The 70,687-nt window shown below is 44.6% G+C and overlaps 2 protein-coding genes and 1 long non-coding RNA gene across 12 annotated transcripts; 2 read left to right on the top strand and 1 right to left on the bottom strand.

The window, feature by feature from the left end:
* Window positions 1-2,813: 2,813 nt before the first annotated feature.
* Window positions 2,814-5,579, bottom strand: LOC115511711. Its single transcript, XR_003968140.2, has 3 exons — window positions 5,087-5,579; window positions 4,151-4,198; window positions 2,814-3,413 (listed from the first exon to the last, which is right to left on the bottom strand). It is a non-coding gene; the product is annotated as an uncharacterized LOC115511711 (long non-coding RNA).
* A 219-nt stretch (window positions 5,580-5,798) lies between these two features.
* Window positions 5,799-21,931, top strand: LOC115511703 (zinc finger protein 14-like). 6 transcript variants are annotated; one of them, XM_030311989.1, is made up of 8 exons: window positions 6,319-6,406; window positions 14,312-14,513; window positions 15,304-15,390; window positions 16,169-16,335; window positions 16,962-17,088; window positions 17,802-17,897; window positions 18,420-18,502; window positions 18,909-21,931. In XM_030311989.1, exons 4-8 carry the CDS (start codon window positions 16,198-16,200, stop codon window positions 21,030-21,032), a joined length of 2,568 nt encoding a protein of 855 aa, XP_030167849.1. In that variant the 5' UTR covers window positions 6,319-6,406; window positions 14,312-14,513; window positions 15,304-15,390; window positions 16,169-16,197; the 3' UTR covers window positions 21,033-21,931. The 6 variants fall into 6 exon arrangements, with proteins under 6 accessions (XP_030167854.1, XP_030167849.1, XP_030167853.1 ...); XM_030311993.1 differs by lacking the exon at window positions 15,304-15,390; XM_030311990.1 differs by lacking the exons at window positions 6,319-6,406; window positions 14,312-14,513 and adding an exon at window positions 14,520-14,727.
* A 17,370-nt stretch (window positions 21,932-39,301) lies between these two features.
* On the top strand, window positions 39,302-56,936 carry LOC115511708 (zinc finger protein 501-like). 5 transcript variants are annotated; one of them, XM_032592789.1, is made up of 8 exons: window positions 42,680-43,166; window positions 49,231-49,432; window positions 50,223-50,309; window positions 51,088-51,254; window positions 51,954-52,080; window positions 52,805-52,900; window positions 53,422-53,504; window positions 53,944-56,936. In XM_032592789.1, the coding sequence occupies exons 4-8, from the start codon at window positions 51,117-51,119 to the stop codon at window positions 55,045-55,047; spliced, it is 1,548 nt and encodes a 515-aa protein (XP_032448680.1). In that variant the 5' UTR covers window positions 42,680-43,166; window positions 49,231-49,432; window positions 50,223-50,309; window positions 51,088-51,116; the 3' UTR covers window positions 55,048-56,936. The 5 variants fall into 5 exon arrangements, with proteins under 5 accessions (XP_030167875.1, XP_030167876.1, XP_032448680.1 ...); XM_032592791.1 differs by lacking the exon at window positions 42,680-43,166 and having other exon boundaries at window positions 47,860-49,432; window positions 53,944-53,984; window positions 56,769-56,936; XM_030312015.1 differs by lacking the exons at window positions 42,680-43,166; window positions 49,231-49,432 and adding an exon at window positions 39,302-39,326.
* The last annotated feature ends 13,751 nt before the right edge of the window (window positions 56,937-70,687 follow it).

The following is a 70,687-nucleotide window of genomic DNA, read 5'->3' on the forward strand; positions in this document are numbered from 1 at the left end:
CTTTGCTCCCATTTTGGTTGGGACTTAGCTGAATCTGTACATCAAATTAGGAAGAATTGTCATTTTAAGAATATTGAGTCTGTGGATCATGAAAAACTAACATCTCCGCATTTCCGTTTTATTTGCGACCTTTCAGCAGGGTTATGATGTTTCTGAATGCAGATTTTTACATATGTTGTTAGGTTCATGCCAAAGGAACTTCAATTTGAAGGTTGCCAAATGGCTATTAAAAATGGCATTTTTAAATGTTCAAATTCCAACCGTTAATTATTAGTGGGTGGGAAAGCAGTTGGCCTTAATAAGCTGACTTTATGCTTTGATTCCTGGTCTCTGAGTGCATTGCAGTCAAAGCCAGGAGCGGCGGGTGCATTTCATTAACATCCACACCCACGAAGACCAGGAGGGGTGCCAGGCAACACTAAACGGGAAGCTCTGAGCCCCTGCGCTGTTCCCTGCGGCCAGCAGGGGGCGCGTGCACTTTGCGCCAGCTGGGGGACCCTGGAGAGCGACCACCGGGGACAGGCGCACTGACCGCTATGGGCTGGGGAGGAGCTGCGCCCCGCCTCCTGGAGGCTCCTCTCAGGCAGGGAACGCAGAGCCTCGCTCCAGGGTGTCCCCGCGTGGGCCACTCTCCGCCTTCGCAGTGCCGCTTTAGGGGCACTCGGCGCGGGCGCTCAAAGGACAGCCGCCGCGGGAGTCTGCGAGGCCAAAGTGGAACTTCCGGGGCAGTCGGAGCAGGTCCAGATGGACCCCAGCCTCCACCCAGAGGCAACTTTGCCTGAGCACGCATTCCTTGCTAGTACACTTTTTCTTTTTAATCCCCTCCTTTGGCCTTTAAAAACCTTTTCCTGTTTCGCTCAGAGAAGCCCCCTCTCCTTGCCTGATGCGATGTGCCCCCACCCACAAACCGTTTAACAAAGCCAATTAGACCTTCAAATTGACAGGGTTGAATGCAGTTTTTTTAGCACACCAAGGGGAAATGGGGCCCCTATGTACATGCTTCCACTGGCTTTTAATGTTTTATTTCCTTATAACTCTATAAAGTAGCTGAAAAAGACAGATGCACTAACATATTTGAAATTCCAAAATTTTATTTATACCCCAAACGGAAGTATTCCAGTACCTTACCTTTTTTTCCAAATTCAGAAAGTGTATTTCTAAGTTCTTTTAAAGTTTCACGTACATCTAACAGGCTTCCAAAGTCACTTTCTCTCATTTGTTTTAAGCAAGGGGACAGGCCTTCTAATAGCACACAACTTCATATATTGCCAGTCCCTCCTTTGTTCAAAATAATGTATCACACTGATAATTTGCGTTTTAAAAACGGTTTTGATTTCAGCAGTGTGCACTTCCTCTTTTGACATTATGTATATTAGTACTTGGTAAAATGTTAATTTGTGAGGAAATTGTTCCGGTAGCATTCAAACTTGGTGCCCCGTGTCTATCTGTGTGTCTACAGGTAGTTTTCTGAAAAGAAATGAGAATATCCCATGTGCTTGCTGAATTAGAAAAAAATGGATTTATACTTTGTACCCTATTTTAAAAGGTTATTCTATTTATATTTATAGAAACGGAAGTTTTAAATACTTGAGATCGTGAGCTGAACACAGATTGGCACAATGATTTTGGGAAGGGGACATAATAACTTCTCCCTTTATCTAGGTTGCCAAAATTGACCATTATCGTATCTCTGGCCAAAAGCAGTTTTATATCAGTATCATGTTGCCAATTAATAATTACCTAACCTAGTCCATTTCCATTTTTTTAAAGCAAAATGATGTAATACAGGTTCAGTGCAAGGTAAAAGGTGAACAGCTAGGAAAACCTCCTGCATGTCGTTATTCTCTACATTGTAGAAGTGTGTTTTTCTTCTAAAGAGTAAACCAGGTCTCTGTAAAATGTTATTTAGTCCTATCTCATATTTTATTTAACATGATGGCTGATATTCTGTGTTTAACTTTCCCTCATGTAAAATATTTTAGGTAAGTAATTTAACTTTACATTGCTCAAGACAAAAACACATGACAACCTATGTCCTAACACGGTTTTGCATTTCTTTCTTACGTTGCAAGAAACTATAGCTGAAGCAAAAAACAAAAAACAAAAAACAACAACAACAAAAAAAAGGAGGGGGTAAAAAGCTTAATGCTAATTTCTGTTGCACCTGCATTCATTTTTTTAATGTTTATTTACTTTTGAGAGAGAGAGACTGAACATGAGTTGGGGAGGGGTAGAGAGAGAGGAAGACACAGAATCTGAAATAGGCTCCAGACTCTGAGCTGTCAGCACAGAGCTGGACATGGGGCTCAAACTCGGGAACAGCAAGATCATGACCTAGGCTGAAGTCAGACACTTAACCAACTGAGCCACCCAGGCGCCCCACTGTATTCACTTTTCTAATCTAGACTCTGGGAAACTGCGTTGTACAGAATGCGAGAGGAGTTACACTGAGCAGACACGCTACAAACATCCCCCAGTTAGGGTGAGATGTGTAGACTATTCCTCAGGTACTGGTGACTGCCTGAGAACAGAGGCAGGGAGAAAAGAAATAGTTGATGTGGAAAACAAAAGCAAAAGGAAATGCAGATAACATCATTTACACTCATGTTGGGTATGAAACTTCCACTAGAGTTTGTGACTGTCTTTTTTGTTTGTTTGTTTTTTAAGAAAGAGAGAGTGAGCAGGGGACAGGGACAGAGGGAGAGAGAATCTTAAGCAGGCTCCATGCTCAGCCAGCACCCCGAGGCAGGGATCAATCCCATGACCCTGGCATCATGACCTGAGCCAAAATCAAGAGCCAGGCACTCAAACAACTGAGCCACCCAGGCGCCCAGCTTCTAACTGTCTTAATGATTTACAAGAAAAACACCATGTTTAACAATGGACCTCCAGGAACCTATAGGCTCAATTTCCTGGAGCCTTAAGGTCACCCTCCCCTCTACAGGATGGAAAACCTTTTAGTAGTCAGTCTTCATAATCTCAGTGCAGTGCTTTCTGCCTACAGGTCCTGTTCCCATGCTTTAACAAAACCACCTTTTTTTTTTTTTTTTTTTTTTTTTTGCACCAAAACCTTTTCAAGAATTCCTTCTTGGCCGTCAGCTTAGAAACAATTCATTTCAACATCGGTGTCTACCTGCTGCTGCCTGTGCAGAATTTTCTAAGTACGTGTCAGAACCTGGGATGCCATCCCAAGTCATCCTCTAGGGGCTGGGAAACACTGACAGGATACCCAGGGACCTCCTGGTGGTCCATCAACAGCCCCAGACAAAGAACACAAACCCAGAAGGCCAGACATGAGGGTGGCTGGCAGGAAGTGCAGAAAGGCAGTCATCACGGAGACAGGGCTGCGGCCTGATGTTTGGTATAGGCAGGGCTTTGGAGACAGGCAGAAATGGATCCTAAGTCCAGCTTCCCTGGAAAACACATGCACACACCAAAATAAGAATTGTCTCTGAATGACAGATTGTTTTCAGACGAATTTTCATGCCCTATCCTATTCTGTGAATTTCTATTTTCAGCATTTTGGAAAAATGAACACATATAAATAGTAATCTGGTGTTTTAAGAAGAGAGAAGAAAAATGAATATTGCTCCTAGGATATGAATTGGATTATATAAGAAATAAGGATGACAATCTATTCTAGGGCCTTATGCTAAACATATAATGTGCCATTTGGAAACCACATCATAAGGAAATAAAACCCATGAGTACTTTTTTTACATTAAGTTTGATAGTTTCCATGCATCACTTGACCTAGTGATGACAAAAACCATGAGCTCTATGAAAGTGAGTTCTTGCTGCCCCTAAGTAACTGTTTCTAATGAATGATGCTAAAAAAGGTATAAATATTATCTAATAAGGCTTCCACGACACATGACACATTACGTGTAACATAAAAACCTTGTCCTGACTGTTGGCCTGTTGGTCTTTCATATCTCACACATGGTACACACTTCATAGATATCACTTCTTGAAAAGAAGCCTCATAAATTTCGTATTTGTATTTCCATTCTAAAAATACTGAAACAAGCTCACTGCAGTCGTACCATATGAAAACCACATCTGAAGAAAAAAATGGATATTGTATGTATGGTACCATAGCAAAAACTGAATACCAAAATAGGATATTCACTCACTCCCTTTCACTTACTCCGTCGTTCCAGGTCCATTAGACAACCTACATCCTGTATTTCAGCTTCTTTTTCCAGTGGGCCACGGGAACAGTGAAAACAGCAGCCAGGGCATTTTGACCCATCAGAGCCACCGGAAAACAAAAAAAGAAAAAAGTCTAAGTCATGCCAGGAACCACTTTCTGTGGTTACTGTGGACCCCCGCGAACTTCACCTATGCTCTGCCTGACTCTGGAAATATTCTAAGTGGCCATGAGGACCCAAGAGCCACTAGTCTGCCTGGAAAGGTTGGAGACGGTGTCTATGCTACTGAATTCCTATCCAGAACTTCCTAGGTTACTTCAGGAGCACGGGAAGTGCCACTGCCCCAAATGGGAATCTCAAGGGAAGCTTTCTAGGCCTGCCTGGAAAGGCTGCTGCTGGACTAGAAGCCGCTGAGAAGGTGGTGCGCACACTGAAAAACGACAACAAATTTTCTAAGTCCTGGGGGGCGGGGAGGGGCCGGGAACAACTTGTACCATCCCTGAACATTTGTACAAAAAGGACACAGGGAACTTGAAAATACAGTTGGAAACCTTAGCTCACAGCCAGCTCAGTCAAAAGATGACAAGAACGACGGGAAGCTGTTAGACTAGTCCTGTTAATATAACAAATGATCAATATCCTCACGGAGTGCACATGAAATTGGTGAAAATTGCTTAGGACCCAACAATATTTTCAAAATGTCACGAAGGCTGGGAAAGCACGGAGACCTCTAGCATGACCCTCACACAATACGGTTAAAAGGGAATGCATTCGGGATGTGCCCCCTGCTACCCACCCCCCCCCCCCGCCCCTCTGCCAGCCCTCCGCTGCTCCCGCTGGGTCGAGCCCGGGCACTCCCGTCCACTAGGACCGTTTCCCCCGGTGCACAGGACCCCCCACGTGGCATCCTCTAGGCTGCTCATTTTACTCACTCTCCCTTCGCGGTCGCCCGGCGTCTCCCTCCCGGTCTTTCTTCCCTCAAGTCGCCGCCCACTCGGCACTCGGCGACGGAACGGATGCCGTCTACGTCCTAGCAGCTCACTTTCCAGTGGGATATCGGGAATGTAGGCACACTCTGGCAGGTACGGCCGGGGGAACAGGTTTGGGGACAGAACAGCACGAGGTGTCACACAACGGGGTGGTCCCCTCCCCCAGCCCGGGGCCCAGGGGCCTCGCCCACAAGGTGACCGCGAATGGAAGGCCTGGCGACGGCAGGGCCTCACTGCAGGAGGATGAGAATGGCTCGGAGGTGGGTCTGGGAGAGGAATGGGGTCAGGCCAATATCAGGGCCAGGGGCGGAGGCGGCGGCCCCGGGGGTAGCAGGGCGTGGGGGGAACGTGAAGAGCAAGAACCCAGGTCCGAGGGAGGTCATGGCGTGGGCGGGGACTAGGGAGGGTGAGCAGAGACCAGGAGGAGTCGTCAGCGGAGGGGCGGGGCCGGTCAGGGCGTAACCAGCGTGGGGCGTGACTTAGGAAGGTGGGCAAAGACCAGGTTGGGCGTAAGCTAAAGGAAGGGGCCATCTTGGGGCGTGGCTAGCGCGGGACAGGGCCTAAGGAGGTGAGCAGAGGGAGGGGACGGAGACGTCCACTGAGGGGCGGGGCTGCTGTAGGACGTGACGAACGTGGGGCGGGGCATAGGGAGGGTGAGCGGGAACGGGACAAAAGCCGAGGGGTAGGGCCGGCGAGGACGTGAGCAGCGTGAGGCGGGGACTAAGGAGGTTGAACAGAGACCAGAAGGGGACCTAAGCGGAGGGGCGGAGCCAATGCAAGAGGTGGGCAGAGCGAGGAGGGGCCTAAGGGAGATTTGGGGGGAACGGGGCGTCAGCGGAGGGGCGGAGCCGGTGGGAGGTGTAACCAGTGTGGGGCGCGGCTTAGGGAAGGTGAGCAGAGACGAGGACGGAACGTCAGCTGAAGGACAGGGCCGGCTTGGGGCGTGGCTAGCGCGGGACTGGGCCTAGGGAGGGTGAGCGGATTTTGGGGCTGGGGACGTCCGCTGAGGAGCGGGGTTGGTATAGGACGTCGCGAACGTGGGGAGGGGCCTAGGGAGGGTGAGCGGGAACGGCACAAAAGCCGAGGGGCAGGGCCGGTGTAGGACGTGGCCAGCCATGTGGCGCGGCCTAGGGAGGATGAGCGGGGAGTGAGTGTCAGGCGAGGGGCGGGACGGGCGTAATACGTGGTCACCGTGAGGCGGAGCCTAAGGAAGGTGAGCAGAGCGCCCAGACGTGGAATCGACGACCGGCGGGTCGAGGTAAGGTGAGTGTAGACCGGTAACGACTTGTCACCTGAGGGGGGGAGCCAGACTGGACGTCGCCACGGTGGGGCGGGGCCTAGGAGGACGAGCGGGGGCGGGCGGTTTGCGGCGCGGGCCACTCCCCCTTCCGCCCCCGCCTTTCCGGTCCCGCTCCTCCTTGCGTCCCACGCGCCAGCGGACTGGCCGCTCTAGTGGGTTTGGGGGTGCTTGGTGTCTGGGGAGCTGGCTGCTTCTTTCCTAGCTGCCGTGACTGTTGCAGGGAATTCCAGGTGAGACTCAGAGCCCTGGGCCTTTTACACTGAACGCGCCGATGTGCCCCGGTTAGGGTGACAGGTGTGTGCACAGCCCCATTGGCTGGACACGCCGGGCTGGGGTTGAGGATCTCGCGGGACCCCAGTGGCTGCCCTTGGCGCGCGGGTTAGTTGACCAGGCAGGGCAGGCGGGATCTGTGCTGGTGGCGGAGAGCCGGAGGGATCGGCGGGACGTGGCCCAGAGCAGGGGGTGCTCAGAGGGAGGCTGAGTGTCTGGGACTTGGGGGAGAAGCGTGGGTGCCACCGAAAATCGCTTTGTGTCGTTGGGTCCTCGGTGTTGCAGCTTTACGTTTTGCTGGGGCGACCTCCAGAGCTATCTGAAGATTTTTTTTTTTTTTTTTGAGAAGCGTGGGATATTCTTTTATTTCTTCTATTGTATTTAGAGAGAGTGCTAGCGGCGGAGGGGCAGAGGGAGGGACAGAATCCAAGGCAGGCTGCAACCCTGAGCCAAGCCAATACAGCGCTGGATCCCAGACCCTGGGACGATCTGAGTGAAAATCGAGAGTCTGATGCTCAACCGTCTGAGCCACCCACGCCCCCGATAAGTGTGGGATATTGTTTTTTGTGGGGTTTTTTTTGCCCTTAATTTTTTTTATGCTTATTCATTTTTTGAGAGACGGAGAAAGAGTGCTAGCGGGGGAGGGGCAGAGAGAAGACACAGAATCAGAAGCAAGCCCCTGGCCCCGAAAGCCCCTTGCAGCTCGAACCCACAGATCGTGAGATCAAGACCTGAGCGAAGTCAGACTCAACCGACTGAACCACCCAGGTGCCCCAAGTGTGGGATATTATGATTACTGCTTTTGTTTTCTATTTCTTAATGTTTTATGTCAAGTTGGGATAATGAATGAGGTTTGTAAAATGGATACCATTTGGGAATATGTGGATTTTGCTTTTAATTGATGAAAAATTAATTTTTCAATATCTGGGAACATTTGATAGGGATGTTTCTTGTTTGCCATTGTTAACCTTAAAAACAAAACTGCCAGGGGGCCCCAAACCGGACACCAAGCTGAGCATGGAGACTGCTTGGTTGCTGTCTCTCCCTGTGCCCCTCTTCCCTCCCCTGTGTGAAAGCACATTCTCTCTCTCTCTCTCTTAAAAAAAAAAAAAAAGTAGAACTACCTGTTATTTTAGCAACAACAGACGATGGGGTTATATGGGAATGTGTAAAAGAGAATAGCAATCTGGGACAACAAGCTTTAGAAAAACTGTAGGGAAGCATGGGAACCAAGGGAAGGCTTGCTTTTTAAGGAGAAAAGGGGTAATTTGAGAAGGTTGCTGTGAGCTAAAAGTCCACGGGAGTGAACTGAGAGTTTGAAGTGTGGTGGCTTCTCACTGGCTGAACTGTTGTTCTGGGGGCTGAGGAAAGGTCTCTTCCTCCTGCTGGAGTTGTTGAGTAGTATCCACGTGCAAGGCCAAGTCCCCAAAGGGTGCAGTCCCTCTTCCTGTTGGGTCTGCAATTGACTGTGTTCTAGGGTGTGAAAGTTTTCCCTGCCACATCTCCCCACTCCATTTTAGGGAGGTTTCCTATTACTAAGTTTCACACCATAAACATTAAAAATTAGCTGTCAAATTTCAGTGGCTTCATTTATACCTTTCTTAAAGTTTTACTTATTTATTTTGAGAGCATGAACAGTGAAGGGACAGAGAGAGAGGGAGACAGAAAATCCCAGGCAGGCTCCTCACTGTCAGCACAGACCCAGATATGGTGCTCGAACTCCTGAACTGTGAGATCATGACCTGAACCAAAATCAGGAGTCAGACACTCAACCCACTGAACCCCCAGGTGCCCCAATATACCCTTAATAAACCTTAACATGAAAACGTAAGTTAACATCTCTTTTTTATATTTCCTTTGGAAAATCTAATCCCGGTTGGAATTTGGCACTACCTGATTCCAGCCACTCATGCTGCATAACTTCTCAAGGATTATTTACAAGAGAAGACATGCTTCTGGCTTTCTTACAACTTTTTTTTAATGGTTTTTCTTTTTAATGTTTATTTATTTTTGAGAGAGAGTGAGCCACAGGGGAGGAACAGAGAGAGGGAGACACAGGTCCAAAGTGGGCTCCATGCTGACAGCAGAGAGGCCAAAATGGGGCTCAAACACATGAAACCTGAGATCATGACCTGACCCAAAGCATGCTTAACCAACTGAGTTAGCCAGGTACCCTCTTTCTCAAAACTTTGAGTTGATTTAATATTTGAACTCAAATCACCTCAGAAATTGGAAGATATGTTTCTGTTAGGCAACAGAACAGTAACCACTATGGAGTTCCTATAAAGAAGAGGTCCCAGTACTCCTCCAAGTCTCCGAATCTCCATTCCCCTGAGCTCACCTTACTCCACAAAGACCTTCCTAGCACCTAGACATAACAGCTGTCTCTCAGTCATCTTGAGCTTCCATCAAGGAATCTTGCATTTTCTAAGCTTGTTAGAAATCAGAGATGCATAAAAATTTACAACATAAGGACTAGGATACCCTGGGAAATCTTTGGGAATTATGTATCAACAGGGCAGAGCCTAGGGATTTGATATTCTCTTATTTTCTGGAATAAAGACTGCTTATGTTCTGTCTGATAAACTAATTTTCTTGTGCTCCTAAGTTAAAGGGTAGTAGGAACCAGGGGCTCCTAGGCGGCTCAGTCGATTGAGCATCTAACTTTGGCTCCGGTCATGATCTCACCCTTCATGGGTTCAAACCCCACGTCAGGCTCTGTGCTGACAGCTTGGACCCTGGAGCCTGTTTCAGGTTCTGTGTATCCCCTCTCTCTCTCTCTGCCCGTACCCCAGTCCCACTCCCTCTCTCAAAATAAGTACCTACATGAAAGATTAAATAATAATAGTACTAAAAAGGATAGAGGGAACCAGCACTAGGAAGCCAACTATTTCAGACCCAAATTAAGTATCTCTTATTCCTTTGAGGTCTGTGTCTGCCTTCTCCACTCTGCATCAGATATCATGTACAGGGATAAATATAAGGAGCTCTGTCTCAGTAATTGTATATTAATGCTTCTATCCATTTTCCTTTCAAAAAAGCTTCCATATTGTCTTTTGTTTCCTAAAAATTACAAACTGATTCTAATACTTTTTGCCGGCGATGAAAACAGCACAAAACAAATGATATTTAATAAATATTAAAACTTAGCCTTTAGCTGTCACCCAAGGGTTGTTACTAGGACTCTATATCCCAGTGCCTACACCCACTTGCTAATTCACAGTCCTATTTGGCTTGTCCCACCTCAGGCATTTGCACTTGTCTGTTTTTCTCTGTATGACTCTTCCTCTGATCTCCTCATGAATAATTGCCACTATCATTTCTCTACTTTCTCAGAACCACATTCTCTGAGCACATGTTTTTAAAACAACTTTTGTTTTCTAACAACAAATATTTTCAGGATTTATTCAACTATGCCATATTTACAACTGTGCCTCAGGGCCCAGTTGGCTGGGTGGCTAAGTCAGTTAAGTGTCTGACTTCAGCTCAGATCATGATCTCACGGTCTGTGAGTTCAAACCCCATGTTGGGCTGTATGCTGACTGCTCAGAGCCTGGAGCCTCTTCCAATTCTGTGTCTCCCTCTCTCCCTGCCGGCCCTCTCTCTTTCTCTCTCTTTCACAAATAAATACACATTAACAAAAAAAAAAAAAAAAAAAAAGAACTGTGCCTACAAGTTAAAGAGGGGAAACTCTTCTATCTATTTTTTAATTTCTTTTCTTATAGAGATCTTTGTAAGTTTTTATTCCTGTATAATTTATCAACATTCTGGGTCTTGAATCCATGTCTGACCCCAGTGCCCCTGCCATTCTGCAGAATGGATGTCGTGTTAGCAGGCATGAAAACTACAGTAATCTTATTGTCCATTTCCATCAGAGCTCTTGGGTGACCAAATGCATTGTCAATGAGCAGTGATATTTTGAAAAGGATTTTTTTCTGAGCGGTAGGTCTCAACAGTGGGCTTAAAATACTCAGCAAACCACATTGTAATGAGATGCGCTATCATCCAGCCTTTGTTGTCTGTTGATGGAGCTCAGCCAGGGTAGACTTAGTATAATTCTTAAGGGCCCCAGGATTTTCAGGATGGTACATGGGCGTTGGCTTCAACTTAGTCACCAGCCGCATTAGCTCCTAACAAGAGAGTCAGTCTGTCCTTTGCAGTTTGAAACCAGCCACTGACTTCTCTCTGGCTATGAAAGTCCTGGATGGCATCTTCTTCCGACAGAAGGCTTCCAGTAGATTTTCCAACTTAAAAGCTGTTGGTCGGTGCAGCCACCAGCATGAATTGTCTCAGCCAGATCCTCTGGGTAACTGGCTGCAGCTTCTGTATCAGCACTCGCTGCCTCACCTTGCAGTTTTATGTTATGGAGACGACTGCTTTTCCTTACTCCCACCAACCATCCACTGGTCGCATCAGATGTTTTTCTGAAGTTTCTTCACCTCCCTCATCCTTCAGAGAATTAATTGAAGAGAGTCAGGGCCTTGCTCTGGATTGGGCTTTGGCTTAAGGGAATCGTGACCTTCTATACAGACCACACAAACCTTCTCCATATCTACAATAGGTCTGTTTCAGTTCACTTCCTTTTTTTTAATGTGTATTTATTTTTGAGATAGAGACAGAGCATGAGAGGAGGAGGGGCAGAGAGAGACACACACACACACAATCCTAAGCAGGCTCCAGATTCTGAGCTATTAGCACAGAGCCCAACACGGGGCCGGATCCCATGAACCGTGAGATCGTGACCTGAGCCGAAGTCGGACGCTTAACCGACTGAGCCACCCAGGCTCCCCTCACTTCACATTCTTATCACCCATGTGTCCACCGGACTTGCACTTTTAATTTCCTTCAAGGACTCTTCCTTTGCATTCACAGCTTGGCTGACTTTTTGGCACAAGACACCTAGCTTTCAGCCTGTCTCTGCTTTCAGCGTGCCTTTCTCACGAAGCTCATTCATTTCTAGCTCTTGATTTAACGTGACAGACCGTGAACACTTAGGAGGCCGGTGTACGGCTGTCTCATGGAAAAGAGGCCCAAGGAGAGGAGAAGGGGGACAGCTGGGGGGTGGAGCAGTCAGAATACACACAACACTTGCTGATTAAGGTAGCCCACACCTATGGGCACAGCTCGTGGCACCCCAAAACAATTGCAATAGTAACATCAAAGATCACTGAGCACAGACCACAGTAACAAATATGATAATGAAAATGTTTTAAATATTGTGAGAATTCCCAAAATGTGACACAGAGATAATGTGAGCAATTGCCCTTGGAAAAATGGCACCGATCCACATGGCGTTGCCACACACCTTTGTAAAAAGCAGTATCTGTAAAGCACAATACAACAAAGTGTGCCTGCCTGTAGTTAAGACCTGGAGGAGAAGAGGTTCTGTATTCTTCTGGGCCCAGGCCACCACCTTCAGCAGCCCCCTCCTCTTCATCTCCAGGCAAGCAAATGAAATCCTAGAGCAGACCCTTCCTCTTCTCCAAGTCAGATTTAGTTGACATCCTACCGACTGCCATGCTCTACACGCACAAAATAGGATAGGTTCCATGAATAAATTATACCTTCAATGTTCATTTTCCCATACATAGGATGTGTTTCAACTATTTTTGAATAATACGAAACAGTATATACGTCTTAGGATCTGTCTTCATATATAAAAGAATAAATTACTTGTGAAGAAAACTCAGGCAATCTATTTTCATTTCAGGCACAGGCATTTGGTTCCCAAAAGAACAGTTTGTCCCTTTTTTCTTCTTAATGTGTTTGTATCAAATATAAAAGTGAACCTATAGTAACTCTCAAAAGGGAGCATTATTTTTACAGCGGGAATTTAAGGTAATCAGGTTCTCGTTTCCCTGGTTCTCTGACACGTTCCTGTCTTGCCAGCCTCGTCACACTGCACCATCCTTGAGACAATGAGGGCTTCTGCTTATCAGAAAGGAGTGTCTGCGGTAGGGGACTGTGGACCAGGCTTGTGCCACACAGAGAGTGGAGCTCTATTAGAGAGTAAAAAGGATACGTGGTCAGATCCTGCGTTGTTTAAGGGCTCATGTAGAAGAGATCATTTAAAGAAATTTTTAAAAAACAAGAAAACTTTGTGTACAGAATGTCAAAGGATATATCTTTTAGGAAAACTTGTAGAAAATACAGATGTTTTAGTCAGTTTCCTATAAACTTATTTGAGCAAAGCCTTAGGACTCCCCATGGAGTCCTATTAGAGCACTATTAGAGACTTTTCCCCCCTCCCCTGGTAACAGAACTTGTGTAAAATTGCTGAGAGAAGCCAAACCATTTGTGTCCCAGGGGCTGAGAGCAAACTACAGTCAGGTGAGTTGGGTGGACTGGACGGGGAGGCAGGCTAGTGGATTTCTGAAGATGATGGCAGGTCTAAAGGCCCTACTTGCAAGGCCAGTGAGAAAGCAGGGAAGAAGTTAAAGCTGGAGAGTGTTGGGAATGAAATTTGTGCTTGTAAGTGATATTAGCCCCACCCAGCAGCCTCTGGAGAGGGGAGTGGTTGCTGGAGGTTGAGCTCTAGAATCACTCTTGAACACTGGAGACCAACCTCCAGGCTGGTGAGAGCTTCCATCTGCTGGAGGGTAATCCTGCCCGCCTCCATGGGGACTGATGGATCCTGCCCTGGGGACCCTTCTGGACCTCACCCCGTGTACCTCTTCATCTGACTGTTCATCCTTGTAATAAGCCAGTAAAACTGAGTAAAGTGTTTTCCTAAATTCTAGGAGTCATTCTAGAAAATTGCCAAGTCTAATTTGAGGGATTGTGGGAACCCTTGAATCCACAATGCTCTCGGCAGAAAATGTGGGCAGCTGGGCACTACATTTATGGTTGGCATCTGGAGTAGAGGAAGTCTCATGGGACTAAGACTTTGAACTTGTGGGATCTGATAGGAAGATGGTGTCAGAATGAACTGAATCCTTGGACACCCAGGCAATGTCAGAACATTAGTTGTTGGGGTGAAGAAAACTATTTATACGAATTTTTAGATTTTGAGAAATCCATGACTGTTGTCTGTCACAGGGTGTTGGTCGGTAAGTGGGTGGACGACATGGACGTATAAGGGAGGTAAGAGGGCAGAACTAACAAAATATGCTTTTTTGTCTCAGATGTTATTGAGCACGAGCCATGTAACCAGGCATTGGGACAGGTCCCGTGTATGCAGTTGGAATAAAGTTGCTTTTTTTTTTTGGTCCTGCATGCATGCAGAAAAGAGTGCATGGGGATTGAGGTGGGCAGTAAAAGGGATGGAATTAGGGGCTGATAGACTTTAAGTGGTGTCAGTGGATGAGCGGGAAAGGGAGAGGCTCTGATTGCTGGAGGGATCTCCGGTTCTTCATCTGACAGGGCATTCCTGGTAAGACCTGGCAGGGGGCTATACCACTTAAGAGGACGATGTTTAGAAATCTGAGTTTGGGAAACAGAACACAACTGAAATCCTAGCTGTATCATTCCTTAGCCATGTACTTTCCTCATCTTGCTGAAGTTTCCTGAAACTGTGTCATGTGTCCATGTCATTCTGGGCTGCAATAATAAAATACCACACATTGGTGGCTTAAACAACCGACATTTGTTTTTCACAGTTCTGGAGCCTGGGAACTCCCAAGACCAAGGTGTCAGCAGATTCAGTATCCTTGATGTACCTGCCTTCTCACTGGGTCCTAACTTGGTAGAGAGAGAGAGCTGTGGTGTGTTCCTCTAAGAATTACTCCAGTCCCTTCATCGGGGACCTCCTCTCAAGACCTCATCTAAACCTAATTGCCTCTCAAAACGCCCCACCTCCAGGTACCATCACATGGGGAATTAGGGCTTTGACATACGGACTTGGGTGAGGCTGGAGGGGACACTGCCATCCGGTCCATAACAGTGACTGTACTGAAAACAGCAGGATCTATTCTGAGGATTAGTTAAGTGAATGTTCTTAAGTTTCCAAGCAGAGAGTCCTATTATTAAACTTTGAATTTGTCTTCCTTATTTTTTGGACTCCAGGTGTAAGGAGGTGAGTTATGTCTACTTTTGTTTGTGATACAATATCATTTTTCCGTGAAATACATTTAAGTACAAACAAAATTTTGGTAAGAATTCAGACTTTACCAATATGTTTAAATATACGATTTATGAAATGCTGGGGTGTCATTTGTGGTGATGACTAATATACGACAATATTCCAGTTACAACTTTACTAAAATGTCAGATTGAACAAATATATTCCCTCATAAAACAAAACCTCTGCATTGTACATTTTCTAAGTCAGGCACTTTTAGGTTTGGGGTTCAGGGAGGGAATTAAATATCCCTATGAAAAAGTTGGCAGTTAACTTAGAAATAATGATTTTCATTGCCTCGTATGAAAATAAAAAAGAATATTCCTATCTTATTGACGAGCAGCGGTAGCCAAAGCCTTGTCACTTCTGATCCAAGCAGAAGTGAGAGCTCCCGCAATTGTCTCAGGGCATGTGGCGTGTTCTTGTAGGGGGAGCTGGGGGTTGCATGCAGGCACATCAGGGATTCATGACCAGGGGGTCTGGGAATTGTGGGTAAGACTGGAGTCTCTTGGCTTCTCTCTCCTTGCCCAGCTTTTCCTGCATACGGTTTGCACTCTCTGTGAGTGGAAATCCGGAGGAAGAGACGTGGTGGCCGAACCCTTGATGATGCAAGTGCAGGTGGGTGGATATGCGATCCTTCTCCTGAATGATGCCTCTGTTGCCTGTGGCTGGGAAGGCTTCTCTTGGCCCAAGTCTTCTAAGTGCATCCAGGCAGTTTTCAAGGGTCTGGGTTCTAGTTCATTGTTGCCAGGACGCGCGGATACTTTTTGTTGGCCAGGGATGGATCAGGAAGAAGTCTCCTTTCCAGCATTTACACCAGTGCATCTCATGCTCCTTAAGGATGTCCTTGCAGAAAAGAAACATGCACAGTTTTCCTTCCTCGTGCAGTGTATGGGCTTGGTTGGGGGGTGATTTACCCGTGGGCCATGGTAGTGGCTGCAGTGACCTCGGCACGTGGTGACAGGTGATAGAGATGAGCAAGACCAGCAGTTTACGCTCCACTGAGGAGGCGGGCCTTTGAGCAGGTCAGCTCTGCAGTTTTCCAGAGAGTACAGGAAACTTTTGTGTGAGAGAAGAAATCAGCCATCATTTCTTTTCCCCTCAGTTTTAAGCTTACTAAAGGTTTGGTAACATACACTTGACTAATCTGGAAACTTCCAAAGATGACTAAATCCTCTTTACTACCCTTATCCCTTTTCACCCATTGTCCCTCGTTATAATTAAACTTTTTAAAATTGGAAATCTGAAACAGTGCCTAGGGAGTATTTTTCAAAAAATTAACTCTGTATTTGGCAGAATGTGGGTAAAACTAGAGTCAAATTTAGAATCCTGTTGCAATTTTAGAAGGATTGGAGAGGCTACAAGTAATCGAGAGGATTCTATTGCCTTTCAACAGAAACAACAGGATTACCATAGGGAGGATTGATGCAGTCATCATTGTTGTTAAGAATGGAGAGCTCACTGCAGGAGAGATCACTGTGGGGCCATCCTTCGGACGAGCCATCTCAGGAGCCCCTAACCGGACCGCAGGACCTGTCTGCCCTGATACCTTATAAAGAACAAGTGAGTTTGTAACATGAGAGGTGTGACTTGCTGACCTCAAGTTCTGCATGAGAGTTGTTCATCCTGCAGAATGCTGGGCATTGCTTCATAGGTGTCTACCTTTAATGTTTATATACCTACATTTGTACGTATGAAGTGTTTGCTGTAAAAGACGCATCTGTACATTAGCTTATTGGAACTCTCAGTACCACTATTCATATATATATGTATATATATAAATTTTTTTTCTTTTTTTAGTAATTTCTACAGCGAGCATGGGGCTTAAACTCATGACCCTGAGGCCAAGAGTCACATGCTCTTCCAACTGAGCCAGCCAGGCACTTCTCAATAGTACTATTTAACCTAGGTTATAATTACCACCCAGAAAGTCAAAATTGCCAGCTTATTAGAATGTTGCCAGGTTATTTCCTATTGAGATTCCTTTATGATGAAGTAATTGTGTGTTTTTTTAATGTGTCTGAAAGGCAGAAAGCAGATCAGCATGGGAGAATATTTGATATGAATCACAAATGGAGTTTGAGGTTTCTATACATACAGTTCCTCACTCTGCTATCACTATCATGTTGACAGCTGTCCCCTAGGGATTGTTCAGCCTGGCCCTACTGAAACAATATCTGATATTTTAGGAATCTGTGACCCTCAAAGATATAGCTGTAGACTTTACCCAGGAAGAGTGGGCCCTGATGGACACATCCCAGAGAACGCTGTACAGAGATGTGATGCTGGAGAACATTAGTCATCTGGTCTCTGTGGGTGAGTCTGTCGCCATCTATTCATTCTTCCATCCATCCATCTTTTTGTTTATTAACGTTGTATCCAGGAGAGCTTCCACATATTCTAATATAGCTGTCTGCCCTAATTCATATTCTTTTGTAGCATTTCTGAAGACTAGATGGAATTTGTAACTTTCTTTACTTTCATCATGTATGTTACATGATAATTTGAATACAGTCTTCTTGGCCACAAGTGTGTATCTACTGCACTTTCTCCAAGACCCAGAACAATGCTGGGAATACAGTGCATATTTTTTGAATGAATAAATAAACATCCTAAATATTTTTCTGTCCTAAGCAGTGTGGGAATGGTGAGCACGGTAGAAAATATAACATCTTGTATCACTTTCCACATAAAACTCCACAGAATATTCTGGTGGAGCTTATGTGTATTGTATTCCTTTGAAAATAGTGTTAATCCCCTTGTGAGAACATTTAATTCCTTCTGGATGCAAACACTAAGCCTTCTGCTCTCTCTCAGCTTGGGCAGGAGCATCAGCAATCAGAGATCATACTGTCTTTGGGTGCAGTGTCAGGCTGAGAGCCTTTATCAATGTTTTTAGTGTTCAAGGTGTTATTCTCTGGGCTGTTCTTCCACACTCATGTTCTTCCTCAGTTGCCTGTACAGTAGAATATCAGGTGCTGGTCTCGGCACGGAACTGCAAATTCACATACCATTCTCCATTGATATAGGGTGTCATTTCTTCAGATCAGATGTGATCTCCCCGTGGGAGCAAAGAGGGGAGCTGTGGAGGGAAGAAAGAGGACCGCCCCAAGGCTGGAGTCCAGGTGAGCTGCAGACATGCGCTCAGTATGAGAAGGCTAGTGAGTAAGCAGGGTCTTATTGATGTCAGTGCAGATTTCCTTGAGTGAACGACAGCTTCAGAAACTGTGAGTGGCCAGTGAGACAGCATTCCTCAGATTGTGTCATTATTTCTCCCACATCAGTTTCTCTTCATATACCTGTACTTAACATTTCACCTCAGGCAAGCAATGTTCCTGTCCTCGTTGGAGGTGAAATTTCACACTGTGGTCTGTGTCATGATTTCTAGTGTCTTTCTTTTAGGATTTCCACTCTGATATTCTCTGCAACAGCCCATCATTATTTTATTTTTCTTTAACTTAAACATTGAGTTTTGTTCTAACTGATACTGTTCTAAATTGTATGTCTATTCACCAGTATTCTCCTCAATTTCACATTATTTGGTCATGTGTGCTTACCTGGTCTTGTGAGCTTGTCAACACTTTAATTCCCCTAGTCTACTCAAGGTGTTTCTCAGGTTTATTTCTTTTTTTCCTCAATTATTTTAGGCATGAAAAAAAGCCATAACAAGCAAGAAATAATATCTATGCAAGATATCTACATGAAGGACTCACCTAACTTCTGGACAATAGTAAGTGTCATGGGGTGGAGCCTATGTCATCAGTTGTAGAATCACATAACAATTAGTATAAGTACCTTCTCACAGAATGTGATTGACAATTTAAATCTGGGGAAGAAATTAGCCTGGATTTAAGCTATAATTGTTCTGAGAAATGGATAATTGCATAACCATGGTTTATTGGCATGACACATAATGATATCTTCAAAAACACTCAGCCCTCCAATAAAGATGCTACCAAGGGTAAAAATGTTTGTGCATGTCAGTGATGAACACCCCATGTGCATGTAAGTGATCTGGGGAAGGTTTTAGTTGGAGATTACCACTGAATGGCCAGCCTGGAATTCATAGGTAGAGAACTGGGTGTATGCATGTTTGGGAGAAGTCCTATAACAGTCTCTCATCTCTTTCCCAACAGCCGAAACGTCATGCAGGAGAAGACCTCTCTGTATATAGTGGGTATGAAGTTTTCATTCACACCTACACATTGACGCAACATGTCTTAACTCACACTAGACAGAAACTCTATAGATGCAATGAATGTGGAAAACACTTCACCCGAAACGCCAACCTTCATACCCATAAAATAAGTCACACAGGAGAGAATCCATTTGCTTGTAATCAGTGTGGGAGGCGCTTCAGGTATTTTTCATCTTTAACTAGACATAAGCGAATTCATACTGGAGAGAAGCCTTATGAATGTCATCTATGTGGAAAAGCCTTTGTTCGTAGTTCCCTTAAACAACATCAGAGAATTCACACTGGAGAGAAACCATACACATGTCCTCTATGTGGAAAAGGCTTCGTTACAAGGTCTAATCTTCGAGAACATGAGAGAACTCACAGTGGAGAGAAACCATACAAATGTCATCTATGTGGAAAAGCTTTTGTTCAAAGCTCTTGTCTTAGAAAACATGAGAGAACTCATACTGGAGAGAAACCATATAAATGTCATCTCTGTGGAAAATCCTTTGTTCAAAGTTCTTGTCTTAGAAAACACGAGAAAACTCACACTGGAGAGAAACCATATAAATGTCATCAGTGTGGAAAAGCCTTTGTTACAAGCTCTGATCTTGGAAAACACGAGAAAACTCACACTGGAGGGGAATCATATACAGGTTATCTGTTTGGAAAATCTTTTGTTCAAAGCTCTTGTCTTAGAAAACACGAGGAAACTCAGCCTGGTGAGAAACCATGTACGTGTCACCAGTGTGGAGAAGCCTTTGTTACGAGCTCTGATCTTAGAAAACATGAGAAAACTCACATTGGAGGGGAATCCTATACATGTCATCTATGTGGAAAAGCCTGTGTTGAATGCTCTTGTCTTAGAAAACACGAGAAAACTCTCCCTGATGAGAAACCATATACATGTCATCAGTGTGGAAAAGCATTTGTTACAAGCTCTAATCTTAGAAAACATGAGAAAACTCACACTGGAGAGAAACCATATACATGTCATCTTTGTGGAAAAGCCTTTACTCAAAGCTCTAATCTTCGGGAACATGAGAGAACTCACACCGGTGAGAAACCATATATATGTCATCTATGTGGAAAAGCCTTTGTTCAAAGCTCTTGTCTTAGAAAACATGAGAAAACTCACACTGGGGAGAAACCATATACATGTCACCTATGTGGAAAAGGCTTTGTTACAAGATCGAATCTTCGACAACACGAGAGAATTCACACTGGAGAGAAACCGTATAAATGTCACCTGTGTGGGAAAGCCTTTCTTCAAAGCTGTAATCTTCGAGAACATGAGAGAACTCACAGTGGAGAAAAACCATATACATGTCATCTATGTGGAAAAGACTTTGTTCAAAGCTCTTATCTTCGAGAACATGAGAGAACGCACACTGGTGAGGAACCATATACATGTCATCTATGTGGAAAAGCATTTGTTACAAGCTCTAATCTTAGAAAACATGAGAAAACTCACACTGGTGAGAAACCATTTACATGTCGTCTATGTGGAAAAGGCTTCGTTATAAGGTCCAGTCTTCGAGAACATGAAAGAATACACACTGGGGAGAAACCATATGCCTGTCATCTATGTGGAAAAGCCTTTCTTCAAAACTCTTACCTCCGAGAACATGAGAGAACTCACACCGGCGAGAAACCATATAAATGTCTTCTATGTGGAAAAGCCTTTGTTCGACGGTCTTGTCTTAAAAGACACGAGAAAACTCACACTGGAGAGAAACCATATACATGTCATCAGTGTGGAAAAGCCTTTGTTACAAGCTCTCATCTTAGAAAACACGAGAAAACTCACACTGGCAAGAAACCATATATATGTCATCTATGTGGAAAAGGCTTTGTTACAAGGTCCGATCTTCTAGAACATGAAAGAATTCACATTGGAGAGAAACCATATGCATGTCATCTATGTGGAAAAGCATTTGTTACAAGCTCTGATCTGAGAGACCATGAGGGAACTCACACTGCAGAGAAACCATATACATGTCTTCTATGTGGAAAAGCCTTTGTTACAAACTCTGATCTTAGAGACCATGAGGGAACTCACTCTAATTCTAGTGAATGAACATGGAAGTGCCTTCAGCCACAGCGCTAATGTGAAACCAACCAGAGGACTCAGGTGGGGGAAGTTCCATGGTCATATTCATTATGGAAATGCCTTCATTTTTAACTTCTCCTTACACAACATGAGTGAACTGCATTTGGAGGAACCTTATATTTACAATCAAAGGGGAAGAGACATTAGCTGGCCTCTGGTCATAGGGTGCACAAGAAAATCCAGTGAATAACAGTCTAATCTCCTTAAATGGGAAATGACACAAGAAAATCTTTACAGAAAGAGGTCACTGTAGGAGAATAACAAAAACTAATGCTGGAGAAGTTATTCATTGTTACATGCATGGAAAAAAACTTGACTACTAGAAAAACCATTGTAGGCATGTGAAGTTTCACACTCTGTATAATAGTGAACGAATGGCAGTCTAAAGTGATTTTTAATTCCTTAGTCAACATGTAGTTTCTCACACTGTACATATAGCATTGCTAAAATCAGATAAAAGGTTAGACTTTGCATTAGAAATCCCTGACTAGGAAAAACCTTTATCAAGAAAGTCTTAACACACAATTTAGATATTAATTTATAATTTTGCCTAATGGCCTATTATAAAAATATAAGAAAGGTAGGATTGTGACATCATCTGGGAATTCTAAATTCAGAATTTTGTAACTTTTTTTTTTTAGAATAGTTCTTGGAACTGCATATGAAGCAAAGTTGTTGCTGAAAAATCCATTGTGTTGGTCAGGGCCTATTTTTCATGCATCAATAGTAGTTATGATGATTGGATTCAACTAGAAAGTGTCTTTGAATATTAACTGAAAAACAACACAAGATGATGCGTCATGACTACATATTGTTAACCATGTATGTGGGTCGTAGTGATGAACTAAAGATTGTTACATAGATAACTTGTGACTGAATTCTGTATAAATTTTCATTTTAAAATGCCATTATTGAGGGACATCTGGGTGGCTCAGTCGGTTAAGCATTCGACTTTGATTCAGGTCATGATCTCACAGCTGAATTCGAGCCCCATGTTTGGGCTCTGTGTTGACAGCTCAGAGCCTGGAGCCTGCTTGAGATTCTGTCTCATTCTTTCTCTGCCCCTCCCCCATTGTCTCTCAAAAATAAATAAATGTAAAGATTAAAAAGAATAAAATGCCATTATTGAGACAAAGAAGGGTATTACCTTACAATAAGGGGTCCATTCAACAATAGGATATAGTGTGTAAATATTTATTCACTCAACATAGGAGCACCTACATGTATAAAACGAATATGAACAGATGTTAAGGGAGAGAGAGTTATGTAACAGAAGGGGGGTGTTAATACACCCTTCCAACAATGAATGAAATATTCAGACAAAATCAGAAAACATCAACCGTAAGTGACGTTAGATGAGATGGACTTCAGAGAGGTACACTGCACATGCATACTTCATCCAAAAGCAGCAAAAAAACACTCTTTGCAAGTGCCCATGAGATATTCTCCAGAATTGGTCATAGTTACTGCCTGTTAGTACCAGTGGGTATTTTCTTCCTATTTTATCCAAGCCATGTAATTGCCCCTCTTCGTCTCCTGAAAACCCCTTGCTTTCACCCCACAGATGGGACACTTTTCTGGTTACTGCTGGAATTGGTGCTCCCCAAACTGCAATTCTTTAATCCCAAATAAACACTTACCTGCCTTTCATTGTAGCTCGTTTTCAGGTTGGCAGAGGGGACAAGTAATGTTTCTTTTCTTTTCTTGGCCAGGCACTATCTGGGAGAGATGATTTTGGAAGGAAGTCTTACTCTATTCTGGCTCTCCCAGTTTTCAGGATCCCACCCGCAGCTCCAGAGTGAGTGTGCTCACTCTGCCACTGCCTCAAAAGGTGCCACCATAGACCACCAAACTATTGAAGGAAAATAATTGTTAAAATCTTTTAATATTTATTTTTGAGGGAGGGAGAGAATCCTAGCCGTCTCTGCCATGTCCTCACAAAGCCCATTTTGGGGCCTAAACCCATTAACCATGAGATCAGGACCTGAGGCGAATTCAGATGCTCAATGACTGTGCCCACCCAGGTGCCCCGAAGAAAAATAATTTTCCTTTAACCCTTCTAGGTTCTTGGCTTTGAGGTCCCACCCCAGCTGGGGTGCCAGACAACACTAAACGGGATGAGCCCCTGCGCTGCTCCCGGCGGCCAGCAGGTGGTGCGCAAACCTGCCCTTTCTGGGGGGAGAGGGGCGCGTGAGCTTTCCACCATGGTTGGGGTGGGGAAGGACGGGGGAGACACGCGCACTGACGGCTATGGGCTGGGGAGGGGCTGCGCCCCGCCTCCTGGAGGCTCCTCTCAGGCCAGGAACGCAGAGCCTCGCTCCAGGGTGTCCCCGCGTGGGCCACTCTCCGCCTTCGCAGTGCCGCTTTAGGGGCACTCGGCGCGGGCGCTCAAAGGACAGCCGCCGCGGGAGTCTGCGAGGCCAAAGTGGAACTTCCGGGGCAGTCGGAGCAGGTCAGATGGACCCCAGCCTCCACCCAGAGGCAACTTTGCCTCAACATGCATTCCTTGCTAGTACACTTTTTCTTTTTAATCCCCTCCTTTGGCCTTTAAAAACCTTTTCCTATTTTACTCAGAGGAGCCTCCTCTCCTTGCCGGATGCAATGTCCCCCCACCCACAAACCGTTTAATAAAGCCAATTAGACCTTCAAATTGACAGGGTTGAATGCAGGTTTTTTAGCACACCAAGGGGAAATGGGGCCCCTATGTACATGCTTCTACTGGCTTTTAATGTTTCATTTCCTTATAACTCTATATAAAGTAGCTGAAAAAACAGATGTACTAACATATTTGAAATTCCAAAATTTTATTTACACCCCAAACGGAAGTATTCCAGTACCTTACCTTTTTTTCCAAATTCAGAAAGTGTTTTTCTAAGTTCTTTTAAAGTTTCACATATATCTAACCGGCTTTCAAAGTCACTTTCTCTCATTTGTTTTAAGCAGGGGGACAGGCCTTCTAATAGCACACAACTTCATATATTGCCAGTTTCTCCTTTGTTCAAAATAATGTATCACACTGATAATTTGCATTTAAAAAACGGTTTTGATTTCAGCACTGTACTTCCTCTTCTGAGATTATGTATATTAGTACTTGGTAAAATGGTAATTTATGAGGAAATTGTTCTAGTAGCATTCAATCTCGGTGCCCTGTGTGAGAAGGAAAGCTGGTAAACACAAGTAAAAAGGGCCAGCCCGATGTCCAAGGTTGGATACTCCCCTTGAATGCTTTTGGCTTCTGTAATCTTGCTTGCCTCTTCCATCAGCCAGAAACCAGGAACCAGAAGCTTGACTAGTAGTCCCATTCAACCCGGAAGCACATAGGCATGAAAGATCAGTAAAACCCATACTAAGCCAGATGCTCAGCCTTTGGAGGTGACTCTGCTGGGCCAGCACCGGTGATAAATACAGTTTTTGATTCCCCGAGGGTGTGCCACTTGTCTCTTCCTGGGCGCTGAGCATTTGCTGTAACGTATGTATCTATGTGTTTATAGGTAGTTTATAGAACAGAAATGAGAATATTCCATGTGTTTGCTGAGTTAGAAAAAAATGTATACCTTGTACCCTATTTTTAAAGGTTATTCTATTTATATTTATAGAAACAGAAGTTTTAAATACTTGAAATTGTGAGCTGAACACAGATTTGGCACAGTGATTTTGGGAAGGGGACATAACTTCTCCCTTTATCTATGGTTGTCATAATTGTCCATTATTGTATCTGGCCAAGAGCAGTTTTATATCAATATCATGTTGCCAATTGATAATTACCTAACCTAGACCATATCCATTTTTTTTAAAGCAAAATGATGTAATACAGGTTTACTGCCAGGTAAAAGGTGAACAAGGAAAACCCCCTGCATGTCATCATCCTCTACATTGTAGAAGTGTGTTTTTCTAGTAAAGAGTAAACCAGGTCTCTGTAAAATGTTATTTAGTCCCATCTCATATTTTATTCAACATGATGGCTGATATTTTGCGTTTAACTTTCCCTCATGTAAAATATTTTAGGAAAGTAAGTTTACATTGCTCAAAACAAAAACACATGACAATCCATATCTTCACATGGCTTTGCATTTCTTACCTTGCAAGAAACTGTACAGCTGAAGGAAAAAAAATGGGGTGTCTAAATTGAACATGAATTTCTGTTGCACCCTGCATTCATTTTTCTAATCTAGACTCTGGGAGACTTGGGAGACTACATTGTACAGAATGTGTGAGTTACACTGAGCAGACACCCTCCAAACGTCCCCCAGGTAAGGTGGGATGGGTAAAACATTCCTCAGGTACTGGTGACTGCCTGAGAACATAGGCAGGGAGAAAAGAAACGGTTAGCTGATGTAGAAAACAAAGGCAAAAGGAAATGCAGATAACATTAAATCTCCTTATAACTTGCAGCCCATTGACAAATACTTGAGATCTGCAGAGTATGACATTCCTCCAGGAACTTCCAATCTTAATGCTTTGCTAGAGGCAAAAAAACCACCTTATCTTGACAATAATAGCCAGGGCTCCTGGATCCTATGTCATCTTTAACGTGTGAATATCCCTTTGGAAACTGATTTGTACATTCCTCCACTTAAAAGCATATAACCAATCACAACCCCAGTGCAGCTCTTTCTGCCCAAGAGTCCTGTCCTTGTGCTTTAATAAAAACACCTTTTTCTTGCACCAAAAACATCTCAAGAATTCCTTCCCAGACCCCAGATCAAGTCACATCAATTACAGTCATGCTGGACATAAAACCACTAGAGTTTGTAACTGTCCTTTTTTTTTTTTTTTTTTTTTTAAGAGACACTGTGAGCAAGGCAGAGGGGCAGAGAAAGACAGAATCTTAAGCAGGCTCTACGCTCAGCCAGGATCCTGACACATGGCTCCATCTCATGACCCTGGCACCATGACGTGAGCCAAAATCAAGAGCCAGACGCTCAACCAACTGAGCCACCCAGGCAGCCAGATTGTAACTGTCTTAATGATTTACAAGAAAAACACCATGTTAATAATAGACCTCAAGGGGCGCCTGGGTGGCTCAGTCGGTTAAGCATCCGACTTCAGCTCAGGTCACGATCTCGCAGTCCGTTAGTTCGAGCCCCGCGTCGGGCTCTGGGCTGATGGCTCAGAGCCTGGAGCCTGCTTCCGATTCTGTGTCTCCCTCTCTCTCTGCCCTTCCCCATTCATGCTCTGTCTCTCTCTGTCTCAAAAATAAATAAACGTTAAAAAAAATTTTAGTCTTTAAAAAAAATAATAATAATAGACCTCAAGGAACCTATAGACTCAATTTCCTGGAGCCCTAAGGTCACCCTCCCCTCTATAGAATGGAAAACCTTCTAGTAGTCAGTCTTCATAATCTCAGTGCAATGCTTTCTGCCCATGGGTCCTGTTCCTGCGCTTTAATAAAACCACTTTTTTTTTGTACCAAAAATGTCTCAAGAATTCTTTATTTGGGGCACCTGGGTGGCTCAGTCCATTAAGCATCTGACTTTGGCTCAGGTCATGATCTTGTGGTTTGTGGGTTCAAGCCCCACATCAGGCTCTGTGCTGACAGCTCAGAGCCTGGACCTGCTTCAGATTCTGTCTCTCTCTCTCTCTCTCTCTCTCTGCCCCTTCCACACTCATGCTCTGTCTCTCACGCTCAAAAATGAACATTAAAAATTAAAAAAAAAAATCTTTCTTGGCCATTGGGTTGGAAAGAATTCATTTCCACATTGGTGTCTACCTGCTGGTGCCTGTGCAGAATTTTCTAAGTACGTGCCAGAATCTGGGATGCTGTCGCAAGTCATCCTCTAGTAGCTGGGAAACAGGATACCCAAGGACCTCCTCGTGGTCCATCAACAGCCCCAGATAAAGAACACAAACCCAGAAGTCCAGACATGAGGGTGGCTGGCAGGAAGTGCAGAAAGGCAGTCATCACGGAGACAGGGCTGCGGCCTGATGTTTGGTATAGGCAGGGCTTTGGAGACAGGCAGGAATGGATCCTAAGTCCAGCTTCCCTGGAAAACACATGCATGAACACATTTATATGAACCAAAATAAGAATTGTCTCTGAATGACAGATTGTTTTCAGATGAATTTTCATGCCCTATCCTATTTAGTGAATTTCTATTTTCAGCATTTTGGAAAAATCAACACAAATAGTAATCTAATATTTTTATAAGAGAGAAGTAAAATGAATTTCGCTCCTAGTGTTACAGCAAACACTCGGCACCCAGGAAGAGACAAGCAGCGTGCACTCGGGGAATCAGAAAAGACTTTTGCACCAGTGCTGGCCCCACCGAGTCACCTTCAAAAGCTGAGCACCCAATTCATGTTTTACTGATCCTTTATACATATGTGCTTCCGGGTTGGGCGGGACTAGGATAGTGAAGATTCTGGTTCCTGGAAGACAAAAGCATGCAAGACATCTAGCTGGCCATTTTTTTTTTTTTTTTTTTTGAATATGCTCTTACCAGCTTTCCTTCTCATTCCCGCCTCTTGATTCTCAAGCTGCTGTAGCAGACTTAGAGAAAATCATTTTGTGGGGGCAGGAAACCCTTTGCTGCCACAGGAGGAGGAGCGAAGACCATTCTGGCTTCTTCCTGCTGGGCAGGGATGTCGAAGAGAGGAATGTGACAGCTAGGATTCTTTGCCATCCGAAGGAGAGTAGTGACAGCTAGAATGGTCCAACTAAACCATCATCTGGAGTTTGACAGCTTCTAGGCGAGAGGAAACAAACCTGGTTAGCATATTAAGAATACAAGGATCAAACAGGAGGGCTATGAAAAGCATTAGGAGAAGACCAGCTAAAGTGAGGAGCCAGGATGCCTAATTCCATATGTTGCTCCAAGAGTTCCATGAGTCTGCTAATTCCTGCTTCCGTTTGTTGATTCACTCCCTTAGCTGCTGGACCGTATCTCCAACTACCCCTGATTGGTTGACACAGAAGCAACATTCTTCATTTAGGAAGAGACGTAATCCTCCCCTTTCGGCAGTTAGCAGGTCCAGCCCTCTTCTGTTCTTCAAGATTACCGCTGCTAGGGAGTTTATTTGGTCTTGTAAAACCACCAGAGATTTGATAACCCATTCTATGTCATCTGTTAGGTCCTTAGATAATTTATGACAATAAGTGGTTGAGGAGACTATTCCTCCTATTCCAGTGCCGTTATTCCTAAGGCAGTCAGCAGGGGTATGACTTGAATGGCTCTTTTTGATTGAGTATATGCTGCCAAGGGTACTATAAGAGACCGATTGTTGGGAAAAATGTTTTTCTGAGGAGTGAGGAAGGCCATGTACAGATGCCCACCCAATCGACCAGTAGACATAGGTAGGCATCTGTCCCACATACAAAGAGAAGCCCTGGGAGGGGGTGACACCAGGGATGGGTTGTGGGAAAATGAGTGAGTTCCTGACTGTCAAGAGTTTGATTGCACTGGCCAATGGTCAGATTGCCAACTGGCTCTGTTCCCATTGTGTTTGCCAGGCACCTGGGAGCCATTTGGGACAGTTAGACTCCAGTTAGTACAGGTCTCACCATGTGCGGGTCTGGATCTTCAGTTAACAGGGTAACACTTACAGTTGCCTGTGTTATCAGAGTAGCTGCATAGCGGGTGTCCTGTGGACAAGCAGAGCCAGCAGGCTCTGGCCAGGCTGGGATTGATATCATTGAGGAGGTGATGAATTGCATTTAACACTTGGTCCAGACAGGGATCTAAGACAGGTGGTCTACCTGATTTATGTTACGCCAGAGGTTGAAGGGTTAGGTCAGAAGTGACACAACAGGCATGAGGAACATCAGGGCAGGTCCCCCAATAACGTTTTATTTTCATTTTTCCTGTCCAATAAGTTGTCCCATTTCTGGTACAAGGAGTGACTCTCCTGGTATCAAAACATCTTTTCAGCATGCAGGTGTACATGGTGGCACAGGGGCATGGTGGTATTGTTGTTTTACCTATGTGGACCAGAGGAGCAGGGGAAGGAATTGGTACAAGGGGAGGGGTTGGAGCAAGAGTCAGGAAGGGCACAGGGGGAGGAATGGTCTCTTTAGGAGGCCGAATGGGGTAGCAGGCAGTGCAACCTTGTGCGCCTGTAACATAAGTTTGTCCCTCATGAAGACAGTAGATGGGGTCCAGCGGTGGGGAGCACAGAGTGGCTCCTCAGGCCTTGAGGGACAAGGGGGAAATGATAAATCATGCATTTGCATGGCGTGAGTGAGAAGACTCCTTTTGAGCAGGTTAGGAACAGGAATATGTGCAACAAGGACAGGAGATAGGGCAATTCCATCCTGGGGTAGGAGACAGGTAATAAAGACAGAGAACAACATGCAGTGAAGGACGTCAATCACAACTCAGATCATATAAATCTAAGGAGCATAAGAGATCCTGACATTAGTAAGTAGAAGGAGGCTAACAAGAGTTTGTGACTGAGACGCAAATCTGCAGAAGAAACTTGGATAAGCCATACAGCAAAGAGTATAACAAGTATGGAAAGAGAAATAGGTAGGGGATGACATTGAAATTCGAGAGAACAATTTGCTATAGTTCATTTAAGTCATTTGGTGATTTCCTCAAGCTTCTGGTTACAGAGAGTTCTTACGTGTTGGCTGCAGGCTGCGTATCATCTGCTCTTTTCTTAAGGGTGATCTGTAGAGGATTATTCTGGTTAGCAGTTACTTTCCATTCCAAGTGGTTGTCAGGTGACAGATGGCCTGCCTTTACTTGAGAATGGTGGATCCAGGCGGTTAGTCCTGCAACCTTGAGGGCTGGGTGTGGTTAGCACAACTAAATAGGGTCCCTTCCAGGTAGGTTTGAGTGGTTCCTTTTTCCAATCTTTTATCCGAACCTGATCCCAGGTTTGTGGGGGGTGTACAATTATTCCTAGAGAAATGGGTATCCTGTCACCCATCTATGTATCTCAAATATAGTTTTCCCTAATCCTTGTAGTTGTTTTTGTATTTCCAAATTCCCTGGCTGTGTCAGGTCTCCCCTGAATTTGACTAGTGGAGGGGACCTTCCATATAGGATCTCAAATGGGGATAATCCTATTTTTGTCTGGGGTGTGCAGCATACTTGGAGAAGAGGTAGGGGTAGTATATCTGGCCAGGACAAGTTAGTTTCCTGACATAGTTTTGCCATGGCTGACTTAAGGGTCCAGTTCATACGTTCCACCTTCCCTGAACTCTGGGGTTGGTAGGCTGCGTGTAAGTTCCATTGGATGTCTACGGTTTTGGCTACTTTTTGCACCACCTCAGCCACAAAAGCCAGGCCACTGTCTGAGTCTATGGTTAATGGCATTCCATGTCTGGGGATGATATCTCTTGGCAGAGCCTTAGTTACTTCTCTTGCCTTTTTGGTGCGTGTGGGGTAGGCCTCAACCTAGCCAAAAAACGTGCAGATGAATAGCAGAAGAAATTTGTATCCTCCACTGGGTCTTATTTTGGTAAAGTCTACCTCCAAATCTTCGAAAGGTGCCTAACCATAGCATTTAGATCCCCATGGGCCAAGGGCGCCTTATTTGGCATTATTTTGAGCACAGAGGAGGCAGCATTAAAAGATCAAGGCACAGAGGGGTGGGAACCAAGCAATTACATAGTAACAACTTACTAAGGTTTCAAGGGCAGTTTTTCCTAGGTGGGTGAGCTCATGCTGTTGGGAGAATCACCTGGTGGGCTAGCTGTTCCAGTATATAGACTCTTTGATCTGGAAGTACCCACCATCCTTCTTTTGTCTGCTTCCCTTTTCCTGTTGTGCCCATTTTGTTTCTTGGGTTGTGTACCTTGGGGAAGTTGGCAGTTCCAGAGCCAGCATGATTTTTGAGGATGTTGTTTGTTCTGCTGTTTGTTTAGCTGCGGTGTCTGCCCATCGGTTACCTTCCAACACTGAGTCTTTTCCTCTTTGGTGCCCCTTGCAGTGGATGACTGTTACCCCCCTCAGTTCCCAGACTGCCCTTAATAGTTTTAGGATTCTTCTCGATTTTTTCTTTTCCCCCTGCAGTCAAAAGTCCTCTCTCCTTATATAGAGCCCCATGTATATGTACAATGGTGAAGGCAAAGCGCGAGTCAGTTGTATATGTTGGCTCTTTTGTCTTTACTGAGTTCTAGCGCTCTCATTAGGGCCCACAGTTCCGCTCTTTGGGCTGACCATGCATGTGGAAGGACCTTTGCTTCTATGACATCAAAATCAGAGACTACTGCATAACCAGCATATATCTTGCCATCGTTCATGAAGCTGCTGCTATCAGTGTAGAACATGAGGTCTGGATTTTGTAAGGGCTTGTCTGATAGGTCAGGTCGACTAGAACAGACTTCATCAAGTACCCCTACACAATCATGCTCTGGGGGCCACACCCCTGCAGGCAAGAAAGCGGTAGGATTTAGGGTGTTTATGCCTTCCAATCTTATTCATGGGTTTTCACATAGTAGTCCTGATATTGTGTCATCTGAGCATGAGTTAGCCAGTGTTGCCCTCTGGCATCCATCAAGGTAATAACAGAATGGGGGAACCCTAATGTTTAGGTTTTGCCCCAACATGAGTTTGTCTGCTTCCTTGATTAAAAGTGTGGTGATTTCCAGGGCCCTCAGGGGGCCATCCTGCCGCAACTGAGTCAAATTGCTTTAAAAGGTATGCCACTGGTCTTTGCCAAGGTCCAAATTCCTGGGTAAGAACCTCCAGGGCCACCCCATTGCTCTCATGTATGAACAGGTTGAAATCTCATGATACATCTGGGAGTCCCAAGGCCAGTGTGTGAGTTTTGTCTTTATGGTTTCAAATGCCTTTTCTCGGTTAGCACCCCAGAAAAGGGGTGCCCTTTCTTCCTCCTTTAGTGCCTTATAAAGAGGTGTGGCCAACTCCAAGAACACTGCGATCCATATCTGTCAGAATCCTGCTACTCCCAGAAACTCTCAGACCTGCCGGTGGGTAGTGGAAACTGAAATGGCATAAACTGCCAGTTTCCCTTTGGCTCCCAGCATCTGTTTGTCTTCGGTAATTCTGAAGCCCAGTATTTAATTTCCTTGGCAAATCTGTGCCTCTTTCTTTGACACCCAGTATCCCACCTCTGCTAGTAGCCTGAGTAGGGCTCTGGTTCCCTCCCAGCACTGGGTCTGCATGGGACTGGCCAGCAGGAAATCATCCACATATTGGAGAAGAACACATCTTAGGTCCTGTCCCAGAAAACTGGCTAAGTCAGATGCCAGCACCTTATTGAATAAGGTTGGTGAATTTTTGAATTCTTGCGGCAGTCTGGTCCAAGTGAATTGTTCCTTTGCCCCTATGGTAGGGTTTTCCCATTCAAAGGCAAATAAGGGTTGGCTATTAGGCACTAGCTGGAGACAGAAGAAGGCATCCTTTAAATCCAGACATGTGAACCATCCTGCTTCAGAGAGTATGAGTCCTAGTAGAGTGTATAGGTTAGGCAATGCTGAATGCTGCATGATGACTGCTTCCTTAATGGCTCTTAGGTCCTGTAAGGGCAGTAATCATCTGTCCCAGGGTTTTTCACAGGCAGCAAGGAGTATTCCATGGGGACTTGCATCGTTTTAGAAGTCCCCATTTGAGTAGTCTGTCCAAGTGTATCTGGATCCCCAGGCATGCCTCCCATGGGACCATATATTGGCATATTTTAACAGGTTGAGCCCCAGGCTTTAGGTCAATTAATATTGGGGGGTGGTTTTTTGCCAGACCAGGGGGGTTTCCTTCTGCCCAAACTGAAGGGAATTCAGCTTCTAGCTCGGGAGCCACAGTTGGCTCACCGGGAGGGGAAGTATATAATCTCCATTCCTCTTCCCATGGTATTGTCAGGGACAAAATCGTGGGTTGGGCCTTTTTATTTAGGCACAATTGCATCTGTCCATCCGAAATGAAGGCTATTTCTGCACCCAGCTTGGCTAGGAGGTCTCTACCTAACAGTGAGTCCGAGCAGTCAGGTAAATATAGGAATTCATTAACTACTTGGTAAGCCCCACCAGCTGGCATTGTCTGGGAACACAAAATGGCCTTTGGGTTTGCATCCCAGTGGCTCCTGCAATGATGACTTCTTGACCTGATAGAGGTGCCACCTTGTGTGTCACTACAGAGTGTTTGGCCCCAGTGTTGACTATTAAGTCTATTGCCTGGCCCCCCACCTTCATTTTGACCATGGGCTCATGAGGGCCCAGTTGGATAGAGCCCAGTCTTTCCTAATCAGAGTCCACACCTGCCAGTCCTATCAGGTCAGCCTCAGGTGGTTCTGGTTGGTAGCAGTTGGGTGGAGCGGAAGTTTTTGGTTTTCTCATTTGGAGATTGGGGCACTCATTTTTCCAGTGTGTAAATTCTTTGCAGTAGGAACACTGATCCTGTCCTGGCACCCTTCTTTTGTTCTTGAATCCCACGTGGTTTCCATGGGGGCCCTTCTGGAGGGGACAGTCGCCCCAAGGCCCCAGCCAGGAGAACTGCCTTTTGTTTTATTCTTCAGTCTGTCTCCTTTCTGGCAGCTCAATTCCAATTTACAAAAACCTTGTTGGCGATTTCCAATAGTTTCATCACGTTCTGTCCAGCGAATTCTTCCAATTTTTGGAGCTTCTGTCTAATGTCACTTTGGGTCTGTCCCACAAAGGCAGCATTGCCCATGTGCTGGTTTTCCAGGGCTTCTGGGTCGAATGGAGTGTAAACTCTAAAGGCTTCACATAATCTTTCATAGAAGTCACCTGGGCTCTCTTCTGGCTTTTGTAGGACTTCAGATACCTTTGCAGTATCAGTGGCTTTTTGGCCCCTGCTTTTTTTACCCCTTGGAGGAAGGGGAGTTGGTATCTTTCTAACCTGGCCCTTCCCGCTTCTGTGTTGGGGTCCTAGCAGGGCTCCTCTTTGGGCATATAGGCTCCCGTGTCCAAGCATCAATGTCTAGTTGCCCATCTGGTGCCTGAGTCTGTATACATTTTCTGACTTTGGTGAGAATTCATCAGTGCTCTTCTGCATTGAAAAGGGTGAACAGAAGCTGCTTACAATCGACCCAGGCAGGGCGGTGAGTCTGGAATATGGATTCTAAGAGATATATCATTGCCTGCAGCCGCACAGAGTAGGGCGGGTGTAGTGTTTCCAGTTGAGGAGGTCAGTAGTGGAGAACAGTTGGCAGTAGAAAACCAATCCCCCTCTTGTAGGGTCCCACTGGGGCCTATTCTATGGAGACCCCTAGTCTCCCACAATGGCATCTGCAGTGACCTTGGGGGCCTTGTACCTTGAGGTGCAGATCTAAGGCACCTTCCTACCGGTTCAAGTGTCCCTGGTTAGGGCAGACTGGCTGCTAGCAAAGGTGTGACCGACAGGGGTGGACTGTCAGGCAGGTAAGGGTCCCCTCCCTCCATTGATGGGCCGCTTGGGGCATTTGGTGGTGGAAATGGAAGGACTTCTTCTGAATTTTTTTGGAGGATGGGGGCGGTTTTTTCTGCTGTGAGGTCTTCTTCTTAGGCTGTGCCACAAGACTTTACATTGTCCATTACTATTAAGGCAGAACTGGACCCTCCTTGGGCTTAGGCTATTTCCAACCACTGATCAATGTATGAGAATTGATCCAGGTGGCCGGGGTCTCCAGTAATTACTTTAAAAACAGCTCGGACTGTGGGGACATCTAGGGTGTCCTCAGCAGGCCAGCCTACACCAAACGTAGGCCATTCTAATTCAGAGAAGGTGCATAATTCCCAGGGGTCAATCTGACCCCATAGTCCCCTGAAAATCCCTTTTAAAAATTCTTTTTTTTTTTTCATGTTCATTTTTGAGAGAGAGAGAGAGAAAGAGAGCACAAGCAGGGGAGGAGCAAAGAGAAAGGAAGAGACAGAATCTGAAGCAGGCTCCAGGCTCTGAGCTGTCAGCACAAAGCCCGATGCAGGGCTCGAATTCATGAACCGTGACATCATGACCTGAGCTGAAGTCGGACTGACTTAACTGACTGAGCCACTCAGGTGTTCCTCACCTTTTTAAAATTCTTAGCCACTGGCACAAAAACAGACACTCAGATCAATGGAACAGAATAGAGAACCCTGAAATGGACCCATAAATATATAGCCAACTAATCTTTGACAAAGCAGGAAAGAATATCCAATGGAATAAAGACAGTCTCTTCAGCAAGTGGTGAAGGGAAAACTGGACAGCGACATGCAGAAGAATGAACCTGGACCACTTTCTTACACCATACACAAAAATAAACTCAAAATGGATGAAAGACCTAAACGTAAGACAGGAAGCCATCAAAATCCTCAAGGAGAAAGCAGGCAAAAAAATCTCTTTGACCTTGGCTGCAGCAACTTCTTACTCAACATGTCTCCAAAGGCAAGGGAAACAAAAGGAAAAGTGAACTATTGGGACCTCATCAAAATAAAAGGCTTCTGCACAGCGAAGGAAACAATCAGCAAAACTAAAAGGCAACCAATGGAATGGGAGAAGATATTTGCAAACGACATATCAGATAAAGGGTTAGTATCCAAAATCTATAAAGAACTTATCAAACTCAACACCCAAAAAAAACAAATAATCCGGGAAGAAATGGGCAAAAGACATGAATAGACATTTCTCCAAAGAAGACATCCAAATGGCCAACTGACACATGAAAAATGCTCAACATCACTCATCAGCAGGGAAATACAAATCAAAACCACAAGGAGATACCACCTTACACCTGTCAGAATGACTAACATTAACAACTCAGGCAACAACAGATGTTGGTGAGGATGCGGAGAAAGAGGATCTCTTTTGCACTGCTGGTAGGAATGCAAACTGGTGCAGCCACTCTGGAAAACAGTATGGAGGTTCCTCAAAAAATTAAAAATAGAACTACCCTATGACCTAGCAATTGCACTACTAGGTATTTATCCAAGGGATACAGGTATGCTGTTTCGAAGGGGCACATGCACCCCAATGTTTATAGCAGCCCTATCGACAATAGCAAAAGTATGGAAAGAGCCCAAATGTCCATTGATGGATGAATGGACAAAGAAGATGTGGTATATATATACAATGAAGTATTACTCAGCAATCAAAAAGAATGAAATCTTGCCATTTGCTACTACATGGATGGAACTAGAGGGTGTTATGCTAAGTGAAATTAGTCAGAGAAACACATATATATGACTTCACTCATGAGGACTTTAAGATACAAAACAAGATGAACATAAGAAAAGGGAAGCAAAAATAACATAAAAACAGGGAGGGGCACAAAACATAAGAGACTTTTAAAAAGAGAGAGCAAACAGAGGGTTACTGGAGGGGTTGTGGGAAGGGGAATGAGCTAAATGGGTAAGGGGCATTAAGGAATCTACTCCTAAAATCATTGTTGCACTATATACTAATTTGGATGTAAATTTAAAAAATAAATCAAGTAAAATGATAAGAAAAAAAATTCTTTTTTTTTTTTATTTTTATTTATTTTTTTTTTCAACGTTTATTTATTTTTGGGACACAGAGAGACAGAGCATGAATGGGGGAGGGGCAGAGAGAGAGGGAGACACAGAATCGGAAACAGGCTCCAGGCTCTGAGCCATCAGCCCAGAGCCTGACGCGGGGCTCGAACTCACGGACCGCGAGATCGTGACCTGGCTGAAGTCGGACGCTTAACCGACTGCGCCACCCAGGCGCCCCAAGAAAAAAAATTCTTAATCACACACTCCAAAACAGTTGGTTTTGAAATTTTCTCCCCATCTGTCCTGGTATCCTAGATGGGTAACTCCCAATGTGTGGTGTCACAGGACATACACGAGGGAAAAGGCTGCTTCATCTACCTGGCCGCTCCCCTCACGGGGATTTAGACACTTCTTAGCATTGGCAGGCAGGTCAATATAAACCCCTGACTCGGATCAGGCCTCTGCGGACCTGATTCTGCCTTGAGTCGTATGAGGTCATCATGGAATTGCAGTGTAGGACCCACTCAGGCTCCGTAGTTGAGACTGTGGAGCACAGGCACTCACACATACATTCAGACAGATCGCAGACTTACACCCAGGACTTCCCTGTCCTATGTGGCAAGTGTGTAGCCTGGGAGGTGATCAAGCTCCCCCTCTGCCTCTAGGGCGGGGCTGAATTTGGTCCTGGGTCCCTGGGGACATTTACCCAATCCATGTCCCATCCTGGCAGAATTTTCTGATTCCTCCAGGATTCCATTCAAGCGAAGTGATGGCCAACAATTGTCAGGCCCGGCGGGGGTTGGGGTCCAGTGAAATCCCCAGCAGTGTGCCTTCCTTTCCATCACAGGGGTCCACGATGAGTGGCCTCTCCGCTGGCTTCCCACAATGGTGACTGAAGGGGCCAGTATGGCTGTCGGCTTCCTGGCCAATGCACCAAAAATGTTACAGCAAATACTCGCCACCCAGGAAGAGACAAGTGACATGCACTCAGGGAATCAGAGGAGACTGTTTATTTCACACCGGTGCTGGCCCAGTGGTACCACCTCCAAAGGCTGAGTACCCGGCTTGGGTCCTACTGATCTTTTATACATATCTGCTTCCAGATTGGACGGGACTAGTATAGTCAAGCTTCTGATTCCTGGCTGCTGGCTGATGCAAGAGACAAGCAAGGCTGCAGAAGCCAAAAGCATACAAGGGGACTATCCAGGCTCAGACATTGAGCTGGCCCTTTTTTTATTATCTGCTCTTACCGGCTTTCCCTCTCACTAGGATATGAGTTGGATTACATAAGAAATAAGTATGATCATCATTCTAAAACATCCTTCTTGATATAAACAAAACTTATAGTAAACATATAATGTGCCATTTGGAAACCACATCATAAGGAAATAAAACCCATGAGTACTTTTTTTACATTAAGTTTGATAGTTTCCATGCATCACTTGACCTAGTGATGACAAAAACCATGAGCTCTATGAAAGTGAGTTCTTGCTGCCCCTAAGTAACTGTTTCTAATGAATGATGCTAAAAAAGGTATAAATATTATCTAATAAGGCTTCCACGACACATGACACATTACGTGTAACATAAAAACCTTGTCCTGACTGTTGGCCTGTTGGTCTTTCATATCTCACACATGGTACACACTTCATAGATATCACTTCTTGAAAAGAAGCCTCATAAATTTCGTATTTGTATTTCCATTCTAAAAATACTGAAACAAGCTCACTGCAGTCGTACCATATGAAAACCACATCTGAAGAAAAAAATGGATATTGTATGTATGGTACCATAGCAAAAACTGAATACCAAAATAGGATATTCACTCACTCCCTTTCACTTACTCCGTCGTTCCAGGTCCATTAGACAACCTACATCCTGTATTTCAGCTTCTTTTTCCAGTGGGCCACGGGAACAGTGAAAACAGCAGCCAGGGCATTTTGACCCATCAGAGCCACCGGAAAACAAAAAAAGAAAAAAGTCTAAGTCACGCCAGGAACCACTTTCTGTGGTTACTGTGGACCCCCGCGAACTTCACCTATGCTCTGCCTGACTCTGGAAATATTCTAAGTGGCCATGAGGACCCAAGAGCCACTAGTCTGCCTGGAAAGGTTGGAGACGGTGTCTATGCTACTGAATTCCTATCCAGAACTTCCTAGGTTACTTCAGGAGCACGGGAAGTGCCACTGCCCCAAATGGGAATCTCAAGGGAAGCTTTCTAGGCCTGCCTGGAAAGGCTGCTGCTGGACTAGAAGCCGCTGAGAAGGTGGTGCGCACACTGAAAAACGACAACAAATTTTCTAAGTCCTGGGGGGCGGGGAGGGGCCGGGAACAACTTGTACCATCCCTGAACATTTGTACAAAAAGGACACAGGGAACTTGAAAATACAGTTGGAAACCTTAGCTCACAGCCAGCTCAGTCAAAAGATGACAAGAACGACGGGAAGCTGTTAGACTAGTCCTGTTAATATAACAAATGATCAATATCCTCACGGAGTGCACATGAAATTGGTGAAAATTGCTTAGGACCCAACAATATTTTCAAAATGTCACGAAGGCTGGGAAAGCACGGAGACCTCTAGCATGACCCTCACACAATACGGTTAAAAGGGAATGCATTCGGGATGTGCCCCCTGCTACCCACCCCCCCCCCCCGCCCCTCTGCCAGCCCTCCGCTGCTCCCGCTGGGTCGAGCCCGGGCACTCCCGTCCACTAGGACCGTTTCCCCCGGTGCACAGGACCCCCCACGTGGCAACCTCTAGGCTGCTCATTTTACTCACTCTCCCTTCGCGGTCGCCCGGCGTCTCCCTCCCGGTCTTTCTTCCCTCAAGTCGCCGCCCACTCGGCACTCGGCGACGGAACGGATGCCGTCTACGTCCTAGCAGCTCACTTTCCAGTGGGATATCGGGAATGTAGGCACACTCTGGCAGGTACGGCCGGGGGAACAGGTTTGGGGACAGAACAGCACGAGGTGTCACACAACGGGGTGGTCCCCTCCCCCAGCCCGGGGCCCAGGGGCCTCGCCCACAAGGTGACCGCGAATGGAAGGCCTGGCGACGGCAGGGCCTCACTGCAGGAGGATGAGAATGGCTCGGAGGTGGGTCTGGGAGAGGAATGGGGTCAGGCCAATATCAGGGCCAGGGGCGGAGGCGGCGGCCCCGGGGGTAGCAGGGCGTGGGGGGAACGTGAAGAGCAAGAACCCAGGTCCGAGGGAGGTCATGGCGTGGGCGGGGACTAGGGAGGGTGAGCAGAGACCAGGAGGAGTCGTCAGCGGAGGGGCGGGGCCGGTCAGGGCGTAACCAGCGTGGGGCGTGACTTAGGAAGGTGGGCAAAGACCAGGTTGGGCGTAAGCTAAAGGAAGGGGCCATCTTGGGGCGTGGCTAGCGCGGGACAGGGCCTAAGGAGGTGAGCAGAGGGAGGGGACGGAGACGTCCACTGAGGGGCGGGGCTGCTGTAGGACGTGACGAACGTGGGGCGGGGCATAGGGAGGGTGAGCGGGAACGGGACAAAAGCCGAGGGGTAGGGCCGGCGAGGACGTGAGCAGCGTGAGGCGGGGACTAAGGAGGTTGAACAGAGACCAGAAGGGGACCTAAGCGGAGGGGCGGAGCCAATGCAAGAGGTGGGCAGAGCGAGGAGGGGCCTAAGGGAGGGTTAGAGGAACCGGGGCGTCAGCGGAGGGGCGGGGCGTGTCTAGGACCTGTCCAGCGTGGGGCGCGGCCTTGTGAAGTTGAGCGGGGACGGGGCGTCAGCAGCGGGGCGACGCCGGCCACCGACGTGGCCAGCGTTGGGCGGGTCGCAGGGAAGGTAAGCAGGGAGGGTACCGTAGGGGAACAGGGCAGCGGGTGTAGGACGTAGCCAGCGTGGGGCGGGGCCTAGGGAGAAAGAGCGGGGAAGAAGCGTTTGCCAAGGGGCCGGGCCGGCGTAAAACGTGTCCAGCATGGGGCGGGGCTTAGGGAAGGTGTGCGAAGAGCGGGAAAGGCACGTCATCTGAGGGGCGAGGCCAGTGCTGGACGTGGCCCCATTGGGGCGGGGTCTTTGAAGGCGAGGAGCGTCCGGGCTGTTGGGGAGGGGTCACCCCCCGCTCCGCCCAACCCTCCGGATCCGCCCCTCCCTCCATCCCACGCGCCAGTAGGTTGGTTGCTCCTCTCGGTTTGGGGGTGTTTCCGGTCGGAGGGAGCTGGCTGGTATTTCCCTAACTGCCATGACTGTTTCGAGCAGTTCCAGGTGAGACTCCGAGCCCTGGAGCCTCTTGCACTGAACGCGCCGATGTGTCCCCATTAGGGTGACAAGTGTGTGTGTATCCCCTGTTGGCTGGACACACCGGGCTGCGAGCGCGGGTCTCACGGGACCACGGCGGCCGCGGCGGCCTCACTTGGCGCGGGATAATGGACCGAGCAGGGCAGGCAGGGTCTATGCTAGTGGCGGAGATCCGGCGGGATAGGCTGGACGTGGCCCAGAGCAGAGGGTGCTCAGCGGGAGGCTGAGTGTACGGGACTTGGGGAGAAGCGTGGTTGCCACCGGGAATCGCCTTGGGTCGTTAAGTCTTCGTTGTATTGCAGCTTCACGTTTTCTTGGGCGACTTCCAGAATTATCTGAAGATTTTTTTGGGGGGGAAGTATGGGATATTCTTTTCTTTTTGTTGTATTTAGAGAGTGCAAGTGGGGGAGGGGCAGAGGAAGGGACAGAATCCCAAGGAGGCTGCACATCCAGCGCCCAACTATGCAGCTCTGGATGCCAGACCCTGGGATGATGACCTAAGTCAAAGTCAAGAGTCTGATGCTCAACCCTCTGAACCACCCAGGCGCCCCGAGGTGTATAGATATTCTAATCACTGTTTTTATTTTAATGTTTTAAGTCGTTGGGATAATGAATGAGGCTTGTATAATTGGTACCATTTAGGAAGCGTATTTTGCTTTCAATTAATGAAAAAGTAATTTTTCAATATGTGAGGACATTGGATATCTGAGGGATGTTTCTTGTTTGCCATTGTTAACCTTAAAAACAAAACTGCCACGGGGCACCTGGGTGGCTCAGTCAGTGAGTGTCGGACCCCTGGATTTCAGCTCAGGCCTTGATGCTACTAGGGTCATGGGATTTAGCCGCAGATCAGGCTCCATGATGAGCGTGGAGATTGCTTGGATTCTCTCTCTCCCTATGCCCCTCTACCCTCCCCTGCTCGCTCGCTCGCTTTCTCCCTCTGTCTTAAAAAAAAAAAAAAAAAAAAAAAAAGTAGAACTGCCTGTTATTTTAGCAGCAACTGATGGGGTTATTTGGGAATGAATAAAAGAGAATTGCAATCCTGGACAAACAGGCTTTAGAAAAACTGTAGGGAAGCATGGGAAACAAGGGGAGGCTTGCTTTTTTAAGGAGAAAAGGGGTAATTTGGGAAGGTTGCTGTGAACAAAAAGTCCATTGGAGTAAACAGAGTTTGAAGTGTGGTGGCTTCTCACTGGCTGAACTGTTGTTCTGGGGGCTGAGGAAAATGTCTCTTTCTCCTGCTGGACTTGTGGAGTAGTATCCACGTGCAAGGCCAAGTCCCGGAAGGGTCCAGTCCCTCTTCCTGTTGGGTCTGCAATTGACTGTGTGTTCTAGGGTGTGAAAGTTTTCCCTGCCACATCTGCCCACTCCATTTTAGGGAGGTTTCCTATTACTAGGTTTCACACCATAAGCATTAAAAATCAGTAAGGAAATTAGATTTTCAAATTTCAGTAGCTTCATTTATACCTTTTTAAAGTTTTTATTTATTTATTTTGAGAGAGAGCATGAGCAGAGAGAGGGAAACAGAATCCCACGCAGGCTCTGCTATGTCAGCACAGAACCCAATGTGGGTCTGGAACTCATCATGAACTGTGAGATCATGATCTGAGCCAAGAAATCAGGACTTGGATGCTCAAACCACTGAGCCTCCCACATGCCCCAATGTACACTTCATAAACTTTAACATGAAAGTTTAACATGAAAGCGTTAACATCTCTTTTTTATATTTCCTTTGGAAAATGTGATCCTGGTTGGAATTTGGCAATACCTGATTCCAACCACTCATGCTGCATAACTTCTCAAAGATTATTTACAAGAGAAGACACTCTTCTGGCTTTCTTAAAACTTTTTTTTTAATTGTTTTAATGTTTATTTTTGAGAGTGAGCCACAGGGGAGGGACAGAGAGAAAGTCAGACAGGATGCGAAGCAGGCTCCATGCTGACATCAGAGAGCCCAACGTGGGGCTTAACCTCAGGAAACATGAGATCATGACCTGACCCGAAGTCAGATGCTTAACCAACTGAGCCACCCAGGTGCCCTCTTTCTCAAAACAATTTTAAGTTGATTTAATATTAGTATTTGAACTCAATTCAGAATTTGGAAGATATATTTCTTTTAGGTAACAGAACAGTAACCACTATGGAGTTCCTTAAAAAAGGGGACCCAGTGCTCCTCCAAGTCTCCAAATCTCCATTCCCCTGAGCTCAGCTTACTCCACTCAGACCTGCTGGGAAGTGGACTCTGATTAAGCAGCCAGGACTTTACACCATTGGTGGCTAAGTGGCCTTGACAGTTGGACTCTCTGTTTGCTTTTCTTTATCCCTCTCTGCTTACCTAGGAGTCCAGTGATAGAATTCTGTCTGTGACCCATCCAGCCTGCAGACCACCTTCTCCGTCAAATCTTCAATGTTTAGGTGTTTACATATGTACTTGAGAGTCTCCACATTACATGGAGTGAGTTTTCTTGGGTCTATGTGGAACACATATCCCTATGAGAAGCTGAGCCCATAAGGTAGGTATCTTGAGTAAAGCAAACTGTATACACAATGTCTTTGAGTCTCTGTTATCTTGTGCCCTTTTTTTTCCAGGAGAAAATTCCACCCTACATGAATAAGTATTGTTTATTATAATGGAAATAGTCTTAAACCACTTTTCATTAAGGTTACAAATTATTTCACGGGACACCTGGGTAGCTCAGTCGGTTGAGTGTGTGACTTTGGATCAGGTCATGATCTCGTGGTTCACAAGTTCAAGTCTGGCATCGGGCTCTGCTGACAGCTCAGAGCCTGGAGCCTGCTTCCAATTCTGTCTCCCTCTCTCTCTGCCCCTCCCCGACTCTCACTCTGTCTCTCAAAAATAAATAAATGTTACAACCTTTTTAAAAAATTATTTCACATAACTATGTGAATTTTGACTTCTGCATTGGCTTTTTCATGTGTGAATCTGCATGTTATCAAAACTCTCTGAAGAAAGAGCTCTGAACACATGGCTACAGAGCATACACACACAAACCACTGGTAGCGTTTGCTGAAATGTAATAGCTGGTCAGGCCTGGGGATTATTGATGCTTTAATAGCATGGAGAACAATGATGAGTGATGTCAGCTGACTCAACACATGACAAATCACATTGGTGATCTTTAAAGACTCAAAAGGATGACTGAACCTGATAGGTTGAAGACAGCATCTCCTCTCTCACCTGAATGACCATTGTCCTGTGACTGAATGTTAACACTCGACTGCATAACTGAGACAAAAATCAGGATGTCAGAACTTCAAGTGACCCACCACTCCTGTATTGAAACCTTGAGCCACTCTGCCTCTTCCTGACACCTGGACATAGCAGCTGTCTCTCAGTCATATTGAGCTTCCATCAAGGAAGCTTGCCTTTTCCATTAGAAGCCCTGTAGATATCAAAGATGCATAAAACATTGCAACATAAGAACTAGGATATCCTGGGAAATCTTTGGGAATTATATATCAACAGGGCAGAGCCTAGGGATTTGATATTCTCTAATTGTTTTCCAGATTGAACGCTGCTCATGTTCTGTCTGATAAACACTAATTATCTTGCACTGCTAAGTTAAAGGGCAGAAGGAACCACGGGCTCCTGGGTGGCTCAGGCAATTGAGCATGCCACTTTGGCTCAGGTCAAGATCTCATGGTTCGTGAGTATGAGCCCCATGTTGGGCTCTGTCCTGACAGCTTGGACCCTGGAGCCTGCTTTGGATTCTGTGTCTCTGCCCTTACCCTGGTCCCACTCTCTCTCTCTCTCAAAATAAACAAACCATTAAATAGTAATAATAATAATAATAATAATAATAATAATAAAAGGGATAGAAGGAACCAGCACTAGGAAGCCAACTATCAGACCCAATTTAAGTATCTCAGTCTTTTAACTTTAAGATTAGTGCCTGCCTTCTCCACTCTGCCTCAGGTATCATTGTATTGGGATAAATGCCAACCAGGCATATAAGGAGCTCTGTCTCAGTAATTGTATATTAATGCTTCTATCCATTTTCCTTTCAAAACAAGCTTCCATATTGTCTTTTGTTTCCTAAAAATTACACAAGCTGATTCTAATACTTTTTGCCAGTGATGAAAACAGCACAAAACAAATGATACTTAATAAATATTAAAACTTACGTTTTACCTGTCACCCAAGGGGTGTTACTGTGACTCTCTATCCCAGTGCCAACACCCACTTGCTAATTCACAGTCCTGTTTGGCTTGTCCCACCTCGGGCATTTGCACTTGTCTGTTTTTCTCTGTATGACTCTTCCTCTGATCTCCTCATGAATAATTGCCACTATCATTTCTCTACTTTCTCAGAACCACATTCTCTGAACACGTTTTTAAAACAACTTTTGTTTTCTAACAACAAATATTTTCAGGATTTATTCAACTATGCCATATTTACAACTGTGCCTTGGGGCCCCTGGGTGGCTAAGTCAGTTAAGTGTCTGACTTCAGCTCAGGTCATGATCTCACAGTCTGTGGGTTCAAACCCCATGTAGGGCTGTGTGCTGACCGCTCAGAGCCGGGAGCCTCTTCCAATTCTGTGTCTCCCTCTCTCCCTGCCCGCCCTCTCTCTTTCTCTCTCTTTCACAAATAAATACACATTAACAAAAAAAAAAAGTGTGCCTACAAGTTAAAGAGGGGAAACTCTTCTATCTGTTTTTTGGATTTTTTTTCTTATAGAGATCTTTGTAAGTTTTTATTCCTGTATAATTTATCAACATTCTGGGTCTTGAATCCATATGTCTGACCCCAGTGCCCCTGCCATTCTGCAGAATGGATGCCGTGTTAGCAGGCATGAAAACTACAGTAATCTTATTGTCCATTTCCATCAGAGTTCTTGGGTGACCAAATGCATTGTCAATGAGCAGTGACATTTTGAAAAGGATTTTTTTTCTGAGCAGTAGGTCTCAACAGTGGGCTTAAATACTCAGCAAACTACGTTTTAAAAAGATGCGCTATCATCCAGCCTTTGTTGTCTGTTGATGGAGCTCAGCCAGGGTAGACTTAGTATAATTCTTAAGGGCCCCAGGATTTTCAGGATGGTACATGGGCGTTGGCTTCAACTTAGTCACCAGCCACCTTAGCTCCTAACAAGAGAGTCAGTCTGTCCTTTGCAGTTTGAAACCAGCCACTGACTTCTCTCTGGCTATGAAAGTCCTGGATGGCATCTTCTTCCGACAGAAGGCTTCCAGTAGATTTTCCAACTTAAAAGCTGTTGGTCGGTGCAGCCACCAGCATGAATTGTCTCAGCCAGATCCTCTGGGTAACTGGCTGCAGCTTCTGTATCAGCACTCGCTGCCTCACCTTGCAGTTTTATGTTATGGAGACGACTGCTTTTCCTTACTCCCACCAACCATCCTCTGCTCGCATCAGATGTTTTTCTGAAGTTTCTTCACCTCCCTCATCCTTCAGAGAATTAATTGAAGAGAGTCAGGGCCTTGCTCTGGATTGGGCTTTGGCTTAAGGGAATCGTGACCTTCTATACAGACCACACAAACCTTCTTCATATCTACAATAGGTCTGTTTCAGTTCACTTTCTTTTTTTTTAATGTGTATTTATTTTTGAGATAGAGACAGAGCACGAGCAGAGGAGGGGCAGAGAGAGAGACACACACACAAAATCCTAAGCAGGCTCCAGACTCTCAGCTGTCAGCACAGAGCCCGACACGGGGCCGGATCCCATGAACCGTGAGATCGTGACCTGAGCCGAAGTCGGACGCTTAACCGACTGAGCCACCCAGGCTCCCCTCACTTCACATTCTTATCACCCATGTGTCCACCGGACTTGCACTTTTAATTTCCTTCAAGGACTCTTCCTTTGCATTCACAGCTTGGCTGACTTTTTGGCACAAGACACCTAGCTTTCAGCCTGTCTCTGCTTTCAGCGTGCCTTTCTCACGAAGCTCATTCATTTCTAGCTCTTGATTTAACGTGACAGACCGTGAACACTTAGGAGGCCGGTGTACGGCTGTCTCATGGAAAAGAGGCCCAAGGAGAGGAGAAGGGGGACAGCTGGGGGGTGGAGCAGTCAGAATACACACAACACTTGCTGATTAAGGTAGCCCACACCTATGGGCACAGCTCGTGGCACCCCAAAACAATTGCAATAGTAACATCAAAGATCACTGAGCACAGACCACAGTAACAAATATGATAATGAAAATGTTTTAAATATTGTGAGAATTCCCAAAATGTGACACAGAGATAATGTGAGCAATTGCCCTTGGAAAAATGGCACCGATCCACATGGCGTTGCCACACACCTTTGTAAAAAGCAGTATCTGTAAAGCACAATACAACAAAGTGTGCCTGCCTGTAGTTAAGACCTGGAGGAGAAGAGGTTCTGTATTCTTCTGGGCCCAGGCCACCACCTTCAGCAGCCCCCTCCTCTTCATCTCCAGGCAAGCAAATGAAATCCTAGAGCAGACCCTTCCTCTTCTCCAAGTCAGATTTAGTTGACATCCTACCGACTGCCATGCTCTACACGCACAAAATAGGATAGGTTCCATGAATAAATTATACCTTCAATGTTCATTTTCCCATACATAGGATGTGTTTCAACTATTTTTGAATAATACGAAACAGTATATACGTCTTAGGATCTGTCTTCATATATAAAAGAATAAATTACTTGTGAAGAAAACTCAGGCAATCTATTTTCATTTCAGGCACAGGCATTTGGTTCCCAAAAGAACAGTTTGTCCCTTTTTTCTTCTTAATGTGTTTGTATCAAATATAAAAGTGAACCTATAGTAACTCTCAAAAGGGAGCATTATTTTTACAGCGGGAATTTAAGGTAATCAGGTTCTCGTTTCCCTGGTTCTCTGACACGTTCCTGTCTTGCCAGCCTCGTCACACTGCACCATCCTTGAGACAATGAGGGCTTCTGCTTATCAGAAAGGAGTGTCTGCGGTAGGGGACTGTGGACCAGGCTTGTGCCACACAGAGAGTGGAGCTCTATTAGAGAGTAAAAAGGATACGTGGTCAGATCCTGCGTTGTTTAAGGGCTCATGTAGAAGAGATCATTTAAAGAAATTTTTAAAAAACAAGAAAACTTTGTGTACAGAATGTCAAAGGATATATCTTTTAGGAAAACTTGTAGAAAATACAGATGTTTTAGTCAGTTTCCTATAAACTTATTTGAGCAAAGCCTTAGGACTCCCCATGGAGTCCTATTAGAGCACTATTAGAGACTTTTCCCCCCTCCCCTGGTAACAGAACTTGTGTAAAATTGCTGAGAGAAGCCAAACCATTTGTGTCCCAGGGGCTGAGAGCAAACTACAGTCAGGTGAGTTGGGTGGACTGGACGGGGAGGCAGGCTAGTGGATTTCTGAAGATGATGGCAGGTCTAAAGGCCCTACTTGCAAGGCCAGTGAGAAAGCAGGGAAGAAGTTAAAGCTGGAGAGTGTTGGGAATGAAATTTGTGCTTGTAAGTGATATTAGCCCCACCCAGCAGCCTCTGGAGAGGGGAGTGGTTGCTGGAGGTTGAGCTCTAGAATCACTCTTGAACACTGGAGACCAACCTCCAGGCTGGTGAGAGCTTCCATCTGCTGGAGGGTAATCCTGCCCGCCTCCATGGGGACTGATGGATCCTGCCCTGGGGACCCTTCTGGACCTCACCCCGTGTACCTCTTCATCTGACTGTTCATCCTTGTAATAAGCCAGTAAAACTGAGTAAAGTGTTTTCCTAAATTCTAGGAGTCATTCTAGAAAATTGCCAAGTCTAATTTGAGGGATTGTGGGAACCCTTGAATCCACAATGCTCTCGGCAGAAAATGTGGGCAGCTGGGCACTACATTTATGGTTGGCATCTGGAGTAGAGGAAGTCTCATGGGACTAAGACTTTGAACTTGTGGGATCTGATAGGAAGATGGTGTCAGAATGAACTGAATCCTTGGACACCCAGGCAATGTCAGAACATTAGTTGTTGGGGTGAAGAAAACTATTTATACGAATTTTTAGATTTTGAGAAATCCATGACTGTTGTCTGTCACAGGGTGTTGGTCGGTAAGTGGGTGGACGACATGGACGTATAAGGGAGGTAAGAGGGCAGAACTAACAAAATATGCTTTTTTGTCTCAGATGTTATTGAGCACGAGCCATGTAACCAGGCATTGGGACAGGTCCCGTGTATGCAGTTGGAATAAAGTTGCTTTTTTTTTTTGGTCCTGCATGCATGCAGAAAAGAGTGCATGGGGATTGAGGTGGGCAGTAAAAGGGATGGAATTAGGGGCTGATAGACTTTAAGTGGTGTCAGTGGATGAGCGGGAAAGGGAGAGGCTCTGATTGCTGGAGGGATCTCCGGTTCTTCATCTGACAGGGCATTCCTGGTAAGACCTGGCAGGGGGCTATACCACTTAAGAGGACGATGTTTAGAAATCTGAGTTTGGGAAACAGAACACAACTGAAATCCTAGCTGTATCATTCCTTAGCCATGTACTTTCCTCATCTTGCTGAAGTTTCCTGAAACTGTGTCATGTGTCCATGTCATTCTGGGCTGCAATAATAAAATACCACACATTGGTGGCTTAAACAACCGACATTTGTTTTTCACAGTTCTGGAGCCTGGGAACTCCCAAGACCAAGGTGTCAGCAGATTCAGTATCCTTGATGTGCCTGCCTTCTCACTGGGTCCTAACTTGGTAGAGAGAGAGAGCTGTGGTGTGTTCCTCTAAGAATTACTCCAGTCCCTTCATCGGGGACCTCCTCTCAAGACCTCATCTAAACCTAATTGCCTCTCAAAACGCCCCACCTCCAGGTACCATCACATGGGGAATTAGGGCTTTGACATACGGACTTGGGTGAGGCTGGAGGGGACACTGCCATCCGGTCCATAACAGTGACTGTACTGAAAACAGCAGGATCTATTCTGAGGATTAGTTAAGTGAATGTTCTTAAGTTTCCAAGCAGAGAGTCCTATTATTAAACTTTGAATTTGTCTTCCTTATTTTTTGGACTCCAGGTGTAAGGAGGTGAGTTATGTCTACTTTTGTTTGTGATACAATATCATTTTTCCGTGAAATACATTTAAGTACAAACAAAATTTTGGTAAGAATTCAGACTTTACCAATATGTTTAAATATACGATTTATGAAATGCTGGGGTGTCATTTGTGGTGATGACTAATATACGACAATATTCCAGTTACAACTTTACTAAAATGTCAGATTGAACAAATATATTCCCTCATAAAACAAAACCTCTGCATTGTACATTTTCTAAGTCAGGCACTTTTAGGTTTGGGGTTCAGGGAGGGAATTAAATATCCCTATGAAAAAGTTGGCAGTTAACTTAGAAATAATGATTTTCATTGCCTCGTATGAAAATAAAAAAGAATATTCCTATCTTATTGACGAGCAGCGGTAGCCAAAGCCTTGTCACTTCTGATCCAAGCAGAAGTGAGAGCTCCCGCAATTGTCTCAGGGCATGTGGCGTGTTCTTGTAGGGGGAGCTGGGGGTTGCATGCAGGCACATCAGGGATTCATGACCAGGGGGTCTGGGAATTGTGGGTAAGACTGGAGTCTCTTGGCTTCTCTCTCCTTGCCCAGCTTTTCCTGCATATGGTTTGCACTCTCTGTGAGTGGAAATCCGGAGGAAGAGACGTGGTGGCCGAACCCTTGATGATGCAAGTGCAGGTGGGTGGATATGCGATCCTTCTCCTGAATGATGCCTCTGTTGCCTGTGGCTGGGAAGGCTTCTCTTGGCCCAAGTCTTCTAAGTGCATCCAGGCAGTTTTCAAGGGTCTGGGTTCTAGTTCATTGTTGCCAGGACGCGCGGATACTTTTTGTTGGCCAGGGATGGATCAGGAAGAAGTCTCCTTTCCAGCATTTACACCAGTGCATCTCATGCTCCTTAAGGATGTCCTTGCAGAAAAGAAACATGCACAGTTTTCCTTCCTCGTGCAGTGTATGGGCTTGGTTGGGGGGTGATTTACCCGTGGGCCATGGTAGTGGCTGCAGTGACCTCGGCACGTGGTGACAGGTGATAGAGATGAGCAAGACCAGCAGTTTACGCTCCACTGAGGAGGCGGGCCTTTGAGCAGGTCAGCTCTGCAGTTTTCCAGAGAGTACAGGAAACTTTTGTGTGAGAGAAGAAATCAGCCATCATTTCTTTTCCCCTCAGTTTTAAGCTTACTAAAGGTTTGGTAACATACACTTGACTAATCTGGAAACTTCCAAAGATGACTAAATCCTCTTTACTACCCTTATCCCTTTTCACCCATTTTCCCTCGTTATAATTAAACTTTTTAAAATTGGAAATCTGAAACAGTGCCTAGGGAGTATTTTTCAAAAAATTAACTCTGTATTTGGCAGAATGTGGGTAAAACTAGAGTCAAATTTAGAATCCTGTTGCAATTTTAGAAGGATTGGAGAGGCTACAAGTAATCGAGAGGATTCTATTGCCTTTCAACAGAAACAACAGGATTACCATAGGGAGGATTGATGCAGTCATCATTGTTGTTAAGAATGGAGAGCTCACTGCAGGAGAGATCACTGTGGGGCCATCCTTCGGACGAGCCATCTCAGGAGCCCCTAACCGGACCGCAGGACCTGTCTGCCCTGATACCTTATAAAGAACAAGTGAGTTTGTAACATGAGAGGTGTGACTTGCTGACCTCAAGTTCTGCATGAGAGTTGTTCATCCTGCAGAATGCTGGGCATTGCTTCATAGGTGTCTACCTTTAATGTTTATATACCTACATTTGTACGTATGAAGTGTTTGCTGTAAAAGACGCAACTGCACATTACCTCATTGGAACTCCCAGTACATATATATATATAGGTGGGTGTGTGTGTATGTATATCTGCGTGTGTGTGTGTGTGTGTGTGTGTGTGTATACATACATATACACACATACAAATATATTTTTTTCTTTTTTTAGTAATTTCTACAGTGAGCATGGGGCGCAAACTCATAACCCTGAGGCCAAGAGTCACATGCTCTTCCAACTGAGCCAGCCAGGTGCTTCTCACTACTATTTACTATTTAACCTAGGTTATAATCACCACCCAGGACATCAAAATTGCCAGCTTACTGGAAAATTTCCAGGTTATTTCCTATTGACATTCCTTTATGATAAAGTAATTGTGTGTGTATTTCTGTTTGAATGTGTCTGAAGGGCAGGAGGCAGATCGGCAGAGTAGAACATTTGATTTGAACCACAAATGGAGTCAGTTTTCTATACATACAGCTCCCCCATCTGCTATCACTATCATGTGACAGCTGCCCCCTAGGGATTGTTCAGCCTGGCCCTACTGAAACAATATCTGATATTTTAGGAATCTGTGACCTACAAAGATGTAGCTGTAGACTTTACCCAGGAAGAGTGGGCCCTGATGGACACATCCCAGAGAATGCTGTACAGAGATGTGACGCTGGAAAACATTAGTCATCTGGTCTCTGTGGGTGAGTCGGTCACATCTGTTCATTCATCCATCCATCCTTCCATATATCTATCCATCTTTTTGTTTATTAACGTTGTATCCAGGAGAGCTTCCACATATTCTAATATAGCTGTCTGCTCTGATATTTTTTTGTAGCATTTCTGAATACTAGATGGAATTTGTAACTTTCTTTACTTTCATCATGTGTGTTACATGATAATTTGAATACAGACTTCTTGGCCACAAGTGTGTATCTACTGCACTTTCTCCAAGACACAGAACGATGCTGGGAATACAGTGCATATTTTTTGAATGAATAAATAAACATCCTAAATATTTTTCTGTCCTAAGCAGTGTGGGAATGGTGAGCACGGTAGAAAATATAACATCTTGTATCACTTTCCACATAAAACTCCACAGAATATTCTGGTGGAGCTTATGTGTATTGTATTCCTTTGAAAATAGTGTTAATCCCCTTGTGAGAACATTTAATTCCTTCTGGATGCAAACACTAAGCCTTCTGCTCTCTCTCAGCTTGGGCAGGAGCATCAGCAACCAGAGATCATACTGTCTTTGGGTGCAGTGTCAGGCTGAGAGCCTTTATCAATGTTTTTAGTGTTCAAGGTGTTATTCTCTGGGCTGTTCTTCCACACTCATGTTCTTCCTCAGCTGCCTGTACAGCAGTATATCAGGTGCTGGTCTCAGCACGGAACTGCAAATTCACATACCATTCTCCATTGATATAGGGTGTCATTTCTTCAGATCAGATGTGATCTCCCCGTGGGAGCAAAGAGGGGAGCTGTGGAGGGAAGAAAGAGGACCGCCCCAAGGCTGGAGTCCAGGTGAGCTGCAGACATGCGCTCAGTATGAGAAGGCTAGTGAGTAAGCAGGGTCTTATTGATGTCAGTGCAGATTTCCTTGAGTGAACGACAGCTTCAGAAACTGTGAGTGGCCAGTGAGACAGCATTCCTCAGATTGTGTCATTATTTCTCCCACATCAGTTTCTCTTCATATACCTGTACTTACATTTCACCTCAGGCAAGCAATGTTCCTGTCCTCGTTGGAGGTGAAATTTCACATTGTGGTCTGTGTCATGATTTCTAGTGTCTTTCTTTTAGGATTTCCACTCTGATATTCTCTGCAACAGCCCATCATTATTTTATTTTTCTTTAACTTAAACATTGAGTTTTGTTCTAACTGATACTGTTCTAAATTGTATGTCTATTCACCAGTATTCTCCTCAATTTCACATTATTTGGTCATGTGTGCTTACCTGGTCTTGTGAGCTTGTCAACACTTTAATTCCCCTAGTCTACTCAAGGTGTTTCTCAGGTTTATTTCTTTTTTTCCTCAATTATTTTAGGCATGGAAAAAAGCCATAACAAGCAAGAAATAATATCTATGCAAGATATCTACATGAAGGACCCACCTAACTGCTGGACAATAGTAAGTGTCATGAGGAGGAACCTTGCCTATTCATGTTCAAGGCCTGGGTGGAGCCTATGTCATCAGTTGTAGAATCACATAACAATTAGTATAAGTACCTTCTCACAGAATGTGATTGACAATTTAAATCTGGGGAAGAAATTAGCCTGGATTTAAGCTATAATTGTTCTGAGAAATGGATAATTGCATAACCATGGTTTATTGGCATGACACATAATGATATCTTCAAAAACACTCAGCCCTCCAATAAAGATGCTACCAAGGGTAAAAATGTTTGTGCATGTCAGTGATGAACACCCCATGTGCATGTAAGTGATCTGGGGAAGGTTTTAGTTGGAGATTACCACTGAATGGCCAGCCTGGAATTCATAGGTAGAGAACTGGGTGTATGCATGTTTGGGAGAAGTCCTATAACAGTCTCTCATCTCTTTCCCAACAGCAGAAACGTCATGCAGGAGAAGACCTCTCTGTATATAGTGGGTATGAAGTTTTCATTCACACCTACACACTTACGCAACATATCTTAACTGACACTGGACACAAACCATATAAGTGTAATGAATGTGGAAAACACTTCACCCGAAACGCAAACCTTCATACCCACAAAATAAGTCACACAGGAGAGAATCCATTTGTTTGTAATCAGTGTGGGAGGCGCTTCAGGTATTTTTCATCTTTAACTAGACATAAGCGAATTCATACTGGAGAGAAGCCTTATGAATGTCATCTATGTGGGAAAGCCTTTGTTCGTAGTTCCCTTAAACAACATCAGAGAACACACACTGGAGAGAAACCATATACATGTCCTCTATGTGGAAAAGGCTTCGTTACAAGGTCTAATCTTCGAGAGCATGAGAGAACTCACAGTGGAGAGAAACCATATACATGTCATCATTGTGGAAAAGCCTTTGTTCAAAGCTCTTGTCTTAGAAAACATGAGAGAACTCACAGTGGAGAGAAACCATATAAATGTCATCTATGTGGAAAAGCCTTTGTTACAAGCTCTAATCTTCGAGACCACGAGAGGACTCACACTGGCGAGAAACCATATAAATGTCATCTGTGTGGAAAAGCCTTTGTTCAAAGCTCTTGTCTTAGAAAACATGAGAAAACTCACACTGGTGAGAAACCATATACATGTCATCTATGTGGAAAATCCTTTGTTCAAAACTCTTATCTTCGAGAACATGAGAGAACTCACACTGGAGAGAAACCATATAAATGTCATCTATGTGGGAAAGCCTTTGTTCGAAGCTCTTGTCTTAGAAGACATGAGAGAATTCACATTGGAGAGGACCCATATACATGTCATCTGTGTGGAAAAGCCTTTGTTACAAATTCTGATCTTAGTAAACACAAGAAAACTCACACTGGACAGAAACCATATACATGTCGTCTATGTGGAAAAGCCTTTGATCATACCTCTTGTCTTAGAAGACACGAGAAAACTCACAGTAGTGAGAAACCATATACATGTCATCTATGTGGAAAAGCCTTTGTTCAAGGCTCTAATCTTCGAAAACATGAGAGAACACACTGGTGAGAAGACATGATTGTCATCTGTGTGAAAAAGCCTTTGTTCAAAGCTCTTGGTTTAGGACACATGAGAAAACACACTAGAGAGAAACCATAAACATGTCATCTATGTGGAAAAGTCTTTGATATAAGCTCTGATCTTAGAGACCATAATGGAATTCACTCTAATTCTAGTGAATTCACATGGAAGTGCCTTCAGCCACATTACTAATATGAAACCAGCCAGAGGACTCATGTGGGGGAAGTTCCATGGTCATATTCATTACAGAAATGTCTTCATTTTTAACTCCTCCTTACACAACATGAGTAAACTACATTTGGAGGAACCCTATATTTATAATCAAGGAGGAAGACACATTAGCTGGTCTCTGGTCATAGGTAGCACAAGAACATCCAGTATGAATACTAATCTAATCTCCTATAAGTGGGAATTTACACAGGAAAATCTTTATAGATGGAGTCACTGTAGGAGAATAACAGAAAAATTAATGCTGGAGAAGTTATTGTTACATGCATGGAAAAAAACTTGACTAGTAGAAAATCTATTGTAGGCAAGTGAAGCTTCACACTCTGTATTATAGTAAACGAATGGCAGCCTAAGTGATTTTTAATTCCTTAGTCAACATGTAGTTTCCCACACTGTATATATGGCATTACTAAAATCAGATGAAAGGTTAGACTTTGCATTAGAAATCCCTGACTAGGAAAAACATTTATCAATAAAGTCTTAACACACAATTTAGACATTTATTTATAATTCTGCCTAACAGCCTATTATTATAAAAATGTAAGAAGGGTAGCATTGTGACATCATCTGGCAGTTCTAAATTCAGAATTTTGTAACTTTTTTTTTTTTTTTGGTTCTTGGAACTGCATATGAGGCAAACTTGTTGCTGAAAAAGCCATTATGTTGGTCAGGGTCCTATTTTTCATGCAGCAATAGTAATTATGATGATTGGATTCAACTAGAAAGTGTCTTTGAATATTAACTGAAAAACATAGAACACAAGATGATGCGTCATTACTACATATCGTTAACCACGTATGTAGGTCGTAATGATGAATTAAAGATTCTTACATAGATAGTTTGTGACCGAACCCTGTATAAATTTTCATTTTAAAATGCCATTATTGAAACAAAGAAGGGTATTACCTAACAATAAGGGGGTCTATTCAACAACAGGATATAACATCTGTAAATATTCATGCGCTCAACATAGGAGCACCTACATATATAAAACAAATACGAACAGATGTCAAGGGAGAGACAGTTATGCAGTAGAAGGGGGATGTTAATACACACTTTCATCAATGAACGAATCATCCGGACAAAAATCAGATAACATCTACCGTAAGTGACACGTTAGATGAGATGGACTTCACAGAGGTACACCGCACACTTCATCCCAAAGCAGCAGAACAACATACTCTTGGCAAGCTTCCATGAGACATTCTCCAGAATTGGTCATAGTTACTGCCTGTTAGTAGCAATGAGTAATTTTTTTTTTCTCTTTTACCCAAGCCATGTAATTGCCCCTCTTCCTCTTTCTCCTATAAAGCCCTTGCTTTCACCCCACAGATAGGACACTTTTCTGGTTACTGCTGGAATCGGTGCTCCCCAAACTGCAAATCTTTAATCCCAAGTAAACACTCATCTGCCTCTCGTTGCAGCTCTTGTTTTCAGGTGGCAATGGGGACAAGTAATGTTTCTTTTCCTTTCTTGGCCAGGCGCTACAGAGCGTGACCTGGGAGAGCTGACTTTGGAAGGAACTCTCTATTCTGGCTCTCCCAGTTTTCAGGATCCAACCCGCAGCTCCAGAATGAGTGTGATCACTCTGCCACTGCCTCAAAAGGTGCCATCATAGGCCACCAAACGATTGAAGAAAAATAATAGTTTAAAAAAAAACTGTTAATATTTATTCATTTTGGAGAGGGAGAAGGAGAGAGAGCATGAGCAGGGGAGGGACAAGAGGGGGAGAGAAAAAATCCAAGCAGGCTCTGCGCTGTCAGTGCAGAGCCCGATGTGAGGCTCAAACTCACGAACTGAGATCATGACCTAAGCCAAAATCAAGAGTCAGATGCTCACTCGACTGAGCCACCCAGGCGCCCCTCCATTACATGTTTTGATGACTGCCCAGCAACGGTGTGTTCGAACTCAACAACTCAGCCACTCATAGCCCCCATCACTGGTGCACACAGATTTCCCCATCTCTGAACCATTCAGACCCTGGATTCCAGTTTCACACTGGTCAGGATCTGGCCTTTCCTTCACCACGGCCCTAACAATTCTCACAGGCCTGATGCCACGATGCTACTTTCCCTTCTCCCAGGCTCCCCAGTGGCCTGTGGGCCTGTAGTGGACTCGCTGGTGCTCCGGGGTTTGAACTGTTGCCAGGCAGACCTTGCTTTTCACCTCCTGCATGCACTGATCCCACGGTGAACAAAACGCCCTCGACACACACACGCAATCTGATAACATGTTCTGACAATCACATGTAGACCTTCCACCCTGACCACACTCTCAACAGACACAATAATGGCCAACACCCCCACAGTCAGACAATGCAGGGACACACAACTGTATACAGATCATATGACTATATACTTTCTGACCACACAGAATTGGTGACACACATATAGTCATCATATAAAGGGAATCTGGCTGTGCATGTGTGTTTTGGTGTTGAGGCGTTTCACATGTTGCCATCAACATGACAACCCAGGGCTTAGAGGGGAGAGGCTCAAGGCACAGAATGTGTGCTGATGCCCATCAGAGCCTGGCAGTGCTCGTTCTTGGTATATTGTGTAAGAGGCAGGTGGAGCCTAAGGATCTGCATACTAAGTGTTTGATACAAACATATCAGCCAAAAAAAAAATTTGGGGGGTAGAAAAAAATGCAGAAAATTTAGCCAGGGTCCCGTGAGAATGCATGAAGGATTCAGTATGAGTCCAAACTGTCAGCTGAGGATTTTTCCTCAGAAGATTCATATTGCTCTTAAAACTTGCATATAAATGTTGTATACCTATAAATACTGAAGCATTCTTTGCGTTAAAATATTTCAAGTAGGGGTAACCTGGATGGCTCGGTCGGTTAAGTGTCCAACTTTGGCTCAGGTCATGACCTCACAGTTAGTGGGTTCGAGCCCCACATTGGGCTCTGCACTGGCAGTTTGGAGCCTGGAATCTGCTTCGGATTCTGTGTCTCCCTCTCTCTACCCCGCACCTGCTTGTGCAGGCTCGCTCGCTCGCTCTCTCTCCCAAAAATAAATTTAAAAAAATAAAATACTTGGCGTGCCTGGGTGACTAAGTCGGTTAAGCGTCCGACTTCGGCTCAGGTCATGATCTCACGGTTCATGAGTTCGAGCCCCACTGACAACTCAGAGCCTGAAGCCTGCAGCCTGCTTTGAATTCTGTGTCTCCCTCTCTCTCTGCCCCACCCCCGCTTGTGCTCTGTCTCTCACAAATGAATAAACGTTAAAAAAATTTAAATAGAAATAAAAAATGTTTGGAGTAAAAGAAGTTCAGTTTCTGCCATGACTGAGTAGATTTTATTGGTCTTACCCATAAAAAGCAACATCAAAACCTGATTAAAATATACAGATCTTTGAAGATTTGTCATGTTACCTGTTTAAACAGGAGTTTTTGAGGTACAATCCATGAGACTAGGGAAATCCAATGAGATGACTGGCACATCCACACTGGATTTTCTACTGAGGCAATTGAAAATTAGCGGGGTGGGAGAATGAAATTCCAGGAAAAAAGATGGAGCCTTTCTGGGCTTGGTAGAAATAAGTTTGAATTTTGTGCATGCAAAATAGTGGGGCTTTTGCTTCCAGATAAGGTGTGAGTAGAGGTGGAATAACAGTAGAAATTAAATATTCACTTAAAAGGTGTATTTGTTAAAGTCTAAAACGTTGTGGAACCAGAAAGGATTACCTGAACTGAGATTCCACCCGGGTAAAAGCCTTCGTTAGTGGAGGTGAGATCACCAGACATTTCCACACCTGAAGAAATTGCTTAGTGTGGACACTGACAGTCTCAGGGAGAAAGACATCACCAGGGAAGAAAAACAAGCTGATAGGCACATAGACTGTCGTGGCAGCTTGAAATCAGCAAGAGTCCCCCCAAACGGGGCTGCTTTTCTTTACAGGCTATTAGGTCGGGACTGGCAAGAAAGGTGGTGTAATACAATCCCATGGTTTTGGGAGATTACTTCCAACAGCAGGAAGACATCTGCAGTGATTTTAGAAGAATGAACGTGAAGGCATGAAGGTCAGATTCACTCCAATCAAAGTGGCAACACAGGCAGAGTGCATTCCGATTACCGAATGGGGAAAATGTGATGTGTCCCAATTCTATCTGCCTAAGGAAGGGGATAGTCACCATCTCTATGTAAAACAACATCAGTGCCAGCGTCTCCCTTTTAGAAGATCTCAGAGCAGCGCCCTGCCGGCTCACTCGGTGGAGCATGCAACTCTTGACCTCGGGGTTGTGAGTTCAAGCCCCATGTTGGAAATCAAGATTACTGAAAAGTAAAATCTTCAAAAAGAAGGAGAAAAAGGAGAAGGAGGAGGAGGAGAAGAAGAGGAAGAAGAAAATCTCAGGTATACAAGAAAAAAAGTAAGGAAACGTGATGGGGGGTGGGGGTAAAGGACAAATATAGACAAGACCAAAAAACCCATGCATATTTTTAGATTGGAGTCATGAAGAAAGGAATTTACAATAATTATGTTAAATAGAGTAAAGTAATAAAAATATATTTGAATAGAGACAAGTGCAATGGCTCTGGTTTTAGCAAACTCTGGTCTATAAGTGAAATTAATGGAGGAGGTTAACAAACTTTACATAGAAAACCAAATTAGTGGGGCGCATGGTGGCTCAGTCAGTTAAGTGCCCAACTCGGTTTTGGCTCAGGTCATGACTCACAGTTCGGGCTGATGGCGCAGAACCTGCTCGGGATTCTGTCTGTCTGTCTGTCTGCCTCTTTCTCTGTCTCTCTGCCTTTCTCTGCCCCTCCTCTGCTTATGCTCTCTCTCTCTCCCTCAAAATAACTTTTAAAAAGTTAAAAAAAAATAGAAAACCAAATTAGCGAACCGTGGATGTTTATATGAAATATTCACACAAAAGCCCAAGAGATAAAGTGGGGGAACTGAGAAAGGCATTGTAATACCCTTCAAAAAGCACAGGATAATTAGATTCTCAGTGTTCCCACATATGAAAGAGGGATATTAGTCATTTCTAAATGAACAGTAGGAGCCAGTTACTGCCTTGTCCTCCTGAAAGAGGAGAAGCTCGCTCTCTCTCTCTCTCTCTCACCTCAGACTTCTACATGTATTTATGGGAGGGACTAATATGGGACTCATTCCCATTTAGTGATTTGGGGATTCATGGCTGTTGAGAAAAATCAGATTTTCATAGCTTCTTTCTGCGCTACGAGTTTTGCCAAACAGTATACAGCCTGTCACTAGAAGAGATGATGATTTTTTTACATGATTATTTAGATTCAAGTTAGTTAACATATAGTGCAGTACAGGTTTCAGGAACAGAATTTAGTGATTCAGCACTTACATACAACACCCAGTGCTCAACACAAGTGCCCTCCTCAATGCCTGTCACCCATCTAGCCCAACCCCCCACCCACGTCCCTCCATTCATCCTCAGTTTGTTCTCTTTATTTAAGATTCTCTATGGGCGCCTGGGTGGCTCAGTCAGTTGAGCGTCTGACTTCGGCTCAGGTCATGATCTCACGGTCCGTCAGTTCGAGCCCCGCATCGGGCTCTGTGTTGTCAGCAGAGCCTGGAGTCTGCTTCAGATTCTGTGTCTCCCTCTCTCTGCCCCTCCCCCCACCCACGCTCCGTCTCTCTCTCCCTGTCAAAAATAAATAAACTTTAAAAAGATTCTCTTATGGTTTGCTTCCCTCTCTGTTTTTATCTTTTATTTCCTGTCCCTAGGCATACCTGTTTGGTTTCATAAATTCCACATATGAGTGAAATTATATGATGTTTGTGTTTCTCTGATGACTTATTTCGCTTAGCATAATACACTCTAGTTCCATCCATGTTGTTCCAAATGGCAAGATTTCATTCCTTTTGATTGCCGAGTAGTATTCCAGCGCGTGCGCGCGCACGTGTGTGTGTGTGTGTGTGTGTGTGTGTGTGTGTGTGTGTACACACCAACTTCTCTTTTATCCGCTCATCAGTCGATGGACCTTTGAGCTCTTTCCATAATTTGGCTCTTCTTGACAGTGCGTCTATAAACATTGGGGTGCACGTTCCCCTTAGAATCAGCACTTTTGTAGTGTTTAAATACCTAGTAGTGCAACTGCTGGGTTGTAGGGTGGCTCTATTTTTTAACTTTTTTGAGGAGCCTGCATAGGGTTTTCCACAGTAGCTGACAGTTGGCATTCCTTCCAATGATGCAAAAGGGTTCCCATTTCTCCACCTCTGTGCCAGCACCTGCACCTGCGCCTGTTGTTTCGTGAGTTGTTAATTTCAGCCATTCTGACAGGTGTGAGGTGGCATCTCCTTGTGGTTTTGATTTGTACTTCCTTGATGATGAGTGACGTTGAGCATTTTTTCGTGTGTCTGTTACCCATGTGGATGTCTTCTTTGGAAAAGTGTCTATTCATGTCCTCTGCCCATCTCTTCACCGGATTAGTTGTTTTTTGGGTCTTGAGTTTGATAAGTTCTTTATAGATTTTGGATACTAACCCTTTATCTGAAATGTCATTTGCAAATATCTTCTCCCATTCCGTCGGTGGTCTTCTAGTTTTGCTGATTGTTTCCTTTGCCTTGCAGAAGCTTTTGATCTTGATGAGGGTCCAATAGCTCATTTTTGCTTTTGGTTCCTTTGCCTCCGGAGTCAAGTTGAGTAAGAAGTTGGTGCGGCCAAGGTCAAAGAGGCTGTTGACTGTTTTCTCCTCTAGGGTTTTGATGACTTCCTGTCTTACGTTTAGATCTTTTGTCCACTTTGAGTTTATTTTTGTGTATGGTGTTAAGAAAGTGGCCCAGGTTCATTCTTCTGCATGTCGCTGTCCAGTTTTCCCAACACCATTTGCTGAAGAGACTGTCTTTATTCCATTGGATGTTCTTTCCTGCTTTGTCAAAGATTAGTTGGCCATACGTTTGCGGGTCCATTTCAGGGTTCTCTATTCTGTTCCATTGATCTGAATGTCTATTTTTGTGCCAGTACCATATTTTCTTGATGATTACAGCTTTGCAATACATCTTCAAGTCTGGCATTGTGATGCCTCCAGGTTTGGTTTTCTTTTTCAGGATTGTTTTTGACTATTAGGTCTTTTCTGCTTCCATACAAATTGTTTGTTCTAGCTCTGTGAAGAATGCTGGTGTTATTTTGATGGGGATTGCACTGAATGTGTAGATTGCCTTGGGTAGTATCGACATTTTAACAATGTTTGTTCTTCCAATCCATGTCCATGGAATGTTTTTCCTGTGTGTGTGTGTGTGTGTGTGTGTGTGTGTGTCTTCTTCTATTTCTTTCATAAGCTTTCTATAGTTTTCTGTGTATAGATTTTTCACCTGTTTGGTTAGGTTTATTCCTAGGTATTTTATGGGTTTTGGTGCAGTTGTAAATGGGATTGATTCCTTGGTTTCTCTTTCTGCTGCTTCATTATTAGTGTCTAGAAGTGCAACCCATTTCTGTGCATTGATTTTTGTCACAGACTATGAGTCTGGAGTTTTCTCTTGTGCAGCAGAAGAGTGGACACAGAAGTGAATACAAGAGAGGCTAATGTCCAGGAGGAGACAAGAGCCCCAAACAGGGGTTTCGTCTCCATATTTATTGAGCTCACGAGCTATTACCCGTGTAGTGAACGTGAAGAAAACAAGATCTTACACACGTGAACATAGAGCAAACAGTCACATAGTAATCATTAACTTGTGTGAGTAAGAAGCAAAGGGTCTGGGGGCATGTGGAGTTTGTGATCAAGGCACATTGGCACCAGTTGGAAAGTAATTTCCTTCAGGTGATATAACAAGTTTCCTTCATGATCCCATTACAGTATCTCACTAGCTAACCTCGGGCGTTTTCGCCCCGTGGTGGTGGTTTTCCTCCCTAAGCATTTTTCTAACCCATTACGTAAATAGAACCTGTTTCCCCAAGATTTTAAATCCTGCGACTTTGCTGAATTCATGGATCCGTTGTAGCAGGTTTTTGGTGCAGTCTTTTGGGTTTTCCACATAGAGTATCCTGTTGTCGGTGAAGAGTGAAAATTTGACTTCCTCCTTGCTGATTTGGATGCCTTTTATTTCTTTGTGTTGTCTGATTGCTGAGGCTAGGACTTCCAACTCTATGTTGAATAACAGTGGTGAGACCTTGGGGAGAAAGCGTTTCTGTCGCCTTCCTGACCTTAGGGGGAAAGCTGTCAGTTTTTCCCCCATGAGGGTAATATTAGTGGTGGGCCTTTCGTATATGGCTTTTATGATCTTGAGGTATGATCCTTCTATCCCTACTTTCTTGAGGTTTTTTTTTTTTTTTTTTTTTTTTTTGGTCAAGAAAGGATGCTGTACTTTGTCAAATGCTTTCTCTGCGTCTATTGAGAGGATCATGTGGTTCTTATTATTTCTTTTATTAATGTGATGTATCACATTGATTGATTTGTGGACATTGAACAAGCCCTGCATCCCAGGTATAAATCCCACTTGATCCTGGTGAATAATTCTTTGAATGCCTGTTGGATCCGGTTGGCTAGTATCTTGTTGAGAACTTTTGCATCCATGTCCATTATGGATATTGGACTGTAGTTCTCCTTTTTAGTGGGGTCTTTGTCTGGTTTTGGAAACAAGGTAATGCTGGTGTTGTAGAATGAGATTGGAAGTTTTCCTTCCATTTCTATTTGTTGGAACAGCTTCAAAAGAATAAGGGTTAACTCTTCTTTAAATGTTTGGTAGAATTCCCCTGGAAAGCCATCTGGCCCTGGACTCGATTTTTGGGAGATTTTTGATTACTAATTCAATTTCATTACTGGTTATGGGTCTGTTCAAACTTTCTATTTCTTTCTGTTTCAGTGTTGGTCACTTAGATATTCCTAGGAATTTGTCCACTTCTTCTGGATTGCCAAATTTACTGGCATATAACTGCTCATGATATTCTCTTACTTTTGTTTGTATTTCTGCAGTGTTGGTTGTGATCTCTCCTCTTTCACTCGAGATTTTATTAATTTGGGTCCTTATTCTTTTTGATCAATCTGGCTACGGGTTTGTCAATTTGTTAATTCTTTCAAAAAACCAGCTCCTGGTTTCATCGATCCGTTCTACTGGGTTTTATTTGTTTTCTTTTTTTTTTTCCTCGATATCATTGATTTCTGCTCTAATCTGTATTCTTTCCCATCTTCTGCTGGTTTGGGGCTTTGTTTGCTGTTCTTTTTCCAGCTCTTTAAGGTGGCAGATTAGATTGTGTAGCTGAGACCTTTCTTCCTTCTTTAGGAAGGCCTGGATTGCTGTACACTTACCTCTTATGACTGCCTTTGCTGCATTCCAGAGGTTTTGGGCTGTCGTGTTATAATTTTCATTGGCTTCCATGTACTTTTTAAAAATGTTTGCTTATTTTTGAGAGAGAGAGAGTGCGAGTGGGAGAGGGGCAGAGGCAGAGGGGGAGACAGAATCCCAAGCAGGGTCCAGGCTCTGAGCTATCAGCACCAAGCCCGACACAGGGCTCAAACTCACGGACCTGAGATGGTCACGTAACCGACTGAGCCACCCAGACACCCTGGCTTCCATGTACTTTTTAATCTCCTCTTTAATTTCTTGGTTAACCCATTCATTCTTCAGTAGGATGTTCATTAATCTCCGAGTATTTGTGGCCTTTCCAAATGTTTTCTTGTGGTTGATTTCAAGTTTCATATCATTGTGGTCTGAAAATACACACCGTATGATCTCAATCCCTTTGTACTTGTTGAGGGCTGATTTGTGTCCCAGTATGTGATGTCTTCCGGAGAATGTTCCATGTGCACTGGAGAAGAACGTATATTGTGCTGCTTTAGGACAAAATGTTCTGAATATATCTGTTAAGTACATCTGGTCCCATGTGTCATTCAAAGATATTGTTTCCTTGTTGATTTTCTGCTTAGATGATCTGTCCATTGTTGTAAATGGGGTGTTGAAGTCCCCTACCACTATGGCGTTATTATCAGTGAGTTTCATTGTGCTTGTGATTATTTGATTTATATACTTGGGTGCTCCCAAACTGGCGGTATAAATGTTTACAATTGTGAGATCTTCTTGGTGGATAGGCACCTTCACTATGATATAATGCCCTTCTTCATGTCTTGTTACAGTCTTTATTTTAAAATCTAGTTTGTCTGATATAAGTATGGCTACTCTGGGTTCCTTTGGCGACCATTAGCATGATAGATGGTTCTGGATCCCCTTACTTTCCATCTGAAGGTGGCTTTAGGTCTAAAATGGATCTCTCGTGGGGCACCTGGGTGGCTCAGTCAGTTGAGCGTCCGACTTCGGCTCAGATCATGATCTCGCGGTCTATGAGTTCGAGCCCTGCGTCGGGCTCTGTGCTGACAGCTCAGAGCTTGGAGCCTGCTTTGGATTCTGTGTCTCCCTCGCTCTCTCTGCCCCTCTCCCGCTCATGCTCTGTCTCTCTCTCTCTCTCTCTCTCTGGCAAAAATAAACATTAAAATAATTGAAAAAAAATAAAATGGATCTCTTGTAAGCAGCCTATATATGGATCTTGTTTTCTTATCCATTCTGATACCCTATTTCTTTTGATTGGAGAGTTTAGTTCATTGACATTTAGAGTGACTACTGAAAGATATGAATCTATTGCCATTGTGTTGCCTGTAGAGTTTGGAGTTTCTGGTGATGTTCTCTGGTCCTTTCCACTCTTTGTTACTTTTGGTCTATTTTGTTTTGTTTCATCTTTTCTCCCCTCAGAGAGTTCCCCTTAAAATTTCTTGCAGGGCTGGTTTAGTGGTCATGAACTCTTTTATTTTTTGTTTGTCTGGGAAATTCTATCCGCCTTCTATTTTGGATGACAGCCTTGCTGGATAAAGGATTCTTGGCTCCATATTTTTCTGATTCAGCACGTTGAATATGTCCTGCCACCCCTTTCTGGCCTGCCAAGTTTCTGTGGATAGGTCTGTTGAGTCCCTGATCTGTCTTCCCATAGAGGTTAAGTGTCATAGACTCTGGGTCTGGAGTTCTCTCTTGTCCAGAAAGAGAGCGGATGCAGGATTACAATGAGAGAGAGGCTAATGTCTGGGAGGAGACAAGAGCCCCGAGTAAGGTCCTTGCTCCATTGTTGTCAGGATCAGAGGCTTACAAGCATGATGGATGTGCACAAAGGGACAATGCAATCGTGAACATTAACTCATGGGTGTGAGGGAAAGGGGATTTTGAAGATATGTGCTGTTAGGGGTTTGGGTCAATACAAAACAAAATCCTGGCACTGGCCAGAAGGTTGTTTACAGCAGACGTGAGGCACCACCTCTGTTTACCTAAACTGGCCTAGGGGATAAGAAAGACAGAGCATGCTACCTCAGGGTCAACAAGGCGTCTTTCTTTTGCTAATTAGCTCAGCTCTGGGCAATTTTGCCCTTCTGTGGTCTAAAGTCCTGTTTTCCTCTTTTTGTCCTTCCTTTCCTTCCCTCCCTCCTTCCTTCCCTCCTTCCTTCCTTCCTTCCTTCCATCCTTCCTTCCTTCCTTCCTTCATGTGAAAGCAGCTTTCTGCTATTGTACTAGATCAGGGGGCGCTTCTGCCCTGAATACCTAATCTTACTTACCTAATCTTGGATGTTTTCATCTTGAGATTTCCTATTCCTACACCTTTGTCCTATACTGGGGGCCTTTGCCCTGTTTACCTAATCTTGTTTACCTAATCTCGGAGGCATTCATCCTGTGGCTTTCTATTTCTTTATGCCTTGTTAACCCACTGGTGTAAGCTCAGGGAATTCCTAAGCTTATTCCCCACAGTTAAGGACTTTTTTCCCCTTGCTGCTTTCATCACCCTTTCCTTGTCTGTATATTATGTGAATTTGACTATGATACGCCTTGATCATGGTCGGTGTTTGTTGAATCTAATCGAGTTCTCTGTGCTTCTTGGATTTTGATAGGTCTTTCCCCAGATTAGGAATGTTTTCTGCTATAATTTGCTCACAAAAACCTACTACCCCTTATTCTCTCTCTTCATCATCGGGGACTCCTATGATTTGGGTGTTACTCCTGTAAAAAAAATTTTTTTAACAATTTATTTATTATTGAGAGACACAGAGAGACAGAGCATGAGCGGGGGTGGGGGGCGGGTAGAGAGAGAGGGACATACAGAATCCAAAGCACGCTCCAGGCTGTGAGCTGTCAGCACAGAGCCCAACGCGGGGCTCCAACTCATGAACCGTGGGATCATGACCTGAGCTGCCCACTGAGCAACCCAGGTGCCCCACGGTTATAGCATTTTTAATATCGTCCTTACTAGCTTTTACTTCTTTTACCCCTGCAGAAAAGGATTCTATGCTTTTTTTCAGCCCAGCTAGTATTCTTATTATCGTGGTTCTATATTCTAGTTCAGACATTTTGCTTATGTCTGTATTGATTAAGCCTCTGGCTGTCATTTCTTCCTCTTTCTTTTGGGGTGAATTCCTTCGTTTGTCATTTTGCAGGAAGAAAAAGAATTAATAAAATGGAAAAGTTAAAAATTAAAAACAACACAAAAAATCAAATAAAGGAATCTAGACCCTAGGTGTGTTTGGTCTGGTTGCTGAAAGAAGCTTGACAAAATAGAGATAAAAGGGAAAGAAAAAAAAAGTAAGAAAAAGTTCAAAAACTACAAAAAGGATATAAAATAGAATAAAATGAAATGAAGAAAGAGAAAAAATTACCAAAACATAAAAAAGCATAGTAAAAAGAATTTCAAGAAAAATTTAAAGAAAAATGAAAAGAAGCTTTTCTCTTGCTTTATCCAAGAAAAAGAAAAGGGAGAAAAAAAATAGCAATGTAAACAAAAGCAGGAAAGAAACCCCACAAATAGACGGACCAGTAAACAGAATGAAACCCGAATGAAGTTACCTCACGTTTCCCCTAGGACTCAGACTATGAAGCACTCTATAGTCCGTACACTAAGCAGCGGGAGTGACATCTGGTGGTACTCCAGGGCTTGGTTGGTGCAGTTGGGCGGGGCTCGGTGTAACTGCTCCGTTCTCCACTAGGAGGCGCTGCTTAGCTTACTGCTGCGGATCCGTGTGGTGCGTGTGCGCATGTATGCACATGCACAGGAGAGGTGTAAATGGCTTCACCCAACTTCCTAGTTTCTGGCACAGGAACTCTATGCTCTCACCGACCCTCAATCAAGCACCGCTTCTCTGTCTCCAGTGTCCGTCCACTCCCTGCTTCTATACTGCCCGTGTCCAAGCTGTCAGCCTGCCAGGCAGGACCTCCCTCCTGAGTTTTACCTCAGATGAGGCTGTGTTTCCAAACCCTTAACTCCTGAGGCCCCTGCAGCTTGGACCCACTCTGACTCTCTGGGGCAGGGTCTTGCTGAGCAATGGTCAGGTGCCACCTTGCCACAGACAACATTCGTGTGATTCCGCTGCAGCAGAGGTTCAGAGACTGTGGCCAGGTGCCTGCTTGTCCCAGAAAAAGTTCATGCAATCGCACAGCAGCAGAGGTTCAGAGATTATGGCAATTCACAACACACAGCCCGCACCAGGTTTTACTGAACTCTGGCATTTTTGTTCTAATACCAGCAAACGTGGCTGTTCTCCGGGGCTCACTGGGATCTTTGCCTGTGGGGAAGCCATATGGCCTCTACCACATGCCCTCCAAGCAGGGGAACTACTTCTCCCCTTGTGGCCCACAGACTCCTTGGAGCCAACTGCCTGTTCCTGGGGATTCGCCCCTCCTCCCCACCAGAGCATGGCCAGGCACTGACCTCTGAAACCTCAGACTCTGCACGCCCCTGTTTATAGAGTCATAATGGTATTAAAACCCTCTCCTTTCTCCTTTTCTTGTTCAGTCACTGGTGGGTGTTTCTACTCTTTCTCTCTAGCTACTTTTGGGTGGAGTGCTTTCCCTCTACATTCCCCCCATCCCCCGCCCCTTCTCTGTCCTCTCTCCACAAAACAGCTCCCTACCCTCCGTGGCTTCTCTCTCCCCCAGTTCACCTCTCACACCATGTACCCGCCAAGTTCTGTAGCTCAAGTTGTGCAGATTATTGTGTTAATCCTCAGATCAATTACCTATGTGCCCAAAATGGTTTGGTGCTGACCTAGCTGCATTTCAGGGATGAGAGAAGCCGAGAACTTCCATGCTGTTCCGCCATCTGGGAAACATGAGGTTTAGTTCACTTAAGTGTGTGTGTGTGTGTGTGTGTGTGTGTGTGTGTGTGTGTGATGCCGATGTCAACTCAGGAAGAGAAGGTTGGATACCAATATTTCTACAGGTTGACTTATATTTGTGGATATTTCTGAAGCTATTTCCTTTATGGCTAATGTGCACTGCTCTGTGGGCATTTTCCCTAAGATTCTCCTCAATTTATTTATTTATTTATTTATTTATTTATTTATTTATTTATTTATAATTTATTTTTGGGACAGAGAGAGACAGAGCATGAACGGGGGAGGGGCAGAGAGAGAGGGAGACACAGAATCGGAAACAGGCTCCAGGCTCTGAGCCATCAGCCCAGAGCCTGACGCGGGGCTCGAACTCATGGACCGCGAGATCGTGACCTGGCTGAAGTCGGACGCTTAACCGACTGCGCCACCCAGGCGCCCCTCCTCAATTTAGATAAAATAAAAAGCAAAACTAATTTCTTTTGATTAAGTCTTCAAGATCCAAAATCCATTTAGTCAATTTGAACTCTTTCAATTACAAAACTGAAATATCATGAAGGGTATTCCGGTTAAGACATCTTATTGATCTCCAGAGGTTGTATAAGCAATTACCAAAAACTTGGTGGCTTCAAAGGAGAGAACGTTATTCTCTCACAGTCTGGAGATGAGAAGTCAAAATCAAGATGCTATTCAGGCCACATTCCCTCTGAAGCCAAGTCAGTGACAAGGGCCAGGCAAAGTGCTCCTATATTTCTTGGCCTCTATTTACCAAAGAGGAGAAACAGACTTTGGTGTCTTCTCTTCTTAAGCTGTAGCTCCTCTTCCCAAGTGTTATGACTTCCAGATATGATTTTTTTTGTTGTTGTTTTTTGGTCATTGCAAATTACATGGTGCACCAGCATTACTCATTTTCTAAAAGGACCTGATCATCGTAACATGTGAAAGAATTCTCTTGTCCACTCAAAAATATATCGAATTTAATAAACCAAACAGAAGAACACAGGGGAAGGGATGAGAGAGAGAGAGACAGAGACAGAGAGACACAGAGAGAGAGACACACACACAGAGAAGCAAACCTTAAGAGGCTCTTAAATACAGGGAACAAACTTAACTGATGGAGGGCAGGTGGGCGGGGGGGGGGGGGCGGTGGGGTAGATGGGTGATGGAAATTATGGAGGGCGCTTGTGATGAGCACTGGCTGTTGTATGTAAGTGATGAATCACTAAATTCTAATCCTGAGACCAATCTCACCCTACATGTTAAGTCACTAGAATTTAAATAAAAACTTGAAGTCAAAAAGCAAACAAACAAGGGGAGCCTGGAGGGCTCAGTCAATTAAGCATCCAACTCTTTT

Source organism: Lynx canadensis, chromosome B1 (assembly GCF_007474595.2).
Source record: "Lynx canadensis isolate LIC74 chromosome B1, mLynCan4.pri.v2, whole genome shotgun sequence".
NCBI lineage: Eukaryota > Metazoa > Chordata > Mammalia > Carnivora > Felidae > Lynx > Lynx canadensis.

Bases quoted from the DNA above. Each gene is read 5' to 3' on its own strand.
- LOC115511703 (XM_030311994.1), top strand. From the start codon at position 16,198: ATGCAGTCATCATTGTTGTTAAGAATGGAGAGCTCACTGCAGGAGAGA. The intron at 17,898-18,419 runs GTGAGCTGCAGA...CAATTATTTTAG, and splicing joins GCCCCAAGGCTGGAGTCCAG to GCATGAAAAAAAGCCATAAC. The intron at 18,503-18,908 runs GTAAGTGTCATG...CTTTCCCAACAG, and splicing joins CACCTAACTTCTGGACAATA to CCGAAACGTCATGCAGGAGA.
- LOC115511708 (XM_030312015.1), top strand. From the start codon at position 51,117: ATGCAGTCATCATTGTTGTTAAGAATGGAGAGCTCACTGCAGGAGAGA. The intron at 52,081-52,804 runs GTGAGTCGGTCA...CCATTGATATAG, and splicing joins TAGTCATCTGGTCTCTGTGG to GGTGTCATTTCTTCAGATCA. The intron at 52,901-53,421 runs GTGAGCTGCAGA...CAATTATTTTAG, and splicing joins GCCCCAAGGCTGGAGTCCAG to GCATGGAAAAAAGCCATAAC.